Source organism: Paramormyrops kingsleyae, chromosome 9, assembly GCF_048594095.1.
Source record: "Paramormyrops kingsleyae isolate MSU_618 chromosome 9, PKINGS_0.4, whole genome shotgun sequence".
Classification (NCBI taxonomy): Eukaryota; Metazoa; Chordata; class Actinopteri; order Osteoglossiformes; family Mormyridae; genus Paramormyrops; species Paramormyrops kingsleyae.
The window spans coordinates 19,349,679-19,421,767 of NC_132805.1; positions in this window are offsets into that span (position 1 = coordinate 19,349,679).

Below are 72,089 nucleotides of genomic sequence, written 5' to 3' on the forward strand. Positions count from 1 at the left end.
AAAACTTCCATTGTCGGAAGTATTAAAGTTTAAAAAATTAGGTTAAATAGGCAAAAAAGCAAATTGTGTCACCTTTCTTTGTTTTACTTGTATCGGGAGCGTGTAGGACTGCTCTCAGCTGAAGATTGCTATTCACGTTCTAAATACGTTGCGTTTGAATCGGCGACCACGTGATTGCAGGCACACAGGCTTAGCCCACTGAGCCATGAACACAGGTATATGAGCTTCGCTGCTGAAAGTGGCAACACTGGCGCAACGCTTCAGCGGCAGAGACGTATCCATATATATTGTAGCCGATCAGTGTAAACACTACCCAGACATGTGCTCTTGTTTATTTCAGTCACAATGGGCGTATTCACATATTTCTTTACCCAATACTAACTGTCGGATTATCATGTTATTATCATGTGAATAGCGCGATTTGCAAGTGGGTGGGCGATCAGAGCTGCTTCGAGACGCAGACGCTTACGTCAGTCACTCGTTCTTTCTATTCGTATCACGAAGTTGTAAAAATATATTTAGTTTCTACCTATATATATTTGAATAGTAGACTGTCCAAGGTTTCTGAGGGTATTTTTAAAATGTGTATATGACAAAAACTCACGGAGTTATTTAAACGGTTTTGCGAAATTTCTGTCAGATCCCGCCGGCGGGACCGCCGACCCCAGGGAGTTAAGGGCGCGATAGTCAATGCATGGTCTAAGCCCCCCGTCCTTCTTCTTAATAAAAAAGAACCCTGCGGTTACCGGCGAGGTGGAGGGGCGAATTATCCCCTGCTTCAGACCCTCCTGGATATAATCCTCCAGGGACTCCTCCTTTTGGAGGGAAACGGGGTACAACCTCCCTTTGGGAAGGGCAGCGCCCTCCAGGAGCTCGATGGCACAATTACAGTCCTGGTGTGGGGGGAGAGTAAAAGCTCGTGCTTTGCTAAACACGTCGCTGTAGTCTTTGTACTCCTCCGGGATCAGGCTCAGGTTCTCCGGTTCTGGGCTCTCCACCCTGGAGGCTTGGCAGGGTAGGTACATGCAGGAAGTCAAACATTTGCGAGACCAAGTGATTAGCTCACCCGTCCTCCAATCGAGTTGCGGGTTGTGTTGTTGCAACCAGGGAAAGCCCAGGATCAGAGAATCCTTTGCACGGGGGAGGATGTACACCGCGATCTTCTCAGGGTGGAGCGCTCCCACCTGGAGGGAGAAGGGGTAGGTGCGGAACTGGATCGTCCCCTCCCTTATCTTCTCACCGGTCACACCCAAGACGGAGATCAGCCGGGTGAGCTTCTGGAGGGGTAGACCTAGGCGGCTAGATGTAGCTCATCAGAAGCCAAGTGGGACAGAAAACCTACTGGATAGTAGCTCTCCAGGACAGAGTTGGAGACCCCTGTTTTAGGTTAAATCAATAAAACTACCAGTTGCCCCACTGTCCACGAGTGCTAGGACCATCACTCAATTCTTCTGGGGACCCCAAACAACCAAAACCATTAACTGGTTTAGGGTAGACATAACTCGCGGTGGGCCACCTACCAGCGGAGTTTCCTCATCTCTGCGAGGTCTCACAGGACAGGCGACGATGGCATGTCCTGCCTCCCTGCAGTACAGACATAGGCCCCCCTGGGTCCTTCTTCTCCGTTCTGCAGCAGAGAGGGTGGATCTTCCTAGCTGCATGGGCTCTGATGATTCGAGGGTCGGGCTTGGTGGGGCTTTGTGTGCTTCTGCCTGATGACGACGGCGGCAGCAGCGGTCCCAGACGGTGTTATCCAGGCGGGCAGTCAGCCTGACAAACTCTTCAAAGCACATAGGAGGCGAGTTCGTCCTGGTTCAGACCCCTCCTGAAGATGGTCAGCATGGTGTCCTCGGCCCACCCGAGCCCAACGGCTATGGTGCGGAACTCAAGGGAGAATTCCGCTGCCAACCGGTTCCCTTGGCGACAATCTAATAGTCGATTGCCCGGTCGGCGCCCCACAGCGGGATGGTCGAATACGAATACCTCCAAAAAGGCTTGGTGGAAGTCCCGGGTGGAATCGACGATAGGACTCTGGTTGGCCCATAGAGCCGTCGTCCATTCCCGCGCGTGGCCAGTCAGGAGCGAGACAACAAAAATGACCTCGGCTGCCCTAGGTTTGGAACATTTCCAGGTGTTCCCCCACATAGATGCCGCACTGCATTAGGAATCCCCGGCATATCGCTCCGGCAGCGCAATGGAAACTGAAGCCGACGGATGGGGAGGAGAAGCCAGCAAAGGAATCCAGGCCGCCTGGGACGCTAGGTGCTGTTCGAACGGGAATGAAATGGGAAACGGGTAAGGCGAACATACTTGGCAAACTGAATTGGCGGGGGAAATAGGGCAGACGAAAGACACAGAATTGCTCAGTAAGGCTCAAAGTCATTTGGCTCAATACTTCGCAACGTGTAGCGGCTTCTCGGTCTCTAATGAAAGTCCGCTAATCGGCTGTAATGCTGCGCACCCAGTGGGTTATGCCTGCGTGGGCATGACACAGACAGACAGAATCTCACATACTAACAGCAAAACATTTCTGGCTTACAGTTCCTCATGATTATGCTGATCTTATCCAGGTGTGAGTATACTGAGTGAATAAAGTACACAATAACATTGCTGCATTACTATACATTCTTACAATAAAAACTATACAATAAACAAAGAATATAAAAATATGTGATATACATATATGTACAGAAAGTGTATGATTGAAAATAAATAGCAGCAGGAATTGAATGTTTGGTAGCAGAAGAAATGGCAATATTTGAGCATTGCACAGCCTCTTATATGAAAAAAATCAAGCACTTTATCAGTTCTTGATTTGTGCATGTATATGTTTGTATGTGTGTCCACAGTAGTATGAGTACACTCTAAGTAGAGTTTTCCTGCAGGTGTAAGGAGGAATAGGAGGAGCACTGCCAGAGCCCTACAAAATGACCTCCAGCAGGCCACTGGTGCGAATGTCTCTGACCAAACAATCAGAAACAGACTTCATGAGGGTGGCTTGAGGGCCCGACGTCCTCTAGTGAACCCTGTGCTCACTGCCCGGCACTGTGGACCTCGATTGGCATTTGCCGTAGAATACCAGAATTAGCAGATCCACCACTGGCACCCTGTGCTTTTCACAGATGAGAGCAGGTTCACACTGAGAACATGTGACAGATGTGAAAGGGTCTGAGAAGTCGTGGAGAACGTTATGCTGCATGTAACATTATTCAGCATGACTGGTTTGGTGGTGGGTCAGTGATGGTCAGGGGAGGCATATCCATGGAGGGACACACAGACCTCTACAGGCTAGACAACAGCACCTTGACTGCCATTGGGTATCGGGATGAAATCCATGGACCCATTGTTAGACCCTACATTGGTGCAGTGGGTCCTGGGTTCCTCCTGGTGCACGACAATGCCCGGCCTCATGTGGGCAGGCAATTCCTGTAGGATGAAGGAACTAATAGCATTGATTGGCCCCCCACGCTCGCCTGACCCAACAGAACAACTCTGGGACATTATGTTTCAGTCCATTCGACGGTACCAGGTTGCACTTTAGACCGTCCAGGAGCTCAGTGATGCCCTGGTCCAGAACTGGGAGGAGATTGCCCAGGATATTTCAGCAAAATAGACTAGCCTGCCGCATCATTTTTTCACTTTGATTTTCGGGGTGTCTTTGAATTCAGCCCTTTGTAGGTTGATAATTTTCATTTCCATCAAACAATGTGGCATCCTTTCATTCCTAACACATTACCTAGTCCATATCAGTATAGATATCCAGCATGATTTTTTCCTATTGAGATCTGATGTGTTTTCAAAGTGTTCCTTTCATTTATTTGAGCAGTGGATTTCGGTCCTGGAGGGCCAGATTCCAAAACAGTTTACAGATTTCCCTACTCAGACATGCCTGCTACTGGGAATGTGCTGAATAAGATGTGTTTGAGCAGGGAAATTGACAAACTGTGTTTGATTCTGACCCTCCAGGACTGGAATTGGGGAACTCTAGTACATATCCTTCATGCACAGGACATGTCCTATGTCTTGCACCTTGCTTAGTCTGTGAAGTCAAGTAATGTTATGTAGAGAGTGGTGTGATTGAAGTCCCCAGAGATTGCCATGAATAAGCTAGGGTGTTGTGTATGAAAATATGCGATTCAGGAGTACTTAACATCATATACACTCATTAATGGTTAAATGCAAATGACAATGTAATCTGCATATGAGAGCTTTCACAGCTGGTAGTATGGCCTCAGACACAGAGCTAGCAGTTCCAAGGAATATCCGAGGAACATATATTGTTTTTTCACAGTCACATACTTCGGATTACATCACTTCCAGTTAATAAAAAAATGGCACCACAAGTAGAAAAAGCAAAAGAAATAGGAACTCCTTGACATATACTGCCATCTACAGTGCTATCTTGATGCTTGATACTTGAAGTCATATTAATCAAACTTAAGCTCAAATTATCAAAGCTACATAAAGAGAATGTATTTTAACTTTGTGGGAAATGGACTTTTTATTGCCTTGAGATTATAACTGATTGATCGATGAGCACTATAAATCAGTTCTTAGACACAGAACGATTAAGATAAATTCATTGTTTAAACACAGGTAAAATCAGTACACGGACTCTGGTGTCAGATAGACTTGTCTTACAAGTTATTACTAATTTTATTGGTGAAAAACAAGCTGATGGTTGGAGTTTTAACTTATCCTGTCTAAATAAATGTTTGAGTGTTTATTTTTGACCTCTTGAAGAAAGAGCTGAAAATTTGTGCAAATACAGAAGCAAGGTTTATTATTAATAATAATAATAATAATAATAATAATAATAATAATAATAATATGTTTGAGATGTTTTAGTGTATTTGGAAGTGTTTAAGTATTTTATATGCAGAGAAAGGTAAAATATATACTATCCGCTAAAACAAGCATTTGACTAACTGAGGCTGAATAGGAACCAAACGTACTTTATCTGTCTTACCTACAAATTTGGCTTAAACAAAGACTACAAAAGAGAAAACATGACTTTTTGGAGACAGCGTGAGGCTCAGTAGGTTAGGATGCTGTAACTGTGATCAGAATGTTGCTGGTTCAAATCCTGGTGTTATCTGAGTGTAGCTAGCTTTTGTCGGCAGCCATACCACCTGCAGTTCAGAGTAGGTAATACATCTGAAACTAAGCAGGTTTGGGCCTGGCTGGTAGTTGGATGGGAGACCAACTAAGAAAGCTGGGTTGCTGCTGCTACTGTTATTGAGGTTGGTGTGGCCAACAGGTTAGTCCATTGTCCTTTGAATGAGACATAAAACAGAGAACCTGACTCTTGGAGGTCATAAAAGATCCCTGGGAATCCTTAAAAAGAGTAGGGGTGGTACCCGAATGTCCTGGCTGAAGTTTCCCACTGTGGCCCTTTCAAATTTTCTAATTGGTGAATTCTCTATTTCCCCTTCACCACCTTAGCTACTGTGTGTTGAGCATACTGGTGCATAATGGCTGCTGGAACATCATCCAAGTGGGTGCTACACAGTAGTGGTGGCAGAAGTAGCTCCCCATTGTTTCTGTAAAGCGCTTTGTCTGTCTTGAAAAGCACTATATAAATGTAACCTTCATTCTTCATTCACTGGTGGTTCCCTGGCCCTAATTGAACCAGGGACTGGCTGATCCTGCTTTCTCAAAAATGATGTGGCTTTGTATAAAAGTACCTGTTAAATAGGTTAAATTTAAATAAATGCCAGTAAATGTAGCTGGAACTTGTCAGACAGTAAGTAACATGTAGCCAGTCTTATTAGTATGAAACGTCCATAACAACTGGCAGTTTTGTACATTACAAAAATACAGAATTAGATATTTATCTCATTCCGTTAGCATCTCATTCAGTTAGCATGATTTGCCCACAGGAGCTATTTTATTTTCATAGCAAAATATGCACATTCACAGCATATCCATAAATGTTACTTTAACTAAAACAGAATATCATTCATCAAGTTAATATAAACCCTACAGATTTAAGGACAATGACTCACAAAAAGAACAAATAAAGAACTTTCACAGTGCTGAACTATGTATTTGAATACCAAAATACACTAGTAATTTCTTCCATAGAGTTCCAAGTCACATAGTACAGTCACCCCATCACATTCATGAGGGTTAGTGGTAGAACATCACTGCGAATATGAAAATTTGCAAATAATACTTGGGCCCATGACTGAAAATGCAAAATTAATAGTACTGAAAAAATAAACATGACACTCCATGACGCTGACACAAAGACAGTTAACGCATGTGAGTGAAGCTGGTTGCCAAGATGAAAATGTGCTCTGTACCTAGGTGAGATGCGGGATTTTTTTTCCCACAAAAATAAATGCATTTAATATTTAGCATGTACTTACACTATCCATCCATCCATCCATCCATCATGCTTATCCTACTGGGTCGCAGGGGGTCCGGAGCCTATCCCGGAAGCAATGGGCACGAGGCAGGGAACAACCCTGGATGGGGGGCCAGCCCATCATAGGGCACACTCACACACCATTCACTCACACATGCACACCTAGGAGCAATTCAGCAACTCCAATTAGCCTCAGCATGTCTTTGGACTGTGGGGGGAAACTGGAATACCTGGAGGAAACCCCACGATGACATGGGGAGAACATGCAAACTCCACAAACATGTGACCCAAGCGGAGACTCAAACCTAGGTCCCAGAGGTGTGAGGCAACAGTGCTAACCACTGCACCACCATGCCACCCTACACTTACACTAATAAATATTAAATAACACTAACATTTATACACTCACCTAAAGTATTATTAGGAACACCATACTAATATGGTGTTTGACCCCCTTTCGCCTTCAGAACTGCCTTAATTCTACGTGGCATTGATTCAACAAGGTGCTGAAAGCATTCTTTAGAAATGTTGGCCCATATTGATAGGATAGCATCTTGCAGTTGATGGAGATTTGTGGGATGCACATCCAGGGCACAAAGCTCCCGTTCCACCACATCCCAAAGATGCTCTATTGAGTTGAGATCTGGTGACTGTGGGGGCCATTTTAGTACAGTGAACTCACTGTCATGTTCAAGAAACCAATTTGAAATGATTCGAGCTTTGTGACATGGTGCATTATCCTGCTGGAAGTAGCCATCAGAGGATGGGTACATGGTGGTCATAAAGGGATGGACATGGTCAGAAACAATGCTCAGGTAGGCCGTGGCATTTAAACGATGCCCAATTGGCACTAAGGGGCCTAAAGTGTGCCAAGAAAACATCCCCCACACCATTACACCACCACCAGCAGCCTGCACAGTGGTAACAAGGCATGATGGATCCATGTTCTCATTCTGTTTACGCCAAATTCTGACTCCATTTGAATGTCTCAACAGAAATCGAGACTCATCAGACCTGGCAACATTTTTCCAGTCTTCAACTGTCCAATTTTGGTGAGCTCGTGTAAATTGTAGCGGAGATGAGTGGTACCCGGTGGGGTCTTCTGCTGTTGTAGCCCATCCGCCTCAAGGTTGTGCGTGTTGTGGCTTCACAAATGCTTTGCTGCATACCTCGGTTGTAACGAGTGGTTATTTCAGTCAAAGTTGCTCTTCTATCAGCTTGAATCAGTCGGCCCATTCTCCTCTGACCTCTAGCATCAACAAGGCATTTTCGCCCACAGGACTGCCGCATACTGGATGTTTTTCCCTTTGCACACCATTCTTTGTAAACCCTAGAAATGGTTGTGCGTGAAAATCCCAGTAACTGAGCAGATTGTGAAATACTCAGACCGGCCCGTCTGGCACCAACTACCATGCCATGCTCAAAATTGCTTAAATCACCTTTCTTTCCCATTCTGACATTCAGTTTGGAGTTCAGGAGATTGTCTTGACCAGGACCACACCCCTAAACGCATTGAAGCAACTGCCATGTGATTGGTTGATGTAAGGTTTTCTAAAATTCAATGAAAAGCCAAAACTAATGCTGGCAAAATATTATTTCTTGCAGGCATATTACAGCCACATACTGTCAGGACCATAAACATTTGGACAGAGTTTCAATTTTTAAGTTCTGTACATTACCACAATAAACTTTAAAAGAAACAAGTCGGATGCAGTTGAAGTGCAGACTTTCAGGTTTAATTCAGTGGGCATAACAAAAACATTGCATTAAAATGTGGGGAACTAAAGTATTTTTTCTACACAATCCCCTCCTTTCAGGGGCTCATAAGTAATTGGACAAATTAATATAACTGCAAATGAAATGTTCAATTCTAATACAGTGGTACCTCAGTTCTCGAACTCATTAGAACTTGAATTTCTTAAAAATCGAACCAACCAGTTCGAAAAAAAAAAGACCTAGAACTCGATCTGAATCTCAGAAGTCAAACTGTGAACGCCGACTTAAGATAACTTGTACGCGCGGGGAAATAAGTGACGCGGCACGTCTCTCAGCGGAAACAAAGGGTAACGCTTCAGTCTCAGTCTCGCATTTGCTGTGATAGCATCGTGCATGTTGACACTAGCTGAATATATATATTAAAACAGTAAAAATACATTTAGACAATGATAGACAGTAACAGTAATTATTATTATATAATAAACTACACTTAAACATAAAGATTTCTTATTAATTATTTTAATATTAATAATAAGCCATTAATACATTTAACTATAATAATATTGTCGTGCCCAGCGGGGACAGAATGGAGATAAAGGCGCAGATTTCAGGGTATCGGGGAATACGGGGTTTAATTACAGGTAAGGCAGGCAAAACGCAGACGGACAATACAATGACCGGACTGGGGAAACAAACTGAAACGTGGACTAAATACAGAGAACTAATGACAATAACCAGAAACAGCTGATCACACGGGGATTCCACACGCGGTTAACGAGGGGGCGTGGTACACGGAAGGAGCACACGATCGGGGCATGACACATTGTTTTTTTTTTTTTTAAACTTTACACATTGTTTGGATACATTTATTTTCTTACTTTAAATCCTGCTCATTTTGTGTTTAAATGCTAAAAAAAACATATTTCAGTGTAATTTTTTGTGGCCGGGAACCAATTACTTGGTTTTCCATTATTTCTTATGGGGAAAATTCGATCAGAACTCCAACTTTTTAGGATTCAGTCCGGAGTTCTGAACGGATTAATTTCGAGTTCTGAGGTACCACTGTACTTAGTTGAAAACCCTTTGCAGGCAATGACTGCCTGAAGTCTTGAACTCATGGACATGACCAGACGCTGGGTTTCCTCCTTTTTAATGCTCTGCCAGGCCTTTACTGCAGCAGCTTTCAGTTTAGTTTGAGTTCTGTCTGTAGTTTAGTCTTTAGCAAGTAAAATGCATGCTCAATGGGGTTGAGATCAGGTGACTACTTGGCCATTCGAGAATATTCCACTTCTTTGCTTTAATAAAGTCCTGGGTTGCTTTTGCTGTGTGTTTTGGGTCATTGTCCATCTGTATTATGAAACGCCACCCAATCAATTTTGCTGCATTTGGCTGGACTTGAGCAGACATGATGTCTCTGAACACATCAGCATTCATTTGGCTGCTTCTATCCTGTGTCAAGAAACACTAAAGACCCAGTACCACTGGCAGCCATGCATGCCCAAGCCATCACACTGCCTCACCCATGTTTTACAGATGATGTGGTATTCTTTGGATCATAAGCTGTTCCAGCTCTTCTCCATTTTTCCTTCCATCATTTTGATACAGGTTGATCTTGGTTTCATATGTCCAAAGAATACTGTTCCAGAACTGTGCTGGCTTTTTTAGATGTTTTTTTTGCAAAGTCCAATCTAGCCTTTCTATTCTTAAGGCTTATGAGTGGCTTGCATCTTGCAGTGAACCCTCTGTATTTGCTTTCATGCAGTCTTCTCTTTATGGTACACTTGGTGTTGTTCACTTGGTTGGCGGTTATGAAGGGGTATCTCTTCACCATCAAAATGATTCTGCGATCATCCACCACTGTTGTTGTCCTCAATCTTCCAAATGCAAACAAGACACCTCAAATCAACTCCAGGCCTTTTATCTGCTTAATTGATAATGAAAGAACGAAGGAATTGCCTACACCTCTCCATGAAATAGCTTTTAAGTGAATTGTCCAATTACTTTTTAAAACAGGTATTTCTGTCCTGTGGATAGCTAGATAAAAAGAAATGTTCATTATATATTAGTCTCGTTCGCATTTTACTTCCAGTAATAGGCTTACGTTGCATGCTTACGTTGGCAGGCTTATGTTGCAAATGTCAAGATGGCAGCCTGTTAAGTTGCAGTGACCTCTCTCAGTCCAAAACTTTGGTGCTAAAATGTGGTTCTAGTTGGCTTTCACACCCAACATATGCTCAAATGGGTACTGGAACACCTGATGCACATGTCTATCACCACCAGGCCCTGCTAAAACTAAAACACTGACAAGAAAATAGCCTTGAGGATGGACGGCTGGACAAGCTACACAACCTCGGCTTGCTATGGGGACCAGGCCCTCAGACAGTAGCATCTCCTGGTGCTGCTAGCCAGAGGAGGGAACATCACAAGTGGTGTGCGAGGAAATGGAAGCATAGAAAGCAGGCTGGGATCCATGCTAGGCTAAATGCCAGTGCTACCCGGCCAGCTATCCCCTTCTACTCACCAATGTTCACCCACTGGATAATAAACTGGACTATATCCGACTCCAGCAAACTACCCAGTGTGAGTTCAGAGACTGTTGTGTTTTTGTTTTTACAGACATATGGCTCAGTAATGGTGTCCCAGATAACGGAATACAGCTGTCCAGCATGCTAGCATTCTATTACGACAGAATCAAAGCTGATGGAGGGGGCTAATGTGTCTACATCAACACAGATTGGTGTAGGAATTGCTGTGCTGGTCTTTAGTTACTGCTCACCACTGCTGGAATGTATGACTGTTTGTATCAGACCTTTCTATTTACCATGTGAATTCCCTGTCGTACTCAGTATTGTGTCATACATCCCACCCAGTGCTAACGCTGACAAGGTGCTGGTCGAACTTTACGGAGCCAACAGTGAGTACCAAAACGCACATCCAGGTCAGATCAGGTCAGGTTGGGGAGCATGCGCCGATGGCAGCGCATTGCCGTACCCACAACATGGCAAAACTCCTTTGGATCCTGGCCAGCGATCCCCCTGGCAAACACACGGTCCAATCCCACCCTCTGGAAATGGCCATCCATTTGCCGCAGCCAGGTGTCACGTGGGTGTCCCCTTGGCCTGGTCCAGCCGCTTGGATTCTCAGCAATGAGGATCCTGTGAGCCAGATCACCTTCGGGGAAACAAGCCACATGGCCGCAGTCCCGTAACTGTGGCTCCCTCACAATGCAGGTAATGTGCCTCATTCAGGACTCCTCTAGCAACCGCTCATTCAACAGAAAGTCAAACCAGCAGTACCCAAGGATTCTTTGAAGAGACACAGAACTGAAGGAGTCTAGTCTTCGTCTCAGCTCACTGGATAGCATCCATGTCTCAGAGCCATACAGCAAGACAGGGAGCACCAGGACTCTAAGGACTTGGACTGTCGTCCTCTTGCAAAGATATCGGGAGTGCCACACACCCCTCTCCAGCGATCTCATGACCCCCTGTGCTCTTCCAATCCGTCTGCTGATATCATAGAAAGAGTCACCAGAGACATGAATGTCACTTCCGAGGTAGTTAAATCTTTCAACAAGGTTCACATTCTCCCCGCAGACGGAAACACTACTGATGGCTGTGCCTAAGAAGTCATTAAATGCCTGGATCTTGGTCTTTATCTAGGACACCCACAATCCCAGGTACTCAGTCTCTCAAGGACCCTGATCTGAGCCTCCATTGACTCCGCTAAGATCACCACATTGTGGGCATAGTCGGCACACCTAGACAGACTGTTTATTGTAGCCAGTGGTTTTAACCACACAAATCTCAAGTCAGTTCTCCCTAACTTTCATCAGTATGTGAACTTTATTATGCGGGGTATGAATGTTCTGGACTGTGTCTGTACAAACATTAATGGTGCGTACTCTGCTGAAACCACCCTCACCTTGGCTAATCAGACTACCATATTTCCCCAATGATAGGCCGCGGCTTATACATTAATTTTACAAACCTGCGTATTGGGTGCAGCTTGCTTAAATGGAGTCCATCCATCCATTTACTTCCGCTTATCCGAGGTCGGGTCGCGGGGGCAGCAGTCTCAGCAGGGAAACCCAGACTTCCCTCTCCCCAGCCACTTCCTCCAGCTCCTCTGGGGGAATCCTGAGGCGTTCCCAGGCCAGCCGAGAGACATAGTCCCTCCAGCGTGTCCTGGGTCTTCCCCGGGGCCTCCTCCCAGTGGGACATGCCCGGAACACCTCACCAGGAAGGCATCCAGGAGGCATCCTAAGCAGATGCCCGAGCCACCTCATCTGGCTCCTCTGGCAGCGGCTCTATTCTGAGTCTCTCCCGAATGACCGAGCTCCTCACCCTATCTCTAAGGGAGAGCCCAGCCACCCTGCGGAGAAAACTCATTTTGGCCGCTTGCACTCGCGATCTCGTTCTTTCAGTCACTACCCACAGCTCATGACCATAGGTGAGGGTAGGAACGTAGATCGACTAGTAAATCGAGAGCTTTTCCTTTTGGCTCAGCTCCTTCTTCACCATGACAGACCCATGCAGCGCCCGCATCATTGCTGATGCCGCACCGATCTACCTGTCAATCTCCCGCTCCATCCTTCCCTCACTCGTGAACAAGACCCCGAGATACTTAAACTCCTCCACTTGGGGAAGGACCTCCTCCCCGACCTGGAGAGAGCACTCCACCCTTTTCCGGCTGAGGACCATGGTCTCGGATTTGGAGGTGCTGATTTTCATTCCAGCCGCTTCACACTCGGCTGCGAACTGTTCCAGTGAGAGCCGAAGGTGGCCGGGCCCCGGGGGTGGATGAGATCCGCTGAGATCTTCGAAGTATTCCTTCCACCGACCCACAACATCCCGAGCTGAGTTCAGCAGCGCACCATCCCCACCATAAACAGTGTTGATACTGCACCGCTTTCCCGCCCTGAGACGCCGGATGGTGGACCAGAATCTCCTCGAAGCCGTCCGGAAGTCATTCTCCATGGCCTCGCCAAACTCCTCCCATACCCGAGTTTTTGCCTCAGCGACCGCCGAAGCCGCGTTCTGCTTGGCCTGCCGGTACTCGTCAGCTGCTTCCGGAGTCCCACAGGCTAAAAAGGCCCGATTGGACTCCTTCTTCAGCTTGACAGCATCCCTCACCACCGGTGTCCATCAGCGGGTTCAGGGATTGCCGCCGCGACAAGCACCGACCACCTTACGGCCACAGCTCCGGTCAGCCGCCTACACAATGGAGGCGCGGAACATGGCCTATTCGGACTCGATGTCCCCCACCTCCCCCGGGACATGGGAGAAGTTCTGCCGGAGGTAGGAGTTGAAATTCCCTCTGACAGGGGATTCCACCAGACGTTCCCAACAGACCCTCACTATACGCTTTTGGGCCTGCCAGGCCTGGCCGGCTTCCTCCCCCACCAGCGGAGCCAACCCACCACCAGGTAGTGATCAGTTGACAGCTCCGCCCCTCTCTTCACCTGAGTGTCCAAGACATGCGGCCACAAGTCTGATGACACGACTACAAAGTCGATCATGGAACTGCGGCCTAGGGTGTCCTGGTGGCCTCTCTGTTGGGGAAGGAGCCTGAGCTGGTGCGCGAGGCTGTGAGGTTCCGATTAGATATAGTCGGGCTCGCCTCGACGCACGACATGGGCTCTGGAACCAGTCTCCTCGAAGGGGGTTGGACCCTCTTCCACTCTGTAGTTGCTCACGGGGAGAGGCGCCGAGCTGGGGTGGGCATACTTATTGCCCCCTGGCTAGGCACCTGTACATTGGGGTTTACCGCAGTTGTCGAGAGGGTAGCCTCCCTTCGCCTTCGAGTGGGGGGACGGGTCCTGACTGTTGTTTGCGCTTATGCGCCAAACGGCAGTTCAGAATACCCACCCTTTTTGGAGTCCTTGGAAGGGGTGTTGGAGAGCGCTCCCCCCGGGGACTCTCTGGTTCTGCTGGGGGACTTCAATGCTCACGTGGGCAATGACAGTGAGACCTGGAGTGGCGTGATTGGGAGGAACGGCCCCCCCGATCTGAACCCGAGTGGTGTTCTGTTTGTTGGAATTCTGTGCTCGTCATGGATTGTCCATAATGAACACCATGTTCAGACATAAGGGTGTTCATATGTGCTTAAATGGAGTGACCTATCTAAAAACATGATGTGTTTTCACTAAAAGTATAATTCAGTGCAAAAAAAGACAACATACCCAAATGATTCATTGAATTTAAATGTAATGTTTACTTTAAAAAATCATAGATAGTGACAATGTTCATAGATACAGTTAAAATTAGTCCACAGTTCGAAAAGTTCAAAAAGCATAGCAATCGAAAAGCATATGAATGAATTGTCCAATACAATTAAAAATACTGTCAATTAAGAATGACGCTATCATCGGCTCAGTGATGATGTTCTGTTACTTGGCGCTGCTGTATCCAGTCTCTTCTTCACTTTTGTCTCTTTCAGGTTCGTTGCTGCGATGTAAAAATTTAACTTTTTCAGGCCTTTGCTGGATTACATTACATCCTAGTATATAATACAAGCTAGGAAAAAAGCAAAATTTAACAGAAATAAAAGGAGCAAAAGTTTATTGTTGGCTGGGAAAAGTTCGTTTGAACGACTGGTGGGTGGGGGTTCTCAGAGGGGGGGACAGCTGCACCCAACACTGAAATATAAAAATTATTAGGCTTACCTTTCTTCAAATCTTTCACTATCAGATCGTAATCGTTGTCGTCATTGCCAAACAACTCAACTGCAAAATATGCTGCTTTGCTGTTGCTGATTTCGGACACATGACCGTTATCACTCTTGGATATTGCAGATGTTGCTTGTGCTGCTGGTAGGCTTGTAGGTGGAGGAAGGATTCCGGCTTTGTGAAAACCCATCTGTATGCTTTCTGGTTTCACGTTTTTCCACGCTGAAATAGCCCATTCGCACACTTTACTGTACGTCGCGCGTCGCTGCAGCTAATAACATGGGGTGGATTATCTTAGAGTTTTAAAACATAAATGAGCATAAATGAAAATGGGGCGGCCTATAATGTGGGGCGGCTTATCATTGGGGGAAATACACTACATCTGTCATGCTGATCCCATCATACAGATCGCTTGTCAGACGTGCCAAACTCAATGTGCTCAAAAGAGCCCTGAAGCACTGCTCAAAAGAGCCCTGAAGCACAGAGGTAGTGCTTCAGGGCTCTTTTGAGCACATTGACTGGGACATATTCAGGGAAGCTACAACCTACCATCATCACACACACCAACCAGAAACCATAGATGGCTGCAGAGGTGCACGTGCTGCTGAGAACCCAAGACACTGCCTTCACGTTGATGATAAGGCTACCCTGAGAACAGCAAGGGCCAACATGTCCCGCACCATCAGAGCAATAAAGCATGCACATGTTCAGAGAATTCACAGCCACTTCCAAGACACTGGGGATGTACGATGCATGTATCAGGGCATCCAAGGCCATCACCAATTACAGGTGCCTCCACCTGCCTGTAACAGTGAGGCCTTCCTTCCAAATGTGCTGAATCACTTCAGTGCATAGTTTGAGGCACCGAATGATACAACAGTGACGAAGACCACTGCACCCCCCAATGACCAGGCGCTCCTGGCCATGGCTGATGTGAGGAGAATTCTGCTCAGAGTCAACCCATGGAAGGTCATTGGACCAGACAACATTCCTGGTCTTGTGCTATAGGAATGTGCAGACTAGCTGACAGATGTCCTCACAGACATCTTCAATATCTCTCTGAGCACCACTGTCGTTACAACATGCTTCAAACCACCACCATCATCCCCATGCCAATGAAATCTCCAGTGTCCTGCCTCAATGATTACTGTCCTGTTGCACTCACAACCATCATCATGAAGTGCTTCGAGAGGCTCATCATGAGGTACATAAAGTCACAGCTGTCCCCTTCACTGGACCCCCTGTAGTTTGTGTATCGTCCCAACCGCTCAAGAGATGACCACCACCCTCCACCTGGCTACCACCCTCCACCTGGCCCTCACCCACCTGGAGAAAAAGGATTTTTATGTGAGATTTCAGTTAACCATTCAACACAATAATTCCTCAGCATCTGACAGGTAAGCTGAGACTACTGGTCCTGAACACCTCCCTCTGCAACTGCATCCTGGGCTCCCAAACTAGGTGAACTCAGTCAGTCAGGATTTGCAAGAACATCTCCAGTACCGCCATGCTGAGTACAGGGACCCCCCAGGGCTGTGCTTAGCCCTCTACCATTCACACTGATGACCCATGACTTTGCAGCAATGCACAGCTCAAACCACATCATCAAGTTTGATAATGATACAACCATGGTGGGTATGATCAGTGGGAAAAACAGGACAGCGTACAGAGAGGGGGTACAATGGCACCAACAACCTGTCTCTGAATGTGACACAGGAGATGACTGTTTACTTGATGCTTCCATGTCTCATTTTCTCCAGTGCGGGGAAACAATAAAAAAGGCCAACAAGATGTTGGGGTATATCTCCAGGTGTGTGGAGTTTAAGTCAAGGGAGGTAATGCTAAGATTATACAACTCCTTGGTGAGACCTCACCTAGAATATTGTGTACAGGTTTGGTCACCATATCTTAAAAAGGACATAGCGGCCTTAGAAAAGGTGCAGCGTAGGGCCACAAGAATGATTCCTGGTCTTAGAGGAATGTCATACAAGGAAAGGTTAGTTGAGCTAAATCTGTTCAGCCTCAAGCAAAGGAGACTGAGGGGGGACATGATCCAGGTCTATAAGATTCTAACAGGTTTGGATGCTGTTCAAGCGAATAGTTACTTCAGCATTAGTTCAAATACAAGAACTCGTGGCCATCCATCCATCCATCCATCCATCCAGGTGGAAATTAGCGGGAGAACATTTCAAACTGGATTTAAGGAAGCACTTCTTTACACAGCATGTAGTCAGAGTAGAGCTGAATCCTTGGGTTCCTTTAAATCAGAGCTAGATAAGATTTTAACAACTCTGAGCTATTAGTTAAGTTCTCCCCAAGCAAGCTCGATGGTCCGAATGGCCTCCTCTCATTTGTATAGTTCTTATGTTCTTAGAACTAGAAACAACGGGATCGCAGGGTATCAAAAGGGAGGCTAGGGCACGAACAACAGGAAGATACAATGTCAAAAACAATAAGGTTCCATAGCACTACGTGCTTTGGACCCTTAATGAACTGAGGCACGCAAGCCTGGGAGGCACTTAAGTACAGAACTAGCAAAGGAACACACTGGAGGCAGCTGAACGTGATGAAAAAGAGAGGCAGGAATGAGAGGTGAGACTAACGAGCACCAGGCATGGCTTGCTAGAGCCTCGGCAGGGAGGAGACAGGAGGGTCAGGCAGGGCAGGACATGACACATAACATATGCAAGATTATAAATTATTTTACAAACCAAAATAAGGAAAACATGCTTGTTTGTTTTAAAATAATAAAACAATTAGAAACAGAATCGAAAACAAATAATTTATTGTCATAAATGAGACATACAAACATCATGACAACCCACAGATTATGTAAATAATGGTGATTAGCTCAGAACAACTGCTTTAATTATGATCTGGGATGGCAAGCAAACATCTGGTGTTCATAGGGGACAAGTTGGATTCAGAAGAAATGGTCAGGCATAAAGATTTGAGTGACTTTGACAAGAGACACATTGTGGCCAGACTACTGAGTTGGAGCATCTCCAAAATGGTCACTGATCTGTAAGTACTTACTGACTGAGGTTGGAGAAGGGCAAAACCATGAAATGGCAACAGTCTGTGAGGTGTCCACAGCTCATCATTGCTCAGGAGTGACAGAAGGGCAACTGTTGCACAATTGATGGAAAATGTTAATGCTGTGCAAGAAATTGCTGTGTCACAAGCATAGCTGCAGACTGGTTAGAGTGCCCATGCTTACCCCACTCAACCCACAAAAGTGCCTGCGATGGGCATGTGATCATCGGGACTTGACATTGGACCAGTGAAAGAAGGTCATCTTTCAAAAGGTGATCCTTTTGCATCATTGGATAGGTGGTTACGTGTGTGCCATTTCCCCAAGGAACACATGACACCAGGATGCATTTTAGGAAGAAGACAAGCTGGTAGAGGCAGTGTGGTACTCTGTGTAGTGTTCTGCTGGGAAATCCTGGGTCCAGCCATTCACATGGAGGGTACTTTTGGCATTTCTGAGATGTACTGGAACAGTGGTCCGATTCATGGTTGCTCCATCTCGTAACTTAGGAGACACAAAGGATCTGCTGATGATGTCTTAGTGCTAAATAGCACGAGACACCTTCAGAGGTCTTGATTCGATACCTTGGCAGGTCATAGCTCTTTCGGTGGCACACAGAGGACCAGCTGCATATTAGGCAAGTGATCATAATGTTTTGGCTCTTCAGTGTATGTAATTATATAACCTTAATCAGTCAAGACCATAGAACAATATTATTATTAAAAAAATGAATCAATTATTCAATTGAGCCGCCCCACATTATAGGCCGCCCCATTTTCATTTATGCTCATTTATGTTTTAAAGTTTTTATATTCCTGTGGTCATCATGGGCACTTTAAACATTCTGTATTTGTTTTATCTGTTTGCATTTCTTTGTCATTAAAATAAAAAATGAATTAAATCACACTGAAAACTGGAAAGTACAATTAAACCGAATTTCAAATAAAAATGAATTATGAAAATAATGTAAAACTAAAAATCTAAGTTAAAAAATCAAAACCGTTATAACATTTGACAATACATAATAGAATTTTTCATTACTTAACCACAAGTTGACTACAAGCAGAGGTCAGTACAGGTAGCCAGCTGAACATTATAGCAATGAACATGAAAAAGACATTCAGCAGCACACATCCAGGCACTTCTGTGTTGTGGCATTGATAATGGGGGTGACATGATGCTAAATCAGAGGTGGTGTATCTGTGATTATGGGAGTCCCCTTGGGGAAACAGGATGCTGCTTCCTCAACTCTTCTGTAGCATCATCATTATATCACATACTGTAGTGCTTCTCAAAACCTGTGTTCAAGAAAACATGTTTGGGTCCTGCTACACATGTTTGTTGTCATTTGTTTTGAACACGACTCAAACAAGGTTTCACTCCACAATGTCTACCAACACATTTTTTCTATTTATGATATTGCTTTCAGCCTAAACCCTTTTTGGCAAGAGGCTCTAAAATCAGAAGTCTCACAACCATTAAATGTATGCTTATTAACTGAAAATACCCTCATGTATCAGTCTTCAACAAAATAGAATAAATATTGCAAATGTCAATATTTTAATAATGTTTCAAAATGAAATGATCCAAGAAACAAATATTTCTTGCCTTTCCCCTCCATCAACTTCCCCATGAAACGCTAACTGATTGGTTCAATTTTAGCTGTGAATTCTGGGATTCTGTGTAACAGCATGACTAGAGCTCTCATACTGGATGCAATATTATTTTTTCTTCTCTCCTAGCGTTAGTCCCATTGTAGTACAGGGTCCGCTTTTCGGCAGGCTGCTTTCCATTTCTTGCGATCGAGGCCATTGTCGTGATTCATGTCTTCCTTTATCCGGTCCATCCATCGCTTCTTGGGTCTTCCTCGAGGTCTCTTTCCTTTCACATCCATGCAAGTGATGAAGAGCAGGGACGAAAGAGCTGATCCTTGGTGTTCTCCGACGTTGATGATGAACAGTGGTGATATCCCAGCCGGGCAGCAGACAACGCTTGTGACATTCTGGTAGAGGATTTGCACCCAGTTGACATAAGCCTCTGGGACACAGTGTGATTGCAGGGACGCCCAGATTTGTTTGTGCAGCACACGGTCGAAGGCCTTTTGCAGGTCCAGGAAGACCATGCAGACTGGCTTGTTCTTCTCCCGGTGCTTTTCCATAAGCAGGCGGGCAGCATGAATGGTGTCTGTTTATCCCCGTCCCTTGATGAAGCTGCATTGATTAGGGCTGATGTTGGCGGTGCAGGTTGAGCTGGAGGTCAAAGATAAGTGGTCGATGTTGAGGGCCGATGGTGTCTGATGGGATCACCTTGGCATTGAGTGTCAACTTCAGGTCGCACTGTCGGATCATCCAACAGGGCTGTGGAGTCGGAGTCGAGGAGTCGGAGTCGGAGACAATTTTGGGTACCTGGAGTCGGAGTCGGAGTCGGCAAAAAGTTAACCGACTCCGACTCCTACTAAATTTAAATGGGAATTAAAAAAGTAAGTTGAAATGTCCCAATTCACAAACAGTCATAATGAACTACTTCTCTGCTGTAAGAATAAAGCCCAATGCATGCAGTGCATAATGTTACCACAAAACGAACATGTCAAGTAACCATGAAGCATGCTTTTCATTGACTGTATGTGTCACTATATGGGATGTAATGCACAGGTAAGGTGCGGCACCGCTTTCCACTGTGTCGTGTTCCACTGTTACAGGGAACTGTGAACCTAGCCTAAAGCCCCCCATACATTTACAGATGCACTGCCGATTTTTCGGCCGTTCAACGAGTCATCACGCGTCAAACGCCTGAAAAATCATCTGGTGTGTTCTCAGCTCCGTTGGTTCCCCTTCACTATGCGCTACCCTTGAAACCTTGTTTTCATTGTGTTTGTCTTTAATTTGGCATTATAGTAGAGTGTTGGCTTCCTAGCCAGTAGTTCTGTGGTGAAATGACATGTATGTTGCCTTCCTTTCCTTCAATGGATGTAGAAAATACATTAGCATAGTATATACATACAGAGGAGTCGGAGTCGGGGAGTCGGAGTCGGAAGATTTAGAAACTGAGGAGTCGGAGTCGGAGCATTTATCTACCGACTCCACAGCCCTGTCATCCAATAGTCAATTTGCGTTTTATGACCGCCGCTAAGTGGCTAGGTGGCTTACTCTCTTCCTGAAGAAGGTGTTCGGGTTGCAGCTGCCATTGATGTGACGGGAACCCAGCCGATGTGTCGCATCACCTGTCGCTGGGACCAGAGCCACCGTTAGCCGAGTGCCCGAGGGTCTTCGTTTCCAGCCGTCGCCACGTGGAGGAGGTAGTTGGGTTTTGATGACCTATATTATTTATATCTATTAAATATCTTTAATAGAGCCCTATTTTTTTACCATACAATAACAGTATATGAAAATAAATAGCATTTTGTCATCCTGTATTTCATTTTGAAAATATATCAATGTACCGTAAAAATTAAGTATAGGCTACTGCCTAGCTCTACTTATACCAATGTTGTAATTTTTTCTATGCTTTTCAAATAAATTTAGCTAAACAGGATTATAAAGAATGTATTACAGATTTGTTTTTTTATTTTATTTCATTTAGGAATAAATATTGGAAGCAATATTTATAGTTTTTTTTTGTTAGGTTAGTTTTTTTTTATTAATTTTTGTATCTTACATTAATTAATATATTCTTATAGTTTTAGTTTAGTTCTTAATGATAATAACCCTGGTGTAGACCAGAAAAGGATGGGGTTCTCCTTCGAATCTATTTCCTCCTTGTGGGGCAGTCTATAACCCTGCTTTGGGGGTTGGAGCACACAGTCACAGTCATTGATTTAATTGACTTAAATTAAATGCTTCCCAGATGAAGACATATGTGGACTTAATTCAAGAAGACTGATGAAACAGTCTGGGCTGTTAAATTATTGACAGCAGTGGTGGTTTTCCAGGCTGTGTATAATGAAACCCTTTAACAACATGCACCCACAAGAATGCACAGCTACCACATACTTTCACTATTATGTGTGAATGGCATGAAATATATTCCGGAGCATTTTAAATAAGGTCCCATACAGGCTGCGCAATGCTTGCTTGCTTATTTATTTATTTATTTATTTATTTTTGCATGACTGCTGCTTTTTTGTGATGATAGATATGTCACTTATTTAAAAAATACTGGATATCAATTTGAATCAGAATCAGAATTCACTTTATTGGCCAGGTACAATTGCATGTACAAGGAATTTGTTTTGGCAGTATTGGTGCTTACATTCATATACAACATGTAAGAACAAAGAGCACAAATTAAGCAAAACAGATAAATAGAAGTAAAATAAAAAATAAAGGACTAAAATAAGTAATGGACAGCACAAGCTGTACAATACACTCACCTAAAGGATTATTAGGAACACTTGTTCAATTTCTCATTAATGCAATTATCTAATCAACCAATCACATGGCAGTTGCTTCAATGCATTTAGGGGTGTGGTCCTGGTCAAGACAATCTCTTGAACTCCAAACTGAATGTCAGAATGGGAAAGAAAGGTGATTTAAGCAATTTTGAGCGTGGCATGGTTGTTGGTGCCAGACGGGCCGGTCTGAGTATTTCACAATCTGCTCAGTTACTGGGATTTTCACGCACAACCATTTCTAGGGATTACAAAGAATGTTGTGCAAAGGGAAAAACATCCAGTATGCGGCAGTCCTGTGGGCGAAAATGCCTTGTTGATGCTAGAGGTCAGAGGAGAATGGGCCGACTGATTCAAGCTGATAGAAGAGCAACTTTGACTGAAATAACCACTCGTTACAACCGAGGTATGCAGCAAAGTATTTGTGGAGCCACAACACGCACAACCTTGAGGCGGATGGGCTACAACAGCAAAAGACCCCACCGGGTACCACCATCTCCACTACAAATAGGAAAAAGAGGCTACAATTTGCACAAGCTCACCAAAATTGGACAGTTGAAGACTGGAAAAATGTTGCCAGGTCTGATGAGTCTCGATTTCTGTTGAGACATTCAAATGGTAGAGTCAGAATTTGGCGTAAACAGAATGAGAACCTTGTTACCACTATGCAGGTTGGTGGTGGTGGTGTAATGGTGTGGGGGATGTTTTCTTGGCACACTTTAGGCCCCTTAGTGCCAATTGGGCATCGTTTAAATGCCACGGCCTACCTGAGCATTGTTTCTGACCATGTCCATCCCTTTATGACCACCATGTACCCATCCTCTGATGGCTACTTCCAGCAGGATAATGCACCATGTCACAAAGCTCGAATCATTTCAAATTGGTTTCTTGAACATGACAATGAGTTCACTGTACTAAAATGGCCCCCACAGTCACCAGATCTCAACCCAATAGAGCATCTTTAGGATGTGGTGGAACGGGAGCTTTGTGCCCTGGATGTGCATCCCACAAATCTCCATCAACTGCAAGATGCTATCCTATCAATATGGGCCAACATTTCTAAAGAATGCTTTCAGCACCTTGTTGAATAAATGCCATGTAGAATTAAGGCAGTTCTGAAGGCGAAAGGGGGTCAAACACCGTATTAGTATGGTGTTCCTAATAATCCTTTAGGTGAGTGTATATTAGCAATGATTATAAGAATGGTAAGGGCAGAGGTATTTAATATAAAGTAAACTATATTATGACCCATTGATGAAAAAAGATGTACAATAATGGGTGTAGAGTGACAGAGGAAGAGACTGTGCCACCAGGGGTTAGGGGGCTTGTTGAGGGGAAGAAGCTGTTTCTGTGGCATGTAGTTCTGGATCTTTATAGTGCTGAGACTCTTGCCGGAGTGTAGTTTTTTTAACAATCCATGTCCAGGATGGGAAGGGTCATGGGAAGGCATTTCTTGCCTGCGTCAAGTTCTGGATGCGTATAGGTCCTGTAGGGAAGGCAGGTTGCAGCCAATTACCTTCTCTGCAGAATGGATGATACGTTGCAGTCAGCCATTGGTCCAGGAGTCGAATTCCTGGTCATCCCTATTCATGAACTTTAGACCATAAAACCCTGGCACCTCAGAACAAAGGAGAGCAGAGAAAAGCCCATCAGCCCGAGAGGAGCAGAAAGAACATTAGCGCAAAGAGAGGCGGAGAACATCAACCCAGGAGAAGAGAAGCCCACAAGAAGCCCTCCGGTGAAGGCCCAACTGGACAGAGAACTGCAACCAAGATAAAGCTTCACAAGGAGAGAGAATCCAAGGGGCTCCACTCCACTGCTCCAAATGCCGCGCCTTCCTGAGTGCTATCATCCCATCAGTTCATCAGCCTCTGCAACCAACCCAGACAGCAATTCCCTCTGTGCCGGATCCGTTTTCGAATCACCAGATTCGCGTAGCAGTCACACTCACCATGCACCTCTGTGGCAGCTTTGCAGCATATTTTCCGCAACCTCTGACTGACAGCCGTCAGAAAGGTCCGTATCTGATCTGGGGCAGCAGCGCAGACCGGACCCGCGCTTTTTTAAATCTCGCAGATGCGCGTGTATGTGCCTCAGTAAGAGTTAACTGAACAGTCACACAACAACCAGTGAAGACCTGCTTGTGGTTCTTGGTAAGTGCATTATAAAACTACATTAAGATTGACATCAGATTGACGTAACCTCCTGAGACCCGACCTATTCATTTATGTCCATTGTAGTGGACATTGTATTTTTGCATTTAGTTTTTCACTGATGTTAGGAAACATATTTATTCCTTTTGTGCACTAAAGAGGACATGCTGCGAAATTAAAAATAAATTTGAAAAAATGTAATTGTAAGATGTCTTATTTCCTCCAAAGACAAATAACCTACAATTGAAGGACACTTTTTTCCTTGGGTCTCAGGAGGAGTTCCATCCATGCGATTAAAAAACATAATTAATGCGAAAGTAGGCTTAAAGTAAGAATTGGCGATTGTGGTGAAAGCCTGTTATCAAAATTGGTGAATATCTCCGTTCGCGTGGATGTTATGTGCAATGAGATGTGGGCAATATTTTTGTACGTCTGCGTAAAATTCAAATTTTTGGTTCAGTGTCACCAACTTGGCAGTAAATATTATCTAAGCTCATTTCCAGCCTGTTTGTGTCTTCCAGTTCATTCATCTGGTTAGCATGCAAATGTTACTTAAAGTTGCTTAAACTTAGCAGGCCCAGGTGATGAGACCCTGTTTACACGGTTTTTGGATAAATCAGCAAACTTTGTTTAGTTAAAGGTTTGCATAACGTTTATTGCTAGTGTTAGCATAAAATCTTTTTCGGATTTAATTTTGATATTGTTTGAACAAATATGTTTATTTATATTTGAAGTGTATTTTATCTATGAGGTGAAACATTAAGTGTATTTTCCCCCTTTTTTCAGTTTCTTACTTGTTGATTTCAAATTCAGATTCTCATTTTTGCAGCAGTGTTACTGAGTTTTTTTTTGTGGTTAAATGTCTCCTATTTCTTTGAACTGTGCTCCATATGTTTTGTTCCATTCCCTCTGCTGATGCTAGTCAAGTTGAGGTCAAGCCGCCCATCATCTCTTGCAGGTAACTGTCACGCCCCGATCGTCCGCTCCTCCTGTGTGCCACACCCCCTTGTTAACCCTGTGTGGATTCCCCATGTTTACCAGCTGTTCCTGATTGTTGTCATTAGTTCACTGTATTTAGTCCGTTTCCGTTTGTTTCCCCAGTCCAGTCATTGACATTACATGTGTCTTGGAGTCCGTTATCACGGTAGTAAAGCCCTTTTTGTTCGCATTCACGGCTTCCTTCGCCTGGTTCCGCGTTGCACCGTGACAGAATTACCGGACTCCAGATGAAACCTCGATCTCACCGACGAGGTTTTCTATAGGCTGAATCAGTGAGAGACTCCCCAGAGGCGGGTACCCTCATGGAGCAGCTCCGGAGGGAGTTTGCCACAGTCACCCCCGCATCCCCGCTCCAGCAGCTAGCCAAGGCGGAGGAGACCCTGAGGAAGCTGCTCCGTTTGCGGTCGGAGCTGGCTCCTCCGCAAGAAGGAATGATCCCTGTTGCGCCCGAGGCCTCTGCTGCTGCACCGCCCGAGGCCATTCCTGCGCCTCCTGCCCAGTCCCCTGTGCAGCCCCCAATGGTCCCCGTGACTCCTGAGCTCCCCGCTCAGCTCCCTGCGGTCCCCATGCCAGGGGTGATTGCTCCCCTGGAGGCTCCTGTGGCCCCTTCAGTGTCCCCCGAGGCTCCTGCGGCGGCCCCTGTCCCCCGAGGAGGTCCCAGACTGCTGCACCAACGCTCCTCCCTCCATAGTGGAGTCGGAGGGGGAGCTTGAGTGGGACCCCTCGGGGATTGCCCTGACTTCCCCAGTGACTACCCCTGTGACTACTCCAGTAACTTCCCCCGTGACCTCCCCCGTGATTCCTCCACCATCGCCCCAGTGTGACAGACCCTGGCCAGGTCCCCACCTCTCAGTCTCCCAGAAAAAGAGAGGACACCGGGGTCGGGTCTGTCTTGTTCTGTGTGTCTGTCTTGTTCCCTGTGCCCCGTTAATGTTTTGCTCTTGTTTTCCAGGTTGTGTCCCCGGTCCCCGTCGCTTCGCTCCCCTTCGGTGCGGCCAGAGTGCGCGCCTTTGGGGGGGGTCCTGTCACGCCCCGATCATCCGCTCCTCCTGTGTGCCACGCCCCCTCGTTAACCCTGTGTGGATTCCCCGTGTTTACCAGCAGTTCCTGATTGTTGTCATTAGTCCATTGTATTTAGTCTATGTTTCCGTTTGTTTCCCCAGTCCGGTCATTGATGTTACATGTGTCTTGGAGTCTGTTATCCCGGTAGTAAAGCCCTTTTTGTTCGCATTCACGGCTTCCTTCGCCTGCTTCTGCGTTGCACTGTGACAGTAACCAGCTATATCACATACATACGGTCACATTTTGAGACACAGAATGCACCTGTACCCTGATTTTGAACCTTAAGCTTTATTTCCACCTGATGCCCTGTCGAATCCTCTCCAGGAGCCGACACCTTATTGTGGTGAAGGGGTTTGCGTGTTCCAATGATCCCAGGAGTTAAGTTGCCCGGGGCTTTATGCCCCTGGTAGGGTCACCCAAGGCAAACAGGTCTGGGGTGAGGAACCAGACGAAGTGCGGCTCACAAGACCCCTTATAATGAAAAAAAATAGTGGAATCATGGTTTCCCTTGCCCGGACACCGGTCACTGCCCCCCCCCCCCCCCCGGAGCCAGGCCTGGGGGTGGGGCTCGATGGCGAGCGCCTGGTGGCCAGGCCTGTACTCATGGGGCCTGGTCGGGCACAGCCCGAACAAGGCACGTGGGTCCTGTGGGATTCAATAGAATTATGAAGAACATACAATGAATAGAGGAAAATGAGAATATAGCTTAAAGCAGGGCATGATGAAAATGGGAGGGGTCATTCTAAAAAATGCAGTTAACTGAAACGAGAACTGACTGGCGCCGGCAAGGCGCCTAATCGGGTTACCTAATCGGGACCGATAGAGAACGTCAGCGGCCCTTAAATATCTGTAGCCTTCCACAAGGACAAGTACTAACCGACTAACTAAAGTAAATGTCACACATGTGGTTATCACGGAGACGGAAGGTACCGAGAGAGGGGGGGGTGCCCAAAGGGCTTTAAAAGGGATACAGCTGATACATATGGCAGAGTCTCCTCCTGTACATGCTGAATGTACGTCAGATGGTCGCTCCCTGATTATAATCAGTCAAGAGAATAAACCGGTGATTTGCAACTTCTCTCCGTGTCAGCGGTGAATCTCTTCTCATCCACAGACCCGGTGGAGACGGCCTACTCCAACAGTCCCCCCTCCAAAGGCTCACCACCCATAGGAGGGGCCATAGGGGTCGGGTGCGATGCGACCTGGGCAGTGGCCGAAGGCGGGGACCTTGGCGGTCCGATCCTCAGCTTCAGAATCTAGCTCAGGGACATGAAATGTCACCTCTCTGATGGGGAAGGAGCCTGAGCTGGTGCGCGAGGTTGTGAAGTTCAGGCTAGACATAGTCGGGCTCACCTCGACGCACAGCTTGGGCTCTGGAACCAGTCTCCTCGAAGGGGGTTGGACCCTCTTCCACTCTGCAGTTGCTCACGGGGGTGGGCATACTTATTGCCCCCTGGCTGGGCGCCTGTACATTGGGGTTTACTGCAGTGGACGAGAGGGTAGCCTCCCTTCGCCTTCGGGTGGGGGGACGGGTCCTGACTGTTGTTTGTGCTTATGCACCAGGCGGCAGTCCAGATTACCCACCCTTTTTGGAGTCCTTGGAAGGGGTGTTGGAGAGCACTCCTTCTGGGGACTCTCTTGTTCTACTGGGGGACTTCAATGCCCACGTGGGCAATGACAGTGAGACCTGGAGTGGCGTGATTGGGAGGAACGGCCCCCCTGATCTGAACCCGAGCGGTGTTTTGTTGTTGGACTTCTGTGCACATCATGGATTGTCCATAATGAACACCATGTTCGGGCATAAGGGTGTTCATATGTGCACTTGGCACCAGAACATCCTAGGCCGCAGTTCGATGATCGACTTTGTAGTCGTGTCATCGGACTTGCGGCCGCATGTCTTGGACACTCGGGTGAAGAGAGGGGCGGAGCTGTCAATTGATCACTTCCTGCTGGTGGGTTGGCTCTGCTGGTGGGGGAGGAAGCCGGTCAGACCTGGCAGGCCCAAGCGTATAGTGAGGGTCTGCTGGGAACGTCTGGCGGAATCCCAATTCCTCCGGCAGAACATCTCCCATGTCCCGGGGGAGGCAGGGGACATTGAGTCCGAATGGGCCATGTTCCACGCCTCCATTGTGGAGGCGGCTGACCGGAGCTGTGGCCATAAGGTGGTCGGTGCCTGTCACGGCGGCAATCCCCGAACCCGCTAGTATACACCAGTGGTGAGGGATGCCGTCAAGCTGAAGAAGGAGTCCTACCGGGCCTTTTTAGCCTGTGGGACTCCAGAGGCAGCTGACAGGTACCGGCAGGTCAAGCGGGGTGCGGCTTCGGCGGTCGCTGAGGCAAAAATTCGGGTATGGGAGGATTTTGGCGAGGCTATGGAAAACGACTTCCGGATGGCTTCGAGGCTATTCTGGTCCACCATCTGGCGGCTCCGGGCGGGAAAGCGGTGCAACATCAACACTGTTTATGGTGGGGATGGGGTGCTGCTGACCTCAACTCAGGACATTTTGGGTTGGTGGGGGGAGTACTTCGAAGACCTCCTCAATCCCATCGACACATCTTCCAATGTGGAAGCAGAGTATGGGGACTTGGGTTTGGACTCCCCTATCTCTGGGGCGGAGGTCGCTGAGGTGGTTAAAAAACTCCTCAGTGGCTGGGCCCCGGGCATGGATGGGATCCACCCAGAGTTCCTTAAGGCTCTGGATGCTGTGGGGCTGTCCTGGCTGACACGCATCTGCAGCATCGCGTGGAAATCGGGGGCAGTGCCTCTTTAAGAAGGGGGACCAGAGGGTGTGCTCCAACTATAGGGGGATCACACTCCTCAGCCTCCCTGGTAAGGTCTATTTGGGGGTTCTGGAGAGGAGGGTCCGCCGGAACTTCGGATTCAGGAGGAGCAGTGTGGTTTTTGCCCCAGCCGTGGAACAGTGGACCAGCTCTATACTCTCCGCAGGGTTCTGGAGGGTTTATGGGAGTTTGCCCAAACAGTCTACATGTGTTTTGTTGACCTGGAAAAGGCATTCGACTGTGTCCCTCGGGGAGTCCTGTGGGGGGTGCTCCGGGAGTATGGGGTGCCGGGCTTCCTTTTAAGGGCTGTTCGGTCCCTGTATGACCAGTGCCAGAGCTTGGTCCGCATGGGCGGCAATAAGTCGGACTTGTTTCCGGTGAGGGTTGGACTCCGTCAGGGCTGCCCTTTGTCACCGATTCTTTTCATAGTTTTTATGGACAGAATTTCTAGGCGCAGCCAGGGCGTTGAGGGTATCCGGTTTGGTGACCTCAGGATCAGGTCTCTGCTTTTTGCAGATGATGTGGTTCTGTTAGCCTCATCGGACCGTGACCTGCTCTCACTGGGACAGTTCGCAGCCGAGTGTGAAGCGGCTGGGATGAGAATCAGCACCTCCAAATCCAAGACCATGGTCCTCAGCCGGAAAAGGGTGGAATGCTCTCTCCGGGTCAGGGATGGGGTCCTCCCCAAAGTGGAGGAGTTTAAGTACCTCGGGGTCTTGTTCACGAGTGGGGGGACGATGGAGCGGGAGATCAACAGGCGGATCAGTGCGGCGTCCGCAGTGATGCGGGCGCTGCATTGGTCTGTCATGGTGAAGAAGGAGCTGAGCCAAAAGGCAAAGCTCTCGATTTACCAGTCGATCTACGTTCCTACCCTCACCTATGGTCACGAGCTGTGGGTAGTGACCGAAAGAACGAGTTTGCAAGTGCAAGCAGCCGAAATGAGTTTCCTCCGCAGGTTGGCTGGGCTCTCCCTTAGAGATAGGGTGAGGAGCTCGGTCATTTGGGAGAGACTCAGAATAGAGCCGCTGCCAGAGGAGCCAGATGAGGTAGCTCGGGCATCTGATTAAGATGCCTCCTGGACGCCTCCCTGGTGAGGTGTTCCGGGCATGTCCCACTGGGAGGAGGCCCCGGGGAAGACCCAGGACACACTGGAGGGACTATGGCATCACGCAAGCTAGAGCGCAAATGGCGCTCAACTAAACTAGAAGTTTTCAAATCTGCATGGAAAGAGAGCTTGTCTAAATACACACAAGCACTAGTTACTGCTAGGTCCAGATTAATAGACGGGAACAAAAACAATCCAAAATTCCTATTTGAATCCGTGGCTAGGTTAACACAGAATTCTCCATTAAACTCGCAAGTCCCACAATCTCTTAAGAGTAATGACTTTATTACATTCTTTAATGGTAAAATAACTAAGATTAGACAGACTATGCAGTGCACATCCTTAGCTACCTATGACTGCCAGACTCCTGCTAGTCTTATGCCTATCAATAATGAGACTTTTGAATCTTTCATTCCTATAAAACACCCAGAACTCCTGAGCTTAATTTCCTCCTGTAAATCCTCTACAAGCCTCATAGACCCAATTCCTACAAAATTCTTCAAGGAAATCGCACCACAGATTAGCAATACCCTGTTAACCCCCTGGGGTCGGCGGTCCCGCTGTCAGAATCTGACAGAAATTTCGCAAAACCGTTTAAATAACTCCGCGAGTTTTTGTCATATACACATTTTAAAAATACCCTCAGAAATCTTGGACGGTCTACTTTTCAAATATATATAGGTAGAAACTAAATATATATTTTACAGCTTCGTGATACGAATAGAAAGAACAAGAGTGACTGACTTAAGCGTCTGCGTCTCGAAGCGGCTCTGATCGCCCACCCACTTGCAAATCGCGCTATTCGCATGATAATAACATGATAATCCTACAGTTAGTATTGGGTAAAGAAATATGTGATTATGCCCATTGTGACCGAAATAAACAAGAGCACATGTCTGGGTAGCGTTTACACTGATCGGCTACAATATAGCACACGGATACGTCTCTGCCGCTTTCAGCAGCGAAGCTCATACCTGCGTTCATGGCTCAGTGGGCTAAGCCTGTGTGCCTGCAATCACGTGGTCGCCGATACAAACGCAGCGTATTTAGAACGTGAATAGCGATCTTCAGCTGAGAGCGGTCCCGATACAAGTAAAACAAAGAAAGGTGACACGATTTGCTTTTTTGCCTATTTAACCTAATTTTTAAAACTTTAATACTTCCGACAATGGAAGTTTTGAAAAGAAGACAGATAATGGATTTAGTCAGTGTTTTTTTCATGATTCTACATAATGATTTCAGCGAGATATAAACTGAAATACACGAGAAAGATTCGCGGTCGACGATGCCCTCATCCCCAGATCGTTAATAATAGTCACTGCATCATATTTATCGCTTTCTATATTTATATAGTCACAGTTTTTCATTTTTCATTCCATCTACCAATAAACTGTGAAAGGGATTTTATTGTTGCTACTTTTCTTGCGTTTCAAACTGCCTTTCCAAAGTGATGGGTGTGGGGTGCAGTGACATTCCAGACTGATGGGCCATTGACAGTATGCAAACTACTACAGGTGTGAGGACACCTATCTCATCAATATTCATTGTGAAGGCCACTAACTTTGAGAAAAAGAGTGTCACTCTAAAGTGCTAACACTTTAGTAATCAAACCACATAAAATTTCAGAATGTCACTTTCACCTATATGTAGCCAACCCCTGTGTCTATAAGCTTCAGAGCTCAAAAGTCTTACCTAGAAATGTCTATAATGTGATTTCTTACAATTTCTCAGCATGTCTGAAAATAGGTTTTTGAAATGTATATGTTTAAAGTTGATTTTAACAAAAAATTGAATAATAACATTCTAAGAGGTCTCAGATTATTGGTGCTGAGTTTGTGCTGAATAAAAGCAAATGTAACACTTTGGGAGAAATGTTTGTTAGATAGGTGAAATATTTTAAAATGTCAAGGCATGTCAGACTACCCCGAAAGTGGAAAAGAGGCCTCAGACCCCAGGGGGTTAAAACTAGAATCCCTAAAGCCTACGAAAAATCTCGGACGCACCTCTGGTGGAGCCCCCCCCCCCCACTCCCCACACAAACTGCCCGCCCCCTCATCAGCACCAATCAACACCTATTGTTTTGCAAATGAAAGCGAGTTTCACGGTTTCAACCTCGGATCTGCTCAATAATGCCTTTCTAACAGTGTGGTCTGAGGAATCGTAAAATAAATCTATAGTTTAATCGTAATTTGAAATACAATTTAATCCCCATTTCTCTTGATTCAACAATTGCGATTTCAGTTTCCCGAAAGTATTTACATAAGAACATAAGAAATTTACAAACGAGAGGAGGCCATTCGGCCCATCAAGCTCGTTTGGGGAGAACTTAGCTAATAGCTCAGAGTTGTTAAAATCTTATCTAGCTCTGATTTAAAGGAACCCATGGTTTTAGCTTCCACTACAATAGCAGGAAGACTATTCCATACTCTGACTACACGCTGTGTAAAGAAGTGCTTCCTCAAATTTGTTTTAAAATGTTCTCCCGCTAATTTCCACTTATGGCCACGAGTTCTAGTATTTAGACTAATATTGAAATAGTCATTTGGCTGAACAGCATCCAGACCCGTTAGAATCTTATAGACCTGAATCATATCCCCCCTTAGTCTCCTTTGCTCAAGGCTGAACAGATTCAGTTCCGTTAACCTCTCCTCGTAAGACATTCCTCTAAGACCAGGAATCATTCTCGTAGCTCTTCATTGCAACTTTTCTAAGGCAGCAATGTCCTTCTTGAGGTATGGTGACCAAACCTGCACACAGTATTCTAGGTGGGGTCTTACCAAGGAATTATATAAGTGTAACATCACCTCCCTTGACTTAAACTCCACACATCTAGAGATATAACCCAACATTCTGTTCGCCTTTTTTATTGCTTCCCCACATTGGCGAGAGTGGGACATGGAAGCATCAACATACATACCGAGATCTTTCTCGTAATCAGCTACCTTTATTTCAGTGGAACCCATAAAATATCTGTACTGTATATTTCTGCTCCCTGCATGGATTACCTTACATTTATCTGTGTTAAATTTCATCTGCCAGGTATCAGCCCATTCGCTAATTAAATCCAGATCCCGTTGAAGCCTCTCTGCTGCTAGATTAGTATCTGCTACCCCGCCCACCTTAGTGTCGTCTGCAAATTTAACCAGTTTACTGTATGTATTCGTGTCAATATCATTAATGTAAATTAGGAACAATAGTGGTCCTAAAATTGAACCCTGCGGTACCCCACTATAAACGGAGGCCCACTGTGACATAGTGCCTCTAATAACTACTCGCTGCTTCCTATCAGTTAGCCAGTTTTTGATCCAAGCTGCCACAGTTCCTAAAATTCCTGCAGCTTTAAGATTTAACAAGAGCCGTTTGTGGGGGACAACATCAAAGGCTTTCTGGAAATCTAAGTAAATCACATCATAGGCCTTTTTGTGATCAATTTCACTTGTAGCTTCCTCAAAGAACTCAAGCAGATTCGTTAAGCAGGATCTACCTCTCCTAAATCCATGTTGGCTATCCTTTATAATGTTATTTGCATCTAGGTAATCTACCATTTTCACTTGAATTATAGCTTCCATTATTTTTCCAGTAATGCTAGTTAAACTGATTGGCCTATAGTTTGCTGGATTACTTCTATCCCCTTTTTTGAATATGGGTGTTATATTAGCATGCTTCCAATCTGATGGTACCACACCCGCAGATAACGATTTCTGGAATATTAAAGTCAAAGGTTGGCTAATAATATCCCTCATCTCTTTCAAGACTAAAGGTAAGATGCCATCAGGCCCCTGCGATTTATCTATTTTGAGTTTAGCTAGGCTTAGTATCACATCAACCTCAGTTATACATATATTGGTCATAGATGATGCTGTATTCGTATTAATTGGTGGTAAGTTACTTGTGTTCTCTATTGTGAACACCCTTGAAAAATAATCATTAAACTCGTTTACCATATCAATTTCGTTATCAATTATAAGGCCCTTACTATCCTGCAAATTAGTGATTTCAGCTTTTAGTGCTCTCTTGGAGTTAAAATATTGGAAGAAACCTTTACTGTCATGCTTAGCCTCCAATGCAATTTTTCTTTCTACATCCCTCTTTGATAGCCTAATGTCATTTTTTAACTCTGCCTGTAGACTTAGATACTCCTGCTTGATTTTGAAATCATTAGTTATTTTCCAGTTGTGGAACAGAGCCCTTTTCCTCCTGACTTTATTCTTAATTTCCTTAGTAAACCACCTTGGTTGTCGTTTCCTAGATTTAGTTTTGCTGGAAACAGGTATGAAGTCCTCTTGCACTTGCAACAATGTGCTTTTGAAAAATTCCCATGCCTCTTCAACTGTTTTGCTATTTAACTCTGTCCAGTTTACAGTTTCTAATTTCCGTCTCATACCATTAAAGTTAGCCTTCCTAACATTGTATACTTTTAATTTAGACTTTGCTCTTCGGACACTAAAATTAACCTCGAATTTAACCATGTTATGATCACTACCGTACAATTGGTCTAAAACCTCTAATTTTCCAATCCTATCCTGGTTATTACAAAAAACGAGATCAAGAAGGGCTTCTCCCCTGGTAGGAGTATTAACAAACTGAGTAAAAAAACAATCCTGTACTAATTCCACCATCTCAAGTTCATTTACAGAAGAGCCAGAGACTGTGTCCCACTGTATCCCAGGTAAATTAAAATCACCCATAACCACCACATCATTTTTATTACTCATAATCCTGATATCATCATATAATATTCTGCTTTCCTCTACAGCTACATTAGGTGCCCTATAACAAACCCCGATTTGAAAGATTAAATAAATGCATTTGCTTACTGTCTGTAACAATCGGTGTTAATCTCTTTTTCAGTTTTAAAGTTCGATCAGGGCTAAAAGACAAATTAATTAATTTATGTTGTTAAAATTACCCTGGCATGACATTAGCGCGATATATGCATTATAAATGTGCCGACAGACAAAGCATTTTTATATGTAATGAAGAAAAAAAGTGGAACTTGCAACTTACAATGTGTAAAGACCGTATGAAATCCAAGTATCTTAAAAAATTCAATAAAGGTATGTGCTAAAACACACATTCAGCCTGTTAAAAAATGGCACAGTGCACCTTTCAGGGAAACTTCGTACGTTACATGTGTAACATTGCGTAGTTATGAGCACAAAAAAGACTACTGATTACTATGTCCATCTGTTATGAGATGGCACAATGCACTTTGCAAGTATAGGCTACACACTGACATCGCTACAGTACGTGCGAAAAAGATTGCGCAGTAAATAAAGAAGACTTTCGCATATGTATGTTTCCATATCACATTCAAGCGGTTATATTTGATATAATAAATACATACAGTTGATGTCTGCAACAATCTGTGTAACCTTATTCAGTTGTAAAAGTTAGAGCTAAAAGATAAATTGATTTACGTATATCGGTACGGACACTGGCATGACATTAGCGCGGTATATGCATTATACATGTGTCACGCAGTAAAAACGAAATATTGTTTACTTGAGGGGTGCCAAAAATGTAATGTGTAAAGTTCAACCTTTTGTTATAAAAAAAAATTATAAACAATGCCACAGTGCACCTTCCACGGAAACAGTTCACACGAAATGGTTTTGTACCTTTTGTGTATCTGCTTATTTTATATAATAAATGTGTATCTTCCACTTGAATGACACCGACTCTCTCTCTCTCTTTCATACACACACACATATGCTCTTTATTTTTATACCATCTGATACTTGAAATTTACACATTCTGTGTCTAAATTTCTGGCAGCTTGCACTCATGACTCAATGATGCAACTTTTTCCCATGTACCATATGACGTGTTTATATCAAAAATGTACATGCATGCACGTGTATAAGATTGTCTGCAAAACCTAACATTTATTTGATCATAAATTTACACATATAGTTGTGTAAAGAACATACATCAAGTATATGTATTTGTTATATCACATATTTGTGTAATTGACACCACGGTTACCCTAGTAGATTTGGGGGTTCCACTATAATTCAAATTATGCTATATCAAACCATGTATATGATTCCTTACAACACACCGCTAGATAAACTCTTTAGTGCAGACCTGAGCAGAAGAAGTGACTTCAGGCTGGGGGATGACTTTCACTGAGTGACTGTGATTCATTTGCAAAACAAAAGGTGTTAATGGTGCTGGAGAGGGGGTGGGCAGCTTGTGTGGGGAGTAAGGGGGGGGCTCCTTGTGAGGAGAGCCTCATTTTTCCAGGAATTCTAGTGTTAAAGTGGGACCCATTATCTGACCGAATCCTGTTGGGAAACCTGTGTCATGGTATATACTGATTGATCAGAAACTTTATCACGGATACCCCATCTTTGTGGGCCATGCTTCCGGCCACCCTGAGAATGCGTCCACACACATCAACACATATCTGAACCCTCTCACTGGAATCACCATGTCTGTATAATCTATGATGATTTCTTCCCCTGACCTGGTGCACATTGGAAACTGCCCTTTCTCAGACTGTGGGTTGCGAGTTATAGAAGGTACAGGTAGCGCAACTCCGTACATATCCCCCCCACCATCTCTTTCATAAATGGATGCCACCACCTTCTCAAATTCTCTAACATTTGTCTCACCCCTGCATGACCTACCCCTTGGGCTTCTGCCAAGATTGTCTGGTGAAGGCCTGGGGGAAGGGCTGGCTTCCCTTCCTTACTCTGCCACAGCCACTCTTTCTTGTGCCTCCCTTTTTCTCTCCGCATTGTCTTTTTGTTACGATTTCTGCTCTGTTTTCCATACCGAAGAAATATCATGCAGAGAATCAATTCAGAAACGAGAGTTTTCTTTATTTCTGTTTCTCGCCTTGCCACTGCTCACAGCACCACCAACAATGTAGCATACAATTTTTCCCCTTATCCCGTGTAGGATCACACATGCACATATCACAGGGCCTAAATTCCAGGTGGCCTGAGACAAGGCCGAGCCTGGTACAAGAGGCACCAAAGGGGGGTTACACACATAAACACACACACACACATAACAAGGGCGGCCAGCACTCCAACTTTTATTGCCCAAAGATTTAGGGACCTACAGACAAGCAGAGTGGACCTAATGGACAGGGGTCCCTCGACTTGGCACACAATCCCCTCTCCATGCATTCTGCCTTACATATCACTCACCCAACAGGCGAACACCCTAAAGGAAGTTTCATTTAAGTTTGGCTTTTGTATACCCTGTATATTGATTTACTCATGACTACTAGTCTCAATATACAGATAGGTTATGTTTGCATGTGTCCTTAGACAATCTTAGTGTTTTGTGTGCCACCCATATAACCATGTTCATGGAGTATCACCTATTTTACCCCTTTGCACTTGAACACATATAAATTTAAATAAATAGATAGGTATAGCTACCATTGTATATATGTTCTCATGGTATACCAGAAGAATCTGGAAAGTGAGTGTAACCAATGTGTCCTAACTTTTAGAGAGTCTTCTTTGTTAACAAACCCCCATTCTCTTCCAACATTCCTTTTTGGTCCTTATCTGATCTTGGTGGACCTCACCAAGTTTCTTTGTTTCTACCATGCTACTGTATGTTAAAATAACTGAATTAAGGTGTATTTTATCCATTCTGGAGATGATGTATTGGCATAAGCCACACCAAACAAAATATGTTGTTTCCAGATGTGCAACTTATATTGATATTACCACAAACTAACGGCCACGCCTATCTATGGATAAGATGTGCTGTTTGTAATATGAATATTTGATGTAATATCCGCACAAAGTGTAACATCTGTTGAGGTGCAACCCAAAACACCTGTATCCAATACTGATGTGAATCAGTCACATAGATAAAATAATTAATTGTTTAATCAATTAATACAGATGGTATGAGGTATGTACCTGTGAAGCTGGTATGGCATGTTTGGTGTCAAACTGATTGTTAATCACCCCTGATTCCAAATCTGGTCAGTGATTACCATAAAGTGGATGTATCAAAAGTTATAACAGCTTAATGAAAATCATCATTAAAGGGAGAATCAGTCGGGCCATAAATCCCAAAAGGACTGATACAGACCCCCTTCCGAAAGCCCGCCAAATGGATGGCCAGCCATTGGGCCAGGAGTCGAATTCCTGGTCATCCCTATTCATGAACTTTAGACCATAAAAATCTAGCACCTCAGAACAAAGGTGCGCCCAGAATAACCGCCAGCCTGAAGGAGAACATCAGCCGGGGCAAACAGATCATCAAGCGCAGAAAAGACCATCAGCCCGGGAGACGAGAAGCCCACAAGAAACCCTCCGGTGAAGGCCCAGCTGAACAGAGAACAGCACCCAAGACAAAGCTTCACCAGGAGAGAGAATCCAGAGGGGCTCCACTCCACTGCTCCAAACGCCGCACCTTCCTGAGTGCCATCAACTCAGCAGCTCTGCCATCAACTGCCAAGACCCCCCCCCCCCCCCCACTCTTCAACCAAGTAAACCAACTTCCTTTCATTCTAACAACTTAAGCTGTTCTGTTAACCTGCTATAAGACTTTAGGGTCGCGTTCCTCAAACTGTGCTTGCTTTGCAGAACAGTATTTCCCATTTAAGGTTACTCATTTAAATCCGGTCATTGCATTTTCATAATTACATCGTTTGTTTTATTCCGTTATTTCGTGTTTATTGTTTGTGTTAGGTGTAATGTCTGTCTTATGTTAGTTGTAGTGTTAGCTAGGAATAAATGCATGTCTTTTACACAACTTTAGCCTCCGTCATTGAGTGTCTCACAATAAAGTCCCTGCCTCTGTGTGATCTTGCTACACGCTCTGAACCTCAAACTCGCCTGAAACATCGCGAGACTCTCTCTCTCATCGGCCGTGAGGGGAGCTTCGCTACCAATCGTTTACATTACCTGATGATGAGCCTTCTAACCCAGGTTACTAAGCGATACTGGTAATTAGTGAATCCCATTTAAGTCTCACATTAACAGACTCACAGGGATACCACAATTGAGTTTGGAGGAGCCGACCATTCGGCATAACGATTGGTTAATAATCAGCATTAAATAATAAACTTTAATTAATTTCAAACATATTGGTGGAGATATTAAAAATTACCTGAGCTAATAATCCCTACACCCGCCAACTCAAACAGGAACATCACTTAATATAGGAGTGTACTGTATGCAATAGACTTGCACATGAATATTGTGATCGCAAAACCAAATATACATATGTATAAGTTCTTGTCATTTTTAGTACGCTACATCGTACAGTTCAACAAAAATAATAAACAATGTAAAAACATTGTGACAGATGAGGACATATAATTTAACACCCCTACTTGTTCTCATCATCTCAAAACCAAGTTCACCACGGATGTATATTTCAGTTACCAAAAAGAAAACTTTTAAATTTAACCATTTTAATCTTTGCAACCGGTTTTGTTAGTATGTCTGCAACCATGTCTTCTGATGGGCAGTAAACAATGTCTATCTTGCCTTCATTCTGAATAAAATGAAATTTCACATCAATGTGTTTGGACCTTTGCCTGTTCACTGGGTTATTACTCAGTGCGATGGCCCCCTGATTGTCTCCATGGATTTTGGTGTAATTGTAAACTTTATCATCCATGCCATTTAGCAGTTGAGTTAGATACATGCTTTCCTGTGTAGTGGTTGCCAGGCCGATGTATTCGGCCTCACAAGTAGACAATGCTACTGTGGGCTGCTTCTTTGACTTCCAAGAGATAACAGGTCCTTGTTTGGTCAGGCTAAAATAGTAGGCCTACCCTGTGGTACTACGTCTGTCTTCCAGAGAGGATGTCCAATCGGAATCACTGAATGCTATTAGGTTCAAGTCTTCATCAGCTTTCTTGAAGCACAACTCATAATCAATAGTGCCCCTTAGGTATCTCAGGACATGCTTAGCAGCCACCAGATGCTCTGGCTTTGGTTTTGCCAGTGTTTGTGACAATTTGCTAACAATCCAACTAATGTCCGGTCTGGTACAAGTCATGGCATAAATCAAACTGCCTACAATCTCATGGTATTCTTTATGATCAACAACTGAATTGATTCCAGTCAAGTTTTAGCTCACAAGGAGTAGATCTTGGTTTACAATTTGACATTCCAAACTTTTCAAGTATTCTAAGAATGTATTTTGTCTGGTTCATTGTAATTTCCTCCCCTTTTTGTTCGATTTGAATCCTTCATGTTTAAATTGGGACTTCATGGTGTTTTTGAATTTGTTGAGCAAATGGTGATTGCTAGCTGCAATGATTAAATTGTCAACCCAGATGATCACAACAATGATCTCACTGCCTAATTGCTTTCTATATACACAGTGGTCGGATGCATTTCTTACAAAGTTATTTTGTTCTAGGTAATCATGTAATAATTTGTACCAATTTCTTCGAGATTGTTTAAGGCCATACAGTATAGGGATTTCTTTAATTTATATACTAATTTCTCCCCTGTCTCTGACATCTTTTCAAAACCTTCTGGTTGTTCTACAAAGATTTCTGTATCAATTGGAGCATGTACGTATGCTGTTTTGACATCCATCTGGTGAACAATTAAATTGTTTTGCACAGCTATCTGCATCAATGCTCGTACTGAAGTAAGGTTTGCTGTCGGGGCAAATGTCTCATGGTAGTCTATACCAGTGGTTCTCAAACTTTTTCAGCAGGAGGCCCCCTTGTGTAGGGTGAATCCTTTTGTGGCCCCCCTCCTCAAAAAAAAAATCATGACGCAAAACATCCTCAAACTTACAATTTTACTTAATTTTAGATTTTAGATTCTGTTTGTAGTCTTTATTTCTCTGGTTTGTTAAAGTTACATTTCACAAAATATAACATTGTATTAAAACAGTTTTGACAGTAAAACTAACATTGTCTGAAAAGTGCAACAAAAGTAGGCTACTGAATACTGAACAGTAATTTATGATGTCCATAGCAGCGTAGTGTGCTACGTAAAATTTATATTTACATTTTTTTTATACTTCTATTTTTTTAAAAAATACATTATATTTTACATATGTAGGATCACACATGCACATATCACAGGGCCTAAATTCCAGGTGGCCTGAGACAAGGCCGAGCCTGGTACGAGAGGCACCAAAGGGGGGTTACACACACAAACACACACACACAGATAACCAGGGAGGCTAGCACTCCAACTTTTATTGCCCAAAGATTTAGGGACCTACAGACAAGCAGAGTGGACTTCACGGACAGGGGTCCCTCGACTTGGCACACAACCCCCTCCACATACACTCTGCCTTACATCTCACTCACCCAACAGACGAACACCCTAAAGGAAATTTCATTTAAGTTTGGCTTTTGTATACCCTGTATATTGATTTACTCACGACTACTAGTCTCAATATACAGATACGTTATGTTTGTATGTGTCCTAACTTTTAGAGAGTCTTCTGTGTTAAAACCCCCCCTTCTCTTCCAACATTCCTTTGAGGTCCTTATCTGATCTTGGTGGACCTCACCAAGTTTCTTTGTTTCTACCATGCTATGTTAAAAGAACTGAATTAAGGTGTATTTTATCCATTCTGGAGAAGATGAATTGGCATAAGCCACACCAAACAAAATATGTTGTTTCCAGATGTGATATTACCACAAACTAACGGCCACGCCTATCTATGGATAAGATGTGCTGTTTGTAATATGAATATTTGATGTAATATCTGCACAAAGTGTAACATCTGTTGAGGTGCAACCCAAAACACCTGTATCCTATACTGATGTGAATCAGTCACATAGATAAAATAATTAATTGTTTAATCAATTAATACAGATGGTATGAGGTATGTACCTGTGAAGCTGGTATGGCATGTTTGGTATCAAACTGATTGTTAATCACCCCTGATTCCAAATCTGGTCAGTGATTACCATAAAAGTGGATGTATCAAAAGTTATAACAGCTTAATGAAAATCATCAGTAAAGGTAGAATCAGGCAGGCCATAAATTCCAAAAGGACTGATACAGACCCCCTTCCGAAAGCCCGCCAAATGGATGGCCAGCCATTGGGCCAGGAGTCGAATTCCTGGTCATCCCTATTCATGAACTTTAGACCATAAAAATCTAGCACCTCAGAACAAAGGCGCAGAGAACAACCAGCAGCAGCGCAGAGAATAACCGCCAGCCCGAAGGAGAACATCAGCCCGGGAGGAGAGAAGCCCACAAGAAGCCCTCCGGTGAAGGCCCAGCTAAACAGAGAACAGCACCCAAGACAAAGCTTCACCAGGAGAGAGAATCTAAAGGGACTCCACTCCACTGCTCCAAACGCCGCGCCTTCCTGAGTGCCATCAGCTCAGCAGCTCTGCCATCAAATGCCAAGACCGCCCCCCCCCCCACTCTTCAACCAAGTAAACCAACTTCCTTTCATTCTAACAACTTAAGCTGTTCTGTTTAACCTGCTATAAGACTTTAGGGTCGTGTTTCCACAAACTGTGCTTGCTTTGCAGAACAGTATTTCCCATTTAAGGTTACTCATTTAAAATCCGGTCATTGCATTTTCATAATTACATCGTTTGTTTTATTCCGTTATTTCGTGTTTGTTGTTTGTGTTAGGTGTAATGTCTGTCTTATGTTAGTTGTAGTGTTAGCTAGGAATAAATGCATGTCTTTTACACAACTTCAGCCTCCGTCATTGAGTACTCACACTAAGTTCCTGCCTCTGTGCGATCTTGCTACACGCTCTGAACCTCAAACTCGCCTGAAACATCGCGAGACTCTCTCTCATTGGCCGTGAGGGGAGCTTCGCTACCAATCGTTTACATTACCTGATGATGCAGCTCGCTGGACGAGCCTTCTAACCTAGGTTATAAGTGATATTGGTAATTAGTCAATCCCGTTTAAGTCTCACATTAACAGATTTACGGGGATACTTCAATTGAGTTTGGAGGAGCCGACCATTCGGCATAACAATTGGTTAATAATCAGCATTAAATAATAATTAATTAAACTTTAATTAATTCAAACATTTTGGTGGAGAATATAAAAATTTATTTGAGTTAATAATTCCTACACATAGGTTGACAAGCTTGATTTACATACAGTAGAGATGCGCGGATGGCGGTTATATCCGCGGGCGCTGCGGGTCGGGTAATAAAAAAATACATTTTAATTAATTGCGGGTGGGTCGCGGGTGGATGAGATCAATCATTAATGATGCAAATATCAACTACATTCTCTAAAATACGAACATGTTTTAAATGCATTTTTCATCAGGCAGACAGTCGCTAATTTGCGCTCTCATTTTAAAAAAATACGTGCGTGGCGGGAGGAGGGGGGTCCATTTCTTAAAGCAGAAATGGAGGCGAAACAGATCCGAGAGAGACTAAAAAAGGGAGAATTAAAAACAAAACAAAAGGAAGGAAAGAAAAGTGCTGTGTGGGAGCGGTTTAGCGAAGTGCCTCTCGCCTGTTACCTATTGTCTGTATAAGTGCCTACGAGTTTTTTTTGGGAAAAAAAGCAGGGCTGTGGAGTCGGAGTCGAGGAGTCGGAGACAAGTTTGGGTACCTGGAGTCGGAGTCGGCAAAAAGTTAACCGACTCCGACTCCTACTAAATTTAAATGGGAATTAAAAAAGTAAGTTGAAATGTCCCAATTCACAAACAGTCATAATGAACTACTTCTCTGCTGTAAGAATAAAGCCCAATGCATGCAGTGCATAATGTTACCACAAAACGAACATGTCAAGTAACCATGAAGCATGCTTTTCATTGACTGTATGCGTCACTATATGGGATGTAATGCACAGGTAAGGTGCGGCACCGCTTTCCATTGTGTCGTGTTCCACTGTTACAGGGAACTGTGAACCTAGCCTAAAGCCCCCCATACATTTACAGATGCACTGCCGATTTTTCGGCCGTTCAACAAGTTATCACGCGTCAAACGCCTGAAAAATCATCTGGTGTGTTCTCAGCTCCGTCGGTTCCCCTTCACTATGTGCTACCCTTGAAACCTTGTTTTCATTGTGTTTGTCTTTAATCTGGCATTATAGTAGAGTGTTGGCTTCCTAGCCAGTAGTTCTGTGGTGAAATGACATGTATGTTGCCTTCCCTTCCTTCAATGGATGTAGAAAATACATTAGCATAGTATATACATACAGAGGAGTCGGAGTCGGAAGATTTAGAAACTGAGGAGTCAGAGTCGGAGCATTTATCGACCGACTCCACAGCCCTGAAAAAAAGGTTCTTAATTGTTCTCTCTTTTTTATTTTTGGAAAGCATAATATTCTGTATTATTTGAATAGATAGGGCTAATAAATTTGCCGTTATCCAGTCATTGTGTGTTTATGTGTTGCAGCGACAGAAACGGTGATATTCCCATTAAAGTCTGAATGGAGTAGGCTAAAGACTGTTTATTTTATTGAGAAAATGTTGGTTAATCTGGCCAAAGACAAAATTTGTTTTATGAATAAATGTTCATTTAAAGCAGCATACGATACGCGTATTATTTTACTATCAGAGATGCGCAGATTAGCTCTAAAGTCACTGAATCTGCTGTTAAAAACGAAGAAGCGGGTGCGGATATCTATATCAGAGAAAATTATAGGTGCGGGCGGGTGGTGGGTGGATGATTTGTTTAAAGCCGCGGATTCGGGTGACATTTTAGCCGATCCGCGCATCTCTAACATACAGGTAAATTTTTTTTTTAGATTCTACAATTTCGATGCGGCCCCCCTAGCGCCATCTGGTGGCCCCCCAGGGGGCTGCGGCCCCCAGTTTGAGAACCACTGGTCTATACCTTCTCTCTGACTGTAACCCTTAGCAATGTATCTAGCTTTAAAGATCTTTTCTCCTCCATAATTTTCTTTAATGGCATAGACCCATCTCCCCCCAACTACATTCCTACCCTCTGGTAAAGAAGTCAGCTTAAATGTATTATTTTCCTTAAGTGAGTCGAGTTCTTCCCTCATTGCGCATTCCCATTTGGATGCCTCGGGTGACATCAAGGCTTCTCTATAGGTTTGAGGAATTCCGTATACTGCCCTGTAACAATAATCAACATTTGCATGCGTTACGTCATTATCTTCAAAATCTGCCATGTAATCATCTAAGTATTTTGGGGCTCTTTTCTCTCTTCTTGGGTAGCGCTTCTTTGAAGCATCATTAGATTTTGGATCTACACTGTTTTTGTTCTCATCTAGGGTTGTATTTCCTGTAGTCTCATCATGCTGTGATACATCTGCATTTTGTGAGTTCACAATCTCCCCATTTTTGTCTAGGACATGGTTCTCTGTGCTACCCTCACTATGTGCCTCATCAACACTACTGTCACTTCCAGCCTTCCTGACTTCATATTCCTGGATTTCTGAATCATATTCGCCTGTTTGTGTCTGTTGTTCAACACTGTCCTTTCTAATGAATTTCACAAGTCTGTGCTTTGATACTTTACCACTGTGTGGGTTATAGATCAGATAAGCTGGGCTGTTCCTACTGTACCCTACAAAAATTCCCTTCTCACCTCTGGGGTCCAGTTTCTTGTGTTCATGATTGTAAGTGTAACAATCAGATCCAAAAACCCACATTTTGGAAAGATTTGGTTTTCTTCCGGTCAACATGAAATATGGGGTATTTTTAGTTCTGTTATTGTAACACCTATTACGAATGTGTGCTGCACTTTGAATTGCATAAGGCCACAATCCCTTCTCTAATAATAGACACCTTCCCATTTCAAAAAGGGTCCTCCACTGTCTCTCAGCTGTACCATTCTGATGGGGAGAGTAAGGGGATGATGTCTCGTGCCTTATGCCTTTATCCCTTAAAAGTGACTGAAAAGTATTGCTCATGTATTCTGTGCCGTTATCTGACCTGATACACTTCACTCTACCATATGGTGCACTGTCTGCGAAGAACTTCTTTGTTGCTAATGTTGTGTCACTCTTGTTTTTAAGAAAATAAACAGACACTGCCCCTGAAAAGTCATCAGTAAATAAAATGACATACTTAAATCCATCTTGAGCAACTGGCTCAATGGGACCTGCTAGGTCAGTGTGTACTAATTCCAGTGGTGCCCTAGCTTTTGCATCAGGTTTCCTATTAATGTTATTTGTGAATTTTCCCTCCGTGCAGACACTGCAACCTACCTTGATGTTACCTATGATCTCCATGCCCTGTACCACACTGGGTAATTTTAACACATCCTCAATATTACAGTGCCCCAGAATCTCATGCCATGTTTTAACATCACAAGTCAAATTTACTCTGTCATTAGACATCATGTCATTAACTGAATCATTGACACATTGTTCATTGTTATTTACCGTTTTCAGATAGTACAGCCTTTCATGTTCCTCAATGTGGAAAGTGGTTCCATCTTTAAGTATAAGTTCATTTTGTCCTTCCTGGAAGATCATTCTGGCTCCATCAGTTGAGATTGCTTTTACAGAGATTATGTTCTGTGGATATGTCGGTATGAATAAGGCCTTCCACAGCATGATCTTGGATATTTTCCCTTCTGAGTCCTGAAGAAATATCTCCGCATCACCACGTTTCATTGCCACACTGTTCGTCCTGGTTCCATCGGCTAGCTCCATGTAGTGTGATTTTGGATTAAAAGTCTCGTCAAATCTTCTGAATTTACTTTTCTCTGTTATGATATGGGATGTCACTCCACAATCTACCATCAGTCCATTTCCTTTGATACTGTTTGTAGGAAAATGTTGACTAACCTTAAACACAAATGTTTGTTCGTCCTTGTGGTCCTCTTGTCTCTCTGCAGTTTGTTTTGCGTTGTCTTTTAACTTGGTTTTTCTTCAGCATGTCTCATCGTTGTGTGTTGAGCTTCTATGGTAGCTGCACCACTTACTGGTTCCTTTTTGGCGACAGTCTCTCGCAAAATGACCACGATTCCCACATCCGTAGCAGGTTATAGATGATACATCCACTTTCATTACAGTATTTGATTTAGTTTTTATGCCAAACTTTTCTGTCTCTTCGTAGCTTCTTAGTTTACATTTTAACTGAGTAAGTGTTAATTCCTTGCTGCTCTGTGTCGTATGAATAGCGAAGGGTTTGTATGATTCAGGGAGGCCTTTCAGAATCATGGCTATTATCAGCCCATCGCTAATTATTTCCTTCGCGTTTCGCAGGGATATTACCGCCTTTTCAGCTCAGATGATATAGTCTGTTACTGATTCTTCTGGCTCTTTTTGTAATGAGGTTAGTTCTGTATAAAGTGCAATAATTCGGGGTTTACCCTGACTGGCGTAATGACTCCGTAGTATTTGTAGGGCTTTTCTGCCGTCATCTGCCGCCTCTCTCATCACTAGCGATAGGCTTCTGTCATCGAGTAGTTGGATTAATTCTGCGTAACATTCGGCGTTCTTTTCTGCATCTGGATCAGTGGTGGACAGTATCGTGTCCTATAAGCCCATTATTCTCAGGTGGCCGAGAAATTTTACTTCCCAAAGTTCGTAATTATTTTCATCCCCATCGAAAACTAACCTCTGCCATCTTCCTCCGGTGTCCCGCCTGGGCCCATAACCTGTTACAATTTCTGCTCTGTGTGAGCCCCGTGTAATCTGGAATGTAGGTGCGACTGTACCCTGTAAGCCCTAGGAAAGATAACATGTCTTTTACCGTGATAGGCTTTTGGGTAATTCCTCGTCCTAGGAAGGTCACTGCTGTCCTAGCAATCTGCAATTTGTTCTTACTGACCTTAAAGGCTTTTTCTGACAGACGGCGCAGCACTGACTGGGTGGCCTGTAGGGCCGCCTCCGCTGTTGGGGCCACGATCAGAAGATCATCCACGTATTGGACGAGGGTGACACTGTCCGGGAGAGGACGCCCCTGCAAAGCCTGCTTCAGGGCCTGGTTAAAGATACCTTGAGAAAGGGCGAACCCTTGAGGCAGGCGGGTGTACCGCAGCTGACAGCCCCTGTAAGTGAAGGGGAATATGTCCCTACACTCCTCTGTTAGGGGCAGACAGAAAAAGGCATTTGCCAGATCAATGCATGTGAACCATTTTTGTTGCGGGGTCAGATTAGTTAGGGCAACATATGGGTTCGGAACTGGAACAGTGGAGGTCAGCAGGAGATTGTTTATGGCACACAAGTCGTGGGCCATCCGATATTTGCCCGTGCCGGGTTTTGCCACTGGGAGGATGGGGGTGTTCCACTGAGACGTAGAGGGCTCTAACACCCCGGCCCGCAAGAGGCCCTCTATAGTCTCAGCTATCCCTTCCTCTGCCGCAGGCTTGTGCGGGTACTGTCTGAGCCAGAGGCGGCCCTCCCCTGGTCGAAGTTGGAACTGCACTGGCGTGCAGGATATTAGACCTACATCTGTGGGGCTGGTAGACTACAGGGAGTCTGGGAGAGACACCAGGAGGGCCGCAGCCTTTAGGTGGTCCATCTTCTCATGGCCATGGTCTCTAGCTATCTGCTCATGTTGCAGGAGGGCTGAGTCCTGTGCTATGACCTGAATACAGTATGCGCTGCAGGAGGGGGAATATAAGACATCTGGAATCTGAGTTCGAATCCAGTCTGTGGCCTCCCTGGCCCGCTTGACCATAGGACCTAGGTCCTTGGCCTGGTGTTTAGGATGAAGGGCCAAGGAGACATGAGGGACAGCCTCTTGTCCCATCATGTACCAGGGCAGCTGTTCTGGGGTGAGCAGTGTGGCTGAGGCTACTCGTTCGGGACCCACATATCAGTTTTCAGAGGCAACTTGCCACTGTCGGCTTTCTAGTTGCTCAGCAAACAGTTCCTCATACCAATCAGTACTATCCCTATCGTAGGAAAGCGTCACATGAGGAGGGTCAGTTGGGGGCACATAGGGCTCCAGGAGTGAGCTCCAGGGCCGCCACGCTGAGTAGGCCGCCAGGATACCAGCCATTGTCCCGAGCCCGCGGTGTGGGCGTCGCACCGCAGGAGAGTTCCCTCCGGCAGGGTGACCACCAGTCCGTCTGCACTACACAGGATTGAGGCCCCCAGCTTCACCAGCATGTCCCGTCCCAGGAAGTTCACTGGAACAGAAGAAGACACCACGAACGGGTGGAGAAAGGTCTGTTTTCCCACATCGACCCTCACCGGCTTAGTCACTGGCAGTCTCTGTTCCTCCCCCGAGAAGCCCACAACGGTCACTGTTGAGGTAGACAGATGATGTTGTTCAGGGACCACGTTAAGAGTGGAATACGTGGCTCCCATGTCTACCAGAAATGGCAGTTATTTGTCCATGACCATAAGGGACAACATAGGGTATGCTTCCCCTGCGTCCTGGGCCACCCAGGGGCACCGTCACTGTGGGGAGGGGTGCCAGTCCCACTCCCCTTCGTCCATCACTGAATACTGTCCTGCCATGGGAGCCGCTTGTGGGTTGGGTGCCATCACCTGAGTCCTAGGAGGGCCTCCCCTGCCGCGCACATTGCCTGGGACTGGTGCTGGGCAATCCTTTGCGCAGTGTCCTGCTGCCCCACACCTATAACAGACACCTGGCGGCGGTCCCCTTTGCGGAGCGCCCCTTCCCCAGTCCCGGCCCCTGTATCCCCGGCCCCAACCGCCTCGGCCCCTTCCCCATTGCTGGACCCAGGTGGGTGGCCCGTTCCAAGGGCCGGGCAGGTATGTAGGTGGTCCCTCTGGGGAAACCCCCGCCACCATCTGCTTTCCCTGCCCATTCCTTTTAGTTTTGCCTCGCTTCGCCCACCTGCAGCTTCAGCAGCTGTGTCTGTAGTTTGAGGGGTTAATCATATCATAATTTACTTACTAATTCTAATAATGTGTCTAACATAATGTAGACATCAGATTTGGGAACTGATATTAGCCCGGTAGGACGGGGTGATCTCACCCCACCCAGTTTGGAGAAATTGGGAACTGACGGTACGCCAGCAGGTCAGGACGACCTGGCACGAGACACGAGGAAAACAGGAACCCACCATAGAACGGATACTTATTTTTGCTTATGCTTAACAAAAGAAGGAAACACGTACTTACTGATCAATTAGGAACATGTACTCACTGGCTAACTAGAGCGAATGTCAAGATGTGTTGTCGTCACGCGAAGGGAAAATTACCGAGAAGGGGGGGGGCGACACCCCAGAAGGCCTATAAAGGGACAGCCCCGATATTTATGGATTGAGCTTCTTCCTGTACATGCTGAATGTATGTCAGATGGTTGCTCCCAGATTGCAATCTGTCAGAGAATAAACTGGTGACTTGCAACTACTCCTCGACTGTGCAATGAATCTCTTCTCATCAACGGACCCGGCGGAGTTCTGACTCCAACAATTTGGGGGCTCGTCCGGGATGAGCAGGAGATTCGTAAGATTCGGCTAAGTGTGACGCTGCCCACTTGGACACAGAGAACTGCGAGGCGCCGACTAGAAGAGGTAAGCAGAGCCTGTTATATCAAAATCTGCATATTGGAAATTTCAAATTAAGCAGTTTGAAGTGTCCAGTGGCCCGTCTGTAAATTAGCACAAAGAGGAGGCTGCGGGTACCAGGAGTATATGGGGTTTATGTACTGTGTTGTGTGATGTGTATGCATTGTGCTTTGGGAAAGTATGCAGCGAGAGAGTGTGTGAGAAAATAGGATTTTAAGGAACGGAGGGTACGGGACCCTGCCGTAAAATAGGATTTTAAGGAACGGAGGGTACGGGACCCTGCCGTAGAGTAGGACCTTCAGGAGCGGAGGGTACGGGACCCTGCCGTAGAGTAGGACCTTCAGGAGCGGAGGGTACGGGACCCCCGCGTGTCCTAGGTGTGGCGACCCCCCCTACTTGTTGACGAGCGATAGGGAAGCTGGGTGTGAAACCCGGGGAATTAGGGACCCCCCGAATTCAAGATAGGCAAGAGGGAAAAGGTCCTCGCTCTAAAAAATATGTGAGAGAATGAGAAGGATGAATTAAAGCTATTTGTGTGTGAGCAACGCTGTGGGCTCTTCCTGTCTTGGGTGCTTATCACTCGCTCCCAGCTGGTTTGGCTGGGATTGAGCTTGTGAGGTGCGCCCTATTCAGGGGGAGACACGGCAGTAAGCTACGTGTGAATGCAGGCTCAGTGTGGGTGAAATTGTTGTTTCATGTATTGGTGGTGTTTAATAGTAGGACATTGCACTACAATAAAAAGGTGCACTAAGTGTGGTTGGGTGAATCCACACCCAGAGGCAAAAGCGCTCCTAGGTGAAAATACTAAAAGGAAAAATATAATGATAATAAAAATAAATAAAATCATAGATAGGAAAGAAAGTAAATAAATATAAAAAATAATATACCATAATAAATAACTACTAAGAATAATAATAAAATAATACTAACCTAGCTGGTCCAATCACAATGGATAACGAGTTTGATCGAGAGTTAGATGATGGAGGATGGGGACCTCCTAATAATATAGTGTGGAAGCCCCTAGCACGGCAGATTCAGGTGGTGAAGGACGCAGTGAAAGGGGCAAGTAGGGAAAAGTATGAGAAGGAAAGGTGGGAGTGGTCCAGGTTGGCTCTATTATGGCAGGGGACAGATCACCTCCACAGAGATAAGTCACCCTCTCCCACAAAAACACACCCAGACTTACGGTGAGGATCCTCCACCGGCATATGCAGGCCGGAGGGTGTTTCCGACACCCCCCACAGCCCATATGTGCCCAGTGATTAATGTCACAGGAGGAACCCTCCACATCCGCGCGCAGGGGAAAGAGGAAGTCACAGCCTGCGCGCAGTCTGAAAAAATGGAGGAAGAGTCGGAGGGGGGCTCAGACGTCGAGCCTGAGTCCTATAGTCGGGATAAAAAAGACAGGTCAGAATTACGGGACTTTACACGGGCACTAGAGCAGTCCGCGTTCTTTGACAGAGTATTGAGGGAACAAGCACAGGTGGACCTACTGTTAGAGGAATTTGACGACGAACACTTAAAGGAGCGACTGATACAAGGACTGAGTAATAACTACACAGAGGGGGTGCAGGGCCCGTCTAAAAATAGATACGGCCTGCACTCCAAAAGGCCGAAGCAGCTCCCCTTATTACAGGGAGCACGGGATGGAAAGGAGAGATACAAACCTTTTTCTATAAGAGATGTGCAGGCGTTAGCAGATAAAATGCCTCCCCCGGCTGAGGGAGGAGGACAGTGGATGGATAAGTTAGACCAATTCACTCAGGGCACGAAGCTTGCCCTGGGAGATTTCCGGGCGGTGGCAGCCCATTGCATGACTAAACATTCCTTACAGGACATAGAAGACAGAGCAGGGACTATTACATATGCAGACAGTGCGAGTCTGAGGACGGTGGTGATGGATTTGGGTGACGCCATGCGGGAGATGTTCCCCGCCCCTGGTGGGGCAGCCGTTCCAAAGTTTACATGGGACCCTAAACTTCACCCTAGAGATTATTTGGATGAATGTAAAGAGGATTGGACCCGTCGAACCGGGTGCCATCCGGGGCAGGCAGGGGTGCAGCGGGAATGGTTTAGACAGGCAGTGATGGAGGGAGCCCCAGAGGGAGTGAGGGCAGCTATATTGGATGACCCAGATCTCCCAGGAGCAGACTCACAGGTGTGGGACCGGCACATAGTACACCATTTGCAGAGGGCAAAGGAGGAAGCAGATAAGAAGAGGGCGACCTTAAGGAACTGCAGTCGCAGCTGCTGAAGCTGCAGGTGGGTGAAGCAAGAAAAAAGGCTAATGAAAATAAAAAGACAGGGCAGGGAAAGCAGATGGTGGCAGGAGTCTCCCCAGAGGGACCACCATCTCAACCACCTGGTCCCTGGAATGGGACACCCACCTACCAACAGGGAGGGTGGGGCCAACAGTGGGGAAGGGGCCGAGGCGGTTGGGGTCGGGGATACAGGGGCCGGGGCTGGGAAAGGGGCGGCCCGCAAAGGGGACCGCCGTCAGGTGCCTGTTACAGGTGCGGGGCAGAAGACCACTGGGCAAGGGATTGTCCAGCACCTGCGCCTAGCAGTGTACGCGGCAGGGGAGGACCTCCTAGAGTCCAAGTGATGGCACCACACCCACAGGCGGTTCCCCCGGCAGGACACTACCCGGTGATGGACGGGGGGAGTGGGACTGGTCTCCCTCTCCCCAGTGACGGTGCCCACGAGCGGCCCGGGAGGCAGACCCCATGCTCTCCCTCACGGTCATGGATAAGTTCCAGTGAATCTCCAGGGCAGGAACATGCTGGACAAGTTGGGGGCCTCAATTTTGTGCAGTGCAGATGGACTGGTGGTAACCCTGCCGGAAGGCACTCGCCTGCGTTGTGACGCCCGGACCATGGGCTCAGGACAGTGGCTGGTGTAGCCAGTCCAGAGTCAGGCCCTGGCAGACATCTATTGGGGCCTGCTGGAACCTGGCCTGACTGGCATCCTGGCAGCCTACTCAGCGTGGCGGCCCTGGATCTCGCTCCTAGAGCCCTATGTGCCCCCACCTGACCTGCCTCATGTGACCCTTTTCTATGATAGGGAAAGGACTGAATGGTATGAGGAACTGTTTGCTGAGCAACTAGAAGGCCGACAGTGGCAAGTTGCCTCTGAGAATATATATGTGGGTCCTGAAGGAGTAGACTCGGCCACACCGCTGACCCCAGAACAGCTGCCCTGGTACATGATGGGACAGGAAGCCGTCCCACATGTCTCTCTAGCCCTCCATCCCAAGCACCAGCCCAAGGATTTGGGCCCGATGGTTAAACGGGCCAGAGAGACCAAGGACTGGGTACAGACCCAGATCCCACAGATCTCTTATTCACCCTCCTGCAGTACTTATTGCATACAGGTCGCAGCACAGGACACAGCCCTCTTGCAACATGAGCAGATAGCTAGAGATCCTGGGCGTGAAAAGATGGACCACCCAAAAGCAGCGGCCCTCTTGGCATCTTTACCAGACTCATTGTGGTCCACCAGCCCCCATAGATGTGGGCCTAATATCTTGTGCACCAGTGCAGTTCCAACTTCAGCCAGGGGAAGGCCCCCTCTGGCTCAGACAGTATCCCCATAAGCAGGCAGCAGAGGACGGGATAGCCGAGACAATAGACGGCCTCTTACAGGCTGGGGTGTTGGAGCCTTCCACGTCTTTGTGGAACACCCCTATCCTCCCGGTGGAAAAAGCTGGAATAGGGAAGTATCGGATGGCCCATGATTTGTGTGCCATAAATAACCTCCTGCTGACCCCCACTGTTCCAGTTCCAAACCCATATGTTGCCCTTACTAATCTGACCCCACAACAGAAATGGTTCACATGCATTGATTTGGCAAATGTTTTTTTCTGTCTGCCCCTGGCAGAGCAGTGTAGGGACATATTCTCCTTCACTTATAAAGGTTGTCAGCTGAGGTACACTCGCCTGCCCCAAGGATTCGCCCTTTCTCCAGGTATCTTTAATCAGGCCTTAAAGCAGGCTTTGCAGGGATGTCCTCTCCCGGACGGTGTCACCCTCGTCCAATACGTGGATGATCTCCTGATTGCTGCCCCAACATCGGAGGTGGCCCTACAGGCTACTCAGTCAGTATTGCTCCGACTGTCAGAAAAAGGGTTCAAGGTCAGTAAAGATAAACTGCAGGTTGCGCGGACAGTGCTGTCCTTTTTAGGTCGAGTGTTGTCCAGCGCAGGGACAGGTCTCTCCCCAGCTCATCGTTCAGTTATCCTGCATCACCCAAAACCCACTACGGTAAAAGACATGTTGTCCTTCTTAGGTCTCACCGGCTACAGTCGCACTTACATTCCAGATTACACGGGGCTCACACAGCCCCTGAGGGCTTTGGTCCGAGAGTACGGCTCACGTTGCCTTAGTGCATCCCTTAATTGGGACCAGGCGTCAGAGGAGGCTTTTATCACCTTAAAGCAAAGACTAGCCCAGGCCGCAGACCTAGCCCTCCCAGATTATTCTCTCCCGTTCCATCTGGATGTTTCTGAGACAGGAGACGTTGTGAACGCCATCCTGTTTCAGAAAAAAGGGGGAGAGAGGAGAGTGCTGATGTACGTTAGTGTAAAACTTGATGCTACAGAAAAAAGACATCCCGCATGCACAAGACACGCAGCGGGAGTGGCTAAAATTATTCAGAAAACAGCACACATAGTAATGGGACACGCGCTGCATATTTTGACTTCGCACAGCGTGGTGGCCTATGTAAACTCACACATCTTTACCATGACATCACTCAGGCAGCAGAGACTTAGCGAAATACTGGAAGCACCCAATTTGAATTTTTCCCACAAAGGGATTAATATGGCTGACCTGATGAGTGGGGGAGAACCACATGTGTGTGAGTACCGAGTTCAAAAAGAGGAGGAAGTGAAGCTGAGCAATAGACTAACCCTAGAGGAAGTTATGCAAGAACAGGCCAAAGCCTCTCCAGAGGAAAAAACTATGTGGACGAGGAAAGGGGGATCCAGGGAAGGGGGGCTGTGGCAGAATAAGGAAGGAAAACCAGCCCTTCCCCCTGGGATTTGCCAGACAATTTTAACAGAGGCTCACGGGGTTGGTCATGGAGGGGTGAGACAGATGTTAGAGAATTTGACTGCGTGGTGGCACCCGTTTTTGAAAGAAATGGTGCAGGGACACGTTCAGGAGTGTGTGACCTGTACCTTTCATAATTCAAGACCCACAGTTAAGCCGGAAAAAGGCCAATTTCCAACATGCACCAGGTCAGGGGAAGAAATCATCATAGATTACACAGATATGCTTATTCCAGTGAAAGGGGTTAGATATGTGTTGATGTGTGTGGATGCATTCTCAGGGTGGCCGGAAGCATGGCCCACAAAAAAGGAGGATGGCACATCCGTGATAAAGTTTCTGATCAATCAGTATATACCGAGACATGGGTTTCCCAACAGGATTCGGTCAGACAATGGGACCCATTTTAAGAACGAAGACCTCCAGACAGTGGAGAAAGCGTTGGGATTGAGACATGCGTTCGGAACTGTCTATCACCCGCAGTCCCAGGGAAAAGTGGAGCGAATTAACTAAACAATAAAACAAAAATTGGCAAAAATCTGTGCACAGACTAAAATGAATTGGGTTGATGCTTTACCGCTGGCACTGATGTCAGTACGGTGTTCTATAAATAGGGGGACTGGGTTCACTCCCTTTGAGCTCCTGACAGGCAGGCAGTTCCCAGGACCCCAGAGAAGGCTATCCTGGACCCCTGATGAAAAGGGGGAGCGAAATCCGAGGTCATATTATGATGGTTTGCAAGTTCTCGTTGCAGATTTCTCCAAACAGATCCAGGAAACGAGACCTGGGAATCAGCCATCCGAACCACACACGGCAGAGTGGGTCCTCCTGAAAGTCATCAAACGGAAGTGGTCAGAACCCAGGTGGACCGGCCCCTTCCGAGTTACTGAGAGGACGTCACACGCAGTTAGTCTAAAAGGCAAAGGTGACACATGGTTCCATTGGAGCCAGTGTGCAGCTGCAGAGGAGCCAGGCAGGACAACCGCAGAGATACAGAAGGACCTCGGAGAAGACACACAGAGCGTCAGTTCGGCTGAACCAGACACGACTCAGGTCTCAACAGAAGGGCAGAATAATCCCTTGACCTGAGCAGATCAGCAGGGTAGTCTACCCCGGACTGATTCAAGAAGTCAACACATCATCCGTCGCAGATCATCAGGACCAGGATGCAGAGATTCAAGATAAAAAGGGGACTTGTGGGGGGAACCAATGTATTGTGTGTAATGCTTAAATTGCTGATGATTATATTGCTTTCCATTGTCCAGACTGGAGAAGCCGCTCAGTTCGAGTGCGTGGGATCAGGGGGAGAGGTCCCTCTGAAGCTTCAGTACATAAGAGGCACCCCCACCACTTTCGTGTTCGACTTATGTGACGTGATAAATTGCCAGGAACAGAACGCATCATACCGGAGTTATGCGGTGTGGCTTTGCTGGGATTATTACTCAGACGTGGGACCCTTACTTTTGATCCCACGGTAGATTTCCCAACATACATAGACGCCATAGGAATACCGAGAGGAGTGCCAGATGAGTTTAAATTGGCCGACCAGGTATTTGAGAACCTTCCCATTATTGCAGCTTTGTTCCCCATCACCCCCAATAAAAATGTGGATCGGATTAATTATGTTCATTACAACGTTTTGCGCCTCTCAAATTTAACTAGAGACGCAGTGGCGGGCCTGGCAGAACAATTAGGTCCAACTTCCCTCATGGCGGTGCAAAATAGGATGGCACTAGATATGTTACTAGCTGAAAAGGGGGGAGTGTGTGCTATGTAAGGGGAAGTATGCTGCACTGGAAGCAAATTTTCACTAATCATTGCCTATAATCAAGGTGATCTCCTAGCGGAGATCAAAAGGGGGAATTGAGGGGTTAATCATATCATAATTTACTTACTAATTCTAATAATATGTCTAACATAATGTAGACATCAGATTTGGGAACTGATATTAGCCCGGTAGGACGGGGTGATCTCACCCCACCCAGTTTGGAGAAATTGGGAACTGACGGTACGCCAGCAGGTCAGGACGACCTGGCACGAGACACGAGGAAAACAGGAACCCACCATAGAACGGATACTTATTTTTGCTTATGCTTAACAAAAGAAGGAAACACGTACTTACTGATCAATTAGGAACATGTACTCACTGGCTAACTAGAGCGAATGTCAAGATGTGTTGTCGTCACGCGAAGGGAAAATTACCGAGAAGGGGGGGGGGCGACACCCCAGAAGGCCTATAAAGGGACAGCCCCGATATTTATGGATTGAGCTTCTTCCTGTACATGCTGAATGTATGTCAGATGGTTGCTCCCAGATTGCAATCTGTCAGAGAATAAACTGGTGACTTGCAACTACTCCTCGACTGTGCAATGAATCTCTTCTCATCAACGGACCCGGCGGAGTTCTGACTCCAACAAGTTCCTTAAGGTCGCTCTCTTCCTTATCTGCTTCCTCTTGTGCCCTCTGCAAATGGTGTACTATATGCCGGGTCCACACATGGGAGTCTGCTCCAGGGAGATCCGGGTTGCCCAGTTTAACTGACCTAACTGCCTCTGGGAGTCCCTCCATTACGGCCCGCCTAAACCACTCCCGCTGCACCCTTCCTGCCCTGGGTGGCACCCAGTTCGACGGGTCCAATCCTCTCTACATTTATCCAAATATTCTCTAGGGTGAACCTTAGGGTCCCATGTAAACTTTGGGACGGCTGCTCCACTAGGGGCGGGGAACTTCTCCCGCATGGCGTCACCCAAGCGCATCGCCACCCTCGTCAGACACATACTGTCTGCATATGTAATAGTCCCTGCTCTGTCTTCTATGCCCTGTAGGGAATGTTTAGTCAAGCAACGGGCTGCCACCACCCGGAAATCTCCCAGTGCAAGCATCGTGCCCTCTGTGAGTTGGTCTAACTTATCCATCCACTGTCCTCCTCCCTCGGCCGGGGGAGGCATTTTGTCTGCCAAAGCCTGCACATCTCCTATAGAAAAAGGTTTATACCTTTCCCTTCTACTGCCTGCTCCCCGCAATAAGGGGAGCTACTTGCTTCTGGAGTGCAGGCCGTATCCATTTCCAGACGGGCCCTGTGGTCCCTCTATGCATTCCTCGCTAAGTCCGTCTATCTGTAGGGCCACTTCTGTCTCCTCCTCCTCAAGCAACCCTAACAACTGGCCCAGCACCTCTACTTTCTTCTCTGTCCGGCTGCTGAGGCCTAGCTCTCTCCCCGGTGTGATGGGTTTACCACATCCACCTCTCCCAAGGTCCTCTGCCTGTTCCCTCAATACTCTGTTGCTAAACGCTGGCTGCTCTTGTGCCCATGTATTTTCACATACATCTGACATGTCTCTTCTCACTTGACTAGGGCACTCAGATCCTACATCCGAGTCCCTGTCTGACTCCTCTACCTTCTCAGACCGGACACAGTCTGAGACTTCCCAAGTATCCTGTGTTTGAATGTGGAAGGTTCCTCCTGTCACATTGATCATGGGGCACATATGGGCCGGGGGCGCTGTTGGGAGCGCATCCCGACACGTATACGCTGAGGGACGATCCCCACATTTTACTCGTTTTCTTTTACGGGAGGGAGTGACTTACACTCCCCCTTTTCCTCACTATGGAGCTGGTCTGTCCCTTGCCAAAATATGACTAATCTCGTCCACACTCTCATTTCCCACTCATGCCTCTCTTCCTTTTTCCACTTCCCTTTCTGCACTATACTGGATCTCGCCCTCTGCCTTGCTGCTTCATCCTTCTGACTAGTATGCTCTCTCTCCCTCTTCCACAATAGCTCTCCCAATGAGCACCGGTCTTCTACCTGTTGTCTGGCGCCCCGGACCACTTCAGACATATGCTCCCAGGCGTCGGCTACCTCCTTATCCTTATCTTTGTTTTTAACTGCTTTTTCTACGGCTACTTTTACCGCCTGCATCTGTGTGGCTAGCGGCTTCCATACCGCGTTTTTAGGGGGCGCCCATCCCCCGTCACCTATTTCCCAATTGAACTCATGTTCCATTTTTAATCTGTCCTGACTGTTTTGATCCCTTGTCTAGCAGCCCTTCTGCCTCCGGATGTGGGTTCAGCCACCCACACTTAGTACACCTCCTTATCTTAGTCGAATGTCCTACTAACAAACACCACCAATACATAAATCAACAAAATCCAAGACAATGAGACTATATTCAAAGCAGATTACTGTTGTGTCCCTCCTGAACAGGGCACGCCCCACGAGCTCAATCCCAGCCAAAGAGACCCGACCCCAGCCGACACCCCCCCCCCGGTCCCCAGCAATGCCAACTTGGAAGGGGGTGTTCTGTATACACAACCAATACAACCCAGTTGGGGCTCAGCTTATCGGCCGCACTACCGGTGTTCTGACTCGACCAAGGCCGGCAAAATAGCCTTCAGGTGTCACCCACCCTCCCGAGAGTCCAAGCTAGGGGTGTTCTTAGAACTCACCCTAGGCGAGGTCCTGCTCGGAAATTGTAATGACCGCCTGAGGTACCTGTCGGCCCTGCCCGTACTGAGTCAGCGGGTGCGGCCGGGCAGGCATGCTTTTGGGCATTCAATTGCTGAGAACTCCCCTTCAGTTCTGACAAACTGTAAGACCGTGAGCAGCGACAGCAGAGCCGCGGGCAAGTTCAATCAACAGAGAGCAAACGGTGAGCACCCTGGACAGGGAGAACCCACAACCTTGCTCAAAGACAACTCAGCACACTCGCACACAAAGCGGTATTTTGAGACGCTTTCAGTCTCGGGCCTCCAACCCGCTGGTACTTTTGGAATTCTACCCCAGGGCCTCCAACCCGGTACTTTGAGGACTATTTACCTCGGGCCTCCAACCCGTTTTAGAGAGGGGGACCTTTTTCCCTCTTGCCAAATTAGTAATTCGGGGGTCCTGAATTCCCTGGGCCTCTAACCCAGCTTTTCTACCGCTCGTCAGCAAGTAGTGGGGTTGCCACACCAAGGACAATGCGGGGGTCCCGTACCCTCCGCTCCTTAAGGTCCTACTTCACTGCGGGGGTCCCGTACCCTCCGCTCTTTAAAGTTCTACTTCCTGACACACGATGCCTGCACACAATCCCTAGACACAATGCATACACAACACATAGACACAGTACATATACAACATATGAACATAGTACATGCAACCTGTCCTTCGTGTTAATTTACAGACGAGCCACTGGACACTTCAAACTGCTCAATTTGACATAACCAATATTCAGATTTTGATATAACAGGCTCTGCTTACCTCTTCTGGTCGGGCCCTGCAGTTCTCCGTGTCCAAGTGAGCTGCGTATATGTACTGTACATTGTGCCTATATGTACTGTACATTGTGCCCACTACTTGCTCACGAGTGATAGAAAAGCTGGGTTAGAGGCCCGGGGAATTCAGGACCCCCGAATTCTAGTTTGGCAAGAGGGAATAAGGTCCCCCTCTCTAAAACGGGTTGGAGTCCCAAGGTATAGAGCCCTCAAATCCTGGGTTGGAGTCCCTGGGTTAGAATCCCAAAAGTACCGGGTTGGAATCCCGAGACTAGGAGTCTCAAAATACCACTTTGGGTGCGAGTGTGCTGAGTTGTCTTTGAGCAAGATTGTGGGTTCTCCCTGTCCAGGGTGCTCGCCGCTTGCTCTCTGTTGGTTTAACTTGCCCACGGCTCTGCTGTCGCTGCTCACGGTCTTACAGTTTGTCAGAACCGAAGGGGAGTTCTCAGCAATTGAACGCCCAAAAGCGCACCAGCCCGGCCGCACCTGCTGACTCAGTACAACTTCCGAGCAGGACCTTGCCTAGGGTGAGTTCTAAGAGCACCCCTAGCTTGGACTCTCGAGAGGGTGGCTATTTTGCAGGCCTTGGTCGAGTCAGAACTCCAGTAGTGCGGCCGATAAGCTGAGCCCCACCTGCGTAGTATCAGTTGTGTATACAGAACACCCCCTTCCAAGTTGGCATTGCTGGGGGGGGGTGTCAGCTGGGGGCGGGCCTGTTTTGCTGGGATCGAGCTTCTGGGACGTGCCTTTTTCAGGGGGGACACAACCGTGAGTTACGTATGAATGCAGTCTTGTTGTTTGTAAAGTTGTTGTTTTAAGGGGTTAGAAGTAATTTGTCAAACTATAGGCCAATCAGTTTAACTTGTATAACTGGTAAAGTTATGGAGGCTATAATCAAAGAGAAAATGGTAGATTACCTGGACTCAAATAACATTTTGAGGGATAGCCAGCATGGATTTAGGAGAGGTAGATCCTGTTTAACAAATCTGTTGCAGTTTTTTGAGGAAGCTACTCAGGAAGTTGATGATAAGAAGTCATCTACTTAGATTTCCAAAAGGCTTTTGATGTTGTCCCCCACAAGAGGCTCTCACTTAAACTCAAAGCGACAGGTATTTTATGAACTGTAGCGACCTGGATTGATAACTGGTTAACAGATAGGAAGCAGCGAATAGTTATAAGAGGCACAATGTCACAGTGGGCCTGCGTTCATAGTGGGGTACCGCAGGGTTCAATTTTAGGACCACTATTGTTCCTAATTTACATAAATGATATACACTCACCTAAAGGATTGTTAGGAACACCATACTAATACGGTGTTTGACCCTCTTTCGCCTTCAGAACTGCCTTAATTCTACGTGGCATTGATTCAACAAGGTGCTGAAAGCATTCTTTAGAAATGTTGGCCCATATTGATAGGATAGCATCTTGCAGTTGATGGAGATTTGTGGGATGCACATCCAGGGCATGAAGCTCCCGTTCCACCACATCCCAAAGATGCTCTATTGGGTTGAGATCTGGTGACTGTGGGGGCCATTGTAGTACAGTGAACTCATTGTCATGTTCAAGAAACCAATTTGAAATGATTTGAGCTTTGTGACATGGTGCATTATCCTGCTGGAAGTAGCCATCAGAGGATGGGTACATGGTGGTCATAAAGGGATGGACATGGTCAGAAACAATGCTCAGGTAGGCCGTGGCATTTAAACGATGCCCAATTGGCACTAAGGGGCCTAAAGTGTGCCAAGAAAACATCCCCCACACCATTACACCACCACCACCAGCCTGCACAGTGGTAACAAGGCATGATGGATCCATGTTCTCATTCTGTTTACGCCAAATTCTGACTCTACCATTTGAATGTCTCAACAGAAATCGAGACTCATCAGACCAGGCAACATTTTTCCAGTCTTCAACTGTCCAATTTTGGTGAGCTCGTGCAAATTGTAGCCACTTTTTCCTATTTGTAGTGGAGATGAGTGGTACCCGGTGGGGTCTTCTGCTGTTGTAGCCCATCCGCCTCAAGGTTGTGCGTGTTGTGGCTTCACAAATGCTTTGCTGCATACCTCGGTTGAAACGAGTGGATATTTCAGTCAAAGTTGCTCTTCTATCAGCTTGAATCAGTCGGCCCATTCTCCTCTGACCTCTAGCATCAAGAAGGCATTTTCGCCCACAGGACTGCCGCATACTGGATGTTTTTCCCTTTGCACACCATTCTTTGTAAACCCTAGAAATGGTTGTGCGTGAAAATCCCAGTAACTGAGCAGATTGTGAAATACTCAGACCGGCCCTTCTGGCACCAACAGCCATGCCACACTCAAAATTGCTTAAATCACCTTTCTTTCCCATTCTGACATTCAGTTTGGAGTTCAGGAGATTGTCTTGACCAGGACCACACCCCTAAATGCATTGAAGCAACTACCATGTGATTGGTTGATTAGATAATTGCATTAATGAGAAATTGGACAGGTGTTCCTAATAATCCTTTAGGTGAGTGTAGATACCAATATATACAGTAAACTGATGAAATATGCCAATGACACCAAGGTGGGTGGTGTAGCAGATGCTACAGCGGGGTCTTGATTTAATTAGTGACTGGGCCGACACCTGGCAGATGAAATTTAACATAGACAAATGTAAGGTACTCCATGTAGGGAGCAGAAATATGAAGTACAGGTATTTTATGGGACCTACTGAAATAAAGGTAGCTGATTATGAGAAAGACCTTGGTGTGTATGTTGATTCTTCCATGTCTCATTCTCGCCAGTGCGGGGAAGCAATAAAAAAGGCCAATAGGATGTTGGGGTATATCTCCAGGTGTGTGGAGTTTAAGTCAAGGGAGGTAATGCTAAGATTATACAATTCCTTGGTGAGACCTCACCTAGAATATTGTGTGCAGGTTTGGTCACCATATCTTAAAAAGGACATTGCGGCCTTAGAAAAGGTGCAGCGTAGGGCCACAAGAACTACAGACACAGCTGCTGAAGCTGCAGGTGGGCGAAGCAAGGCAAAAGGCTAATGAAACTAAAAGGAATGGGCAGGGAAAGCAGATGGTGGCAGGGGTTTCCCCAGAGGGACCACCTACATACCTGCCCGGCCCTTGGAACGGGCCACCCACCTACCAACAGGGAGGGTGGGGCCAGCAATGGAGAAGGGGCCGAGGCGGTTGGGGCCGGGGATACAGGGGCCGGGGCTGGGGCGCTCCGCAAAGGGGACTGCCGCCAGTTGTCTGTTATAGGTGCGGGGCAGCAGGACACTGAGCAAAGGATTGCCCAGTACCAGTCCCAGGCAATGTGCGTGGCAGGGGAGGCCCTCCTAGGGCACCCAACCCACAAGCGTCTCCCACTGCAGGACAGTATCCAGTGATGGACGAAGGGGAGTGGGACTGGCACCCCTCCCCACAGTGACGGTGCCCCCGGACGGCCCGGGACGCAGGGGAGGCAGACCCTATGCTGTCCCTTATGGTCATGGACAAAGAACTGCCATTTCTGGTAGACACGGGAGCCACGTATTCCACTCTTAATGTGGTCCCTGAACAACATCAACTTCATTGCCGGAAGGCACTCGTCTGCGGTGTGATGCCCGGACTACGAGCTCCGGACAATGGCTGGTGCAGCCGGTCCAGAATCAGGCCCTGGCAGACATCTATTGGGGTCTACTGGAACCCAGCCTGACTGGCATCCTGGTGGCCTACTCAGTGTGGCGGCCCTGGATCTCGCTACTATGGCCCTATGTGCCCCTGCCTGACCCTCTTCATGTGACCCTTTTCTATGATAGGGATAGTACTGATTGGTATGACGAAATGTTTGCGGAACAACTGGAAGGCCGACAGTGGCAAGTTGTTTCTGAAAACATATATGTGGGTCCCGAAGGGGTAGCTTCAGCCACCCTGTTTACTCCAGGACAGCTGCCCTGGTTCAGGATGGGACAGGAAGCTGTCCCACATGTCTTTCTGGCCCTCCATCCCAAACACCAGGCTAATGATTTGGGCCCGATGGTGAAACGGGCCAGGGAGGCTCAGGACTGGATACAGACCCAGATCCCACAGGTCTCTTTCTCGCCCTCCTGCAGTACCTACCGCATTCAAATCACAGCTCAGCCCTCCTGCAACATGAGCAGATAGCTAGAGACCATGTCCGTGAGAAGATGGACCACCTAAAAGCTGCGGCCCTCCTGGCGTCTCTCCCAGACTCCCTGTGGTCTACCAGCCCCACAGATGTAGGTTTGTGGGGCTGGCCTGCACGTTCCAAGAGTGCAGTTCCAACTTTGACCAGGGGAGGGCCCCCTCTGGCTCAGACAATACCCGCAGAAGCCGGCGGCGGAGGAAGGGATACCTGAGACTATAGAGGGTCTCTTGTGGGCCAGGGTGTTCTAACATTTTTGTTAACCATTTGGTAACATGTTAACCATTTTTGTTGCGGGGTCAGATTAGTTAGGGCAAAATATGGGTTCGGAACTGGAACAGTGGAGGTCAGCAGGAGATTGTTTATGGCACGCAAGTCGTGGGCCATCCGATATTTGCCCGTGCCGGGTTTTGCCACTGGGAGGATGGGGGTGTTCCACTGAGACGTGGAGGGCTAGAGGGCTATATGTTGCCATAACTAATCTGACCCCGCAACAAAAATGGTTCACATGCATTGATCTGGCAAATGCCGTTTTCTGTCTGCCCCTAACAGAGGAGTGTAGGGACATATTCCCCTTCACTTACAGGGGCTGTCAGCTGCGGTACACCCGCCTGCCTCAAGGGTTCGCCCTTTCTCCAGGTATCTTTAACCAGGTCCTGAAGCAGGCTTTGCAGGGGTGTCCTCTCCCGGGCAGTGTCACCCTCGTCCAATACGTGGATGATCTTCTGATCTCGGCCCCAACAGCAGAGGCGGCCCTACAGGCCACCCAGTCAGTGCTGCGCCGTCTGTCAGAAAAAGCCTTTAAGGTCAGTAAGGACAAATTGCAGATTGCTAGGACAGCAGTGACCTTCCTAGGACGAGTGTTGGGAACAGGCCTCTCCCCAGCTCATCGGTTGGCTATCTTGCATTACCCAAAGTACATCACGGTAAAAGACATGTTATCTTTCCTAGGGATTACAGGGTACAGTCGCACCTACATTCCAGATTACACGGGGCTCACACAGCCCCTGAGGGCTCTTGTCCGAGAACACGGCCTACGTAACCTCAGTGCGCCCCTTAACTGGGACCAAGCAACGGAGGAGGCTTTTATCACCTTAAAGCAGAGGCTACCACAGGCCGCGGACCTAGCCCTCCTATATTACTCTCTCCCGTTTCATTTGGATGTTTCTGAAACAGGAGACGTTAGCGCCATCCTGTTTCAGAAAAAAGGGGGAGAAAGGAGAGTGCTGATGTACGACAGCGTAATACTCGATACTACAGAAAAAAGACACCCCGCATGCACAAGGCACGTGGCGGGAGAGGCCAAAATTATTCAGAAAACAGCACACATAGTGATGGGACATTTGCTGCACATTCTGACCTCGCACAGTGTGGTGGCTTATGTGAATTCACAGACCTTTACCATGACGTCACTCAGGCAACAGAGACTTAGTAAAATACTATAGGCACTTAACCTGAATTTTTCTCACGAAGGGATCAACATGGCAGACCACATGAGCGGGGGAGAACCGCACGAGTATGAGTACCGAGTTCAGAAGGAGGAGAAAGTCAGGAAATGGGTCCCACTTTGTTGTTCGGAGGACAACTTTGATGCAGTGAACATGGGACTACATTACATCCTGCAACACCTCGACTGCCCAGGGACTTATGCAAGGATCCTGTTTGTGGACATTAGTTCACCATTCAACACCATTGTCAAAGACATACTCTCTTCCAAACTCTCCCTGCTGAATGTATTTCCTGCCATCTGACAGTGAATCAGCAGCTTACTGACTGGCAGGGAACAGCAAGCGAGGCTGGGGGAGATCACCTCTGATTTACGGACTATCAGCACTGGTGCTTCTCAGAGTTGTGTCCTATTCCCCCTGCTCTTCTCCCTCTACACCAATGACTTCATCTCCATAGACTGAGCAGTGAAACTCATGAAAAAAAAGATTATGTGGTACATTTGGAGGAGCTTAACCCTATGGAGTGAACCAGGGGCCCCTTGCATGGGGGGGCATTTCTTCCCTCTTTGGAATAATTACCTTATAACTTCAGATATAAAAGTCACAGACACATGCCTGATACCTAAAATCAAAGTTGACCCCTTTACAATTGATTGTAGGAAGTTCAATAACGAAATGAATAACCTGTGTATAATTTATGGACAGGCAAATATAACAAAAACAGCTGGAAAAATACAAAAACCTGTCTTTGTGTCTTGGATTTTTGTAAATATTTCAAAAACTACATGATGGATTAGGTCCAATTTGAAAAATCTGGTGTTTTCTACATGTGTGCCCAATTTCATATCATTTGATGCAGCCCAACAGGTTTTACGGAGGAAAGAGCAAATGGTGCAACTGGGAGCCTTTCCTATCCAAAACCTAACCTAAACTAATCTGAAACCTATCCAAAATGGCAATAGTATAACTAGCAGTGTTTTTTGGGGTAGCAACTTTCTTTCTAAATGCATTACCACTTATAGGTAACAATTTGTCACACATCATCACCACACATTTGTAGGAAAATCTATATTTTATTCACACGACTTGTGCCAAACCTATCCAAAACCTATCCAAACTGGCCACAGTGTAACTAGCAGTGTTTTTTGGGGTAGCGTCTTTCTTTCTAAATGCATTACCACTAATGGGTCATAAGTAACATTTTGTCACACAACATCACCACACATTTGTAGGAAAATCTATATTTTATTCACACGACTTGTGCCAAACCTATCCAAAACCTATCCAAAATGGCCGCAGTGTAACTAGCAGTGTTTTGGGATAGCGTCTTTCTTTCTAAATGCATTACCACTTATGGGTCATAAGAAACATTTTGTTTCTAACCCTAACCCTGCATAACTGTGCCCAAACAAAGCCCGACAAGTGCCCCGCATAACTGTGCCCAAACAAAGCCCGACAAGTGCCCCGAATAACTTTGCCCAAACAAAGCCGACAAGTACCGTACATAATGTTGCCCAAACAAAGCCGACAAGTACTGTACATAACTTTGCTCAAACAAGGCCGACAAGTGCCCCACATAACTTTGCCCAAACAAAGCCCCGCGTAACTTTGCCCAAGTGAAAGCCAAAAGCGTTGCATTACTTTGCACACTTCAAAGCTTGACAAAGGCGATGCGGAACTTTTCCTAATGTACCACAATACAAGTGTTACCAAAGCAAATGTTAATTGTAATTTGCTGAATCATGGAATTATAAAAATCTATAGAATAAAAGAGTAAAATGTAAACTGTAAATAAATGTACTTATGTCGAGCGTTGCATCCTCTCCGCGCGAAAAAGCGTCCTCCTCCATCGAATCAATGGATAAAAGCGACACTTTCTTCCCCCGAACCACTCTTCAAAATCATCTTCTGTGCTTTCTCAACAGTGAAAGTCATCCGAGCCATTTTTCTTCAGTCAAAAAGGTTGTTGTCCGAAAATAACTGGGTAAACTCACGGAGACTACGTGCGCAATGCGTACTCGAGACACTCCCACAAATACTGCACCTGCAGAGAATAATTTGCGCAATCATGTCCCCAGCGCGAAAAACAATGCGCAATCAGCACATCCCATACCATTTTGCAAACCTTAGACACACCTCTATTGGATGAAGCAAATGACACTGTAATTTGATGTACATGTAAAAAGTTTATTATGGTGAAACATAACCATGGGCAAAGGTTCAGTGCGTAAAAAATAATGTGCTAGCAGGGAAGCAGAGCATATATCTGAAAAAATACTTGACAATGAAGGATTACAGTGATTGATTTATGTACATAAGAGATCAAGCTTTCAAACTAGGGTAACTTTGTCATTTTATTCATTGGTTTTCTTCTAATACTCCGAAGATAAAAAACATTGCACGAATGTACAGAATGCCGACTGACATTTTTCCGCGATGAGTGAGCAAGCTATTTGAGAGCATTACAGTCATATTTATGGAAAAATGCATGTTTTGTCTTAATACTGTGACGGTTTATGAATTATTGGCCGTGAAAGAAATAGTTTGAAGTGCTTAGTTTTCATTTTATTAACACTTATATTTTACTTCCTGACACTCGACCCGTTTAAAGATGGCTACCATGGTCATTTTATTTTTACTTGTTACAAAAAAACCATGGCACAAAAATTGCGCAACTTTCTACAGATATTATCTGAAAGGTTTTTTGTAGTATAACAAGCCGTTTTTGGTTGATTTGATACATTTGTTTCTTTTATTGAACGTAAAAAGTTAAAGCTCTCCCCATCTATGACGTCATAAGCAGGAGGTGGGCATATCCTTTGTTCTGATTGGTCGAGGGGTTTTGGGTCAATGGTATCATACATGCTTATGTCGAAAGGAAGATCGCATTGGAGGCAAAGGATGAAGTTAAAAGTTTCTTCCAGTATTTTAACTCTAAAAGAGCTCTAAAAGCTGAAATTACTAATCTGCAGGATAGTAAGGGTCTTATAATTGAAAACAACATTGACATAGTAACTGAGTTCAATGATAGTTTTGCACGGGTATTCAGTGTTGAGGACACTAGTAACTTACCAGTTCTTATTACTAATCCAACATCGTCTATAACTAATATACAAACGCGAAGCTGGAAATCTCGTACAGCTCCGAGCATAAAAAATTAAAAATCTCCCCCGGGTCAGACACTATACATGTCTGGAGCATGTTGTTCCTCTGCGCCAGTTTACCCCACAGAGAGTTAAGCAGAAGCTTGGCCACCTGCCTCTTGCCCCCGTTAGACACTATCTTATCGGGCTCCAATTGGATCCCCTCGCGCTCGAGGATTAATGTAGTCCCTGCGACCCGCGTCATCGGTCGCGTCGTCGGGGTAGCCCGAAGCCTGCTGCTTCACTTTGAGAAAGGTTTTAATGTAGCCTTTAAACAGGTTGCCGCTGGTCTGGGGAAAATGCCACACTTCATGCACCTTCACGACCGAATAGCCCCTGTCTAAAGCCAGATTGAGCTCCGCAGAGACCCACACGCCGGTCAGCGCACGCTCTCCGTCAGAATGACCACAGGTCCCCTCTTGCCTGTTGTCGATCGCGCACGTCCTGCACAGTGTAAACACGAGTTTCCCATTTGGCAGTCTGCTGGGTAGGACGGGGAAAAACAGCTCTCGCGGGGTGTTCACAGTGGCTTTGATCAGGCCAAAGTATTCATTCAGAGGTTTAAAATTTGAATGAATGATTTCCGGGTGTCCCACGGGGAATTCACATTTAGCCAGAGTGAACGGGTACAGCGACGTGAAATCCACGTAGCGGACGCGCTCTTCCCCGTGACGTCGTAACGCAGGCGAATCGCTGACGTCCGACCCCCAAACAGCGCTTCTCGTGGCCTAAGGGGGTCAGGGGGTTGAAAGTCTGACAGGAAATGCTGCACTTGTGGGTCGTGAGTTTTAGCGTGAGCCCATTCGTGTTCCCAGATGGATTCTACGTTCATATTAACTCTCTGGGGTCGAGTATGTCGTCGGCGACATCGCGTACTTTTCGCGTCTATTTCAGTTTATATCTCGCTGAAATCTTAATGTAGAATCATGAAAAAAACGCTGGATAAATCCGTAATCTGTCTTCTTTTCAAAACGTCCATTGTCGGAAGTATTAAAGTTTTTTTAATTAGGTTAAATCGGCAAAAAAGTAAACCTTGTCATCTTACTTTGTTTTACCTGCATCGGGGGCGTGTAGTACCGCTCTCACCTGAAGATCGCTATTCACATTCTAAATAGCCGCATTAGCGCGTATTCAAATCGCATTCGCATGGTAATTTGATTAACAGCACAACGGTGAAACGCGATCCAGATACATCCCCTTCAGCGCCATAAAAGGGGGTTGGGGACGTGGCCAGGTGACAATGGCTCATTCATACACATGAAAATTGCTACATATTCAATGAAAGGAGCCAGAAATAGTTACATGAGTTAGATTTTTCTTATTTATTTATCCAAATGAATGTTGCAACTACACCATTTAGTCATCTTCATGTAGCCAAGACTTTGGTGATCAGATATCTGGGATCAAAACAAACTGCCAGCATTGCTTACTATGTACTTTTATAATGTTTCTGCAAGTGTTCCAAACTGCATTTTGCAATGTCTATACTTTGAATGTCAAATTACAAACTTCACATAAATTTGACATATTTACAAAGTACACTAAGATTAAGATGAGTTTGTTGCCAAACCAAATATATAAGAAATAATTTATTTGTCATGAATTAAGTTTATGATATTTGAAGAAATGTGTGATCATGCCCCAGTCAGTGAAAGTGTGTTTCCTACCCCTAGGCTCCAGAGGGTTAAACTCTTGGCGCAACGCCTCGAGTTTTTCCCTTGTTTTAACGTACAGGGCACCGAAGCTCTCGCGGGTCAGGGGGCAGACATCGTGTTCATTGTTGCACTTAGGACAGCCGTGAAACTGGCAGCCTAGAAACTCGAAAGCCCATTTCTCTCCCTCTATCTCCGCGTATCCATCTAGGTGAAAGCGCCCCACGCGCACTTCACATGCGCAGCGCGTGTTGAATTTCTATGCCGCGCGTGCGGCCCACGAATTCCAGCCACTGGATCGAGACGTTGGAATAACTTTTGTATTGCCTCCTGTAATCCCAGACGTCTGGGATCGCGATCGTATCTCTGGGCAGGAAATTTGTCCTGTAAACCAGCAATGCGGCCGAAGCGATGGTCGCCGTGGAGAAGGGATCGCAACCCGTGAGCGTTTCAAACTCCCGCAGGAAGCGCAAGCAGCCCTCTCTCAGAATCTCCACGTCGTTCTTACAGTAAGCGATCATCTCTTTGTGAAAATTATAGGTCTGGTGCTTTACACCGTCGTACCATCGGTAAAACTTGTCGCGTTCTTTGCCGGCCATTTGATTGGGCCAAAACTGATCGGGAGGGGGGTAGGGCCCTACGTAACTAAAGTTTTCCATGTCTGTGAAATGATGCGGAAAATAGCCTTTTCGCATCTGAGTTGAGCATCTCATTGCATCGGGGATTTTTCTCAACGGCATGCTTATAAAGCAGTGACTGTCGATGTACCTTTGCTCAAACACGCTGTCCACGATGAGAATGATTTTATTCCCCTGTGACACCACACG